The sequence below is a fragment of the Amphiprion ocellaris genome, chromosome 12, assembly GCF_022539595.1.
Source record: "Amphiprion ocellaris isolate individual 3 ecotype Okinawa chromosome 12, ASM2253959v1, whole genome shotgun sequence".
Taxonomy (NCBI): domain Eukaryota; kingdom Metazoa; phylum Chordata; class Actinopteri; family Pomacentridae; genus Amphiprion; species Amphiprion ocellaris.
In genome coordinates this window covers 3,422,654-3,494,024 of record NC_072777.1, presented here as the reverse complement: position 1 = coordinate 3,494,024, position 71,371 = coordinate 3,422,654, and the positions used below count along the sequence as shown (strand labels likewise).

General features: G+C 39.4%; 2 protein-coding genes and 2 long non-coding RNA genes across 6 annotated transcripts; 2 read left to right on the top strand and 2 right to left on the bottom strand.

Moving 5' to 3' along the window:
- The first annotated feature begins 5,570 nt into the window (after window positions 1-5,570).
- Window positions 5,571-9,107, top strand: LOC129350267 (uncharacterized). The gene is made up of 2 exons (XR_008603611.1): window positions 5,571-5,928; window positions 7,104-9,107. It is a non-coding gene; the product is annotated as an uncharacterized LOC129350267 (long non-coding RNA).
- A 13,493-nt stretch (window positions 9,108-22,600) lies between these two features.
- Window positions 22,601-23,632, bottom strand: LOC129350135 (uncharacterized). Its single transcript, XR_008603407.1, has 2 exons — window positions 22,932-23,632; window positions 22,601-22,829 (listed from the first exon to the last, which is right to left on the bottom strand). It is a non-coding gene; the product is annotated as an uncharacterized LOC129350135 (long non-coding RNA).
- Window positions 23,633-24,078: 446 nt separating this feature from the next.
- On the top strand, window positions 24,079-45,918 carry si:ch211-225h24.2 (uncharacterized protein LOC564539 homolog). Its single transcript, XM_023296924.3, has 4 exons — window positions 24,079-24,498; window positions 32,674-32,730; window positions 40,404-40,519; window positions 43,506-45,918. Exons 1-4 carry the CDS (start codon window positions 24,412-24,414, stop codon window positions 43,942-43,944), a joined length of 699 nt encoding a protein of 232 aa, XP_023152692.1. The 5' UTR covers window positions 24,079-24,411; the 3' UTR covers window positions 43,945-45,918.
- A 635-nt stretch (window positions 45,919-46,553) lies between these two features.
- fbxo25 (F-box protein 25) lies at window positions 46,554-65,587 on the bottom strand. 3 transcript variants are annotated; one of them, XM_055016124.1, is made up of 12 exons: window positions 65,469-65,556; window positions 64,405-64,454; window positions 64,136-64,296; window positions 54,535-54,638; window positions 53,594-53,643; window positions 53,375-53,467; window positions 53,194-53,287; window positions 51,791-51,975; window positions 50,813-50,995; window positions 49,682-49,825; window positions 49,323-49,349; window positions 46,554-47,452 (listed from the first exon to the last, which is right to left on the bottom strand). In XM_055016124.1, the coding sequence occupies exons 3-12, from the start codon at window positions 64,261-64,263 to the stop codon at window positions 47,363-47,365; spliced, it is 1,098 nt and encodes a 365-aa protein (XP_054872099.1). In that variant the 5' UTR covers window positions 64,264-64,296; window positions 64,405-64,454; window positions 65,469-65,556; the 3' UTR covers window positions 46,554-47,362. The 3 variants fall into 3 exon arrangements, with proteins under 3 accessions (XP_054872099.1, XP_023152683.1, XP_054872100.1); XM_023296915.3 differs by lacking the exon at window positions 64,405-64,454 and having other exon boundaries at window positions 65,469-65,587; XM_055016125.1 differs by lacking the exon at window positions 49,323-49,349 and having other exon boundaries at window positions 65,469-65,545.
- Between the last annotated feature and the right edge of the window lie 5,784 nt (window positions 65,588-71,371).

Here is a 71,371-nt window from a genome sequence, read left to right as displayed (position 1 = left end):
TTAGCTCAACTATGTTCATGTGACTTGTGTTTTTTTTTTTTGTTTGTTTGTTTTTTTACATATCTTTTTTAATCAACCTCAATGACCAGACTGACTGCCATCCCTTGGATCAATTATTCCCATGCATCTGCATTATTTTATCTGCTCTGAGGCCAGGATCATCACCATTGTAGCAAAACTCAATAATTCAGCTTTTACTTGTAAAAACTGATTGCAGCCCCTGCGTTGTTACTGAAATGTTATAAATCCATCAAAATGTAATTTTAAATAATATATCCGATAGAATAATTGCGAATAAAATCATTTATTTTATTTATAAAACTTATCTGTAAATCATGCAGTATAAGCAGAGATGTTACATATGCCAAAAAAAAATAAAAAATCATTTCAAATGTCATGCCTGATTATGCTGTAAAGCGCAAAACATTTACAGTTATTTGGATACACCATACTCTACATTTTTAAAGCTTCTATTGCTGCCAATCACAGGACAGTAAATCAGCCTCTTAGTGTGAACAATACAGGTTTTATGAGTGTTGGAATATCGGAATAGAAAAAAAATAACTTTTTTGACTGAAATTTGCACCGTCATATAATTTGTGTTGTTCCATGAAACTCATATATACATATCAATTAGCCAGCAATATGTCAGGGCTCGAGCTGCATTATTTGTAAAATTGTGGCAAAGAAAACAACACATAAACCTTCATTTAAACTCAAAAATCAATGTGTATGGGGACTAAAATCATATTAAAGAAAAGTGGGAACTAGAAATGAATGCTATTATTGAAGATGAGGAGATCCAGAACACTTAAAATCCCTTTTAGGTGTTGATTTGCCACTTGAGCCATTGTTGTATATTATCGGTTCTATTCCAGAGGAAGCAATGGATAAAAAAAGGCATATCTATTACATATCCTACTACTGGTGGCAAAGAAATGATAACTGTGTCTTGGCTCAGCAAGAGATGAAAGAAAACGTGTATTTGATGGAAAAAAAAAACAACAGAAAAACTCCACTTGAAGTTAGGTTTCTTTATGAATTTATGGGCTCCTATTACTGCTTACTTGAATTTAATTCGATTTTACATATTTGACAGGCTGGGGGAGATGTCTTTGTTTGAAGATGTAATGATATTTGTGTCTGGATTGTGTACTTTTGCATGTTTCATAACCCCTTGCTGCTCTTTAATTTCATTTATCTTTAAACTTCATTTGAAATTCTCCTCTTTATGTGGGTTTAGATGATGCCAGTCGTGTTGTCAAACTGTATATTTGCTTTTGTTTATCATGTGTATGTTTTCATTTGTCTATTTTTGAGCTGCATATGAAAATTCATAAAAACATGTAGGTTAAATTTTAAAAGAAAAAATAGTTAAAAAAAAAAAAAAAACAATTAGTAAACTCTTCTGTGTAAGACATCTGAAGTCTCCTGAGAGTCCTTCCAGCATGAGTTAACCTGAAATTTCATTCATTAAAAGTTACTCAGCTCACTGTTAGTTAGTTGGTAATGACATAACACTTGCAAAAGTTATAATTTTATCACTACAAACAAACTTATTTAGCATTTCAGCAGAGCTTATCACCACTCAATCTACAACCAGCATAACGCAGGATGCACCAGGATGCAGCAGAGGGCGCTCATGAGACACCCAGTCCTAGTGGAGAGGTAACAATACATCATAAACAAGGGGTTTATTCACTTCTTTAGTGAATATTTGTAACATTAATGTCGTTTTGAGGGAGTGTCTTCTCCTAATTCTGCTGTCCATGTTTTCTGAGTGTCTCATCTGGTGGAAACATCAAGAGAACTGTATATCTTTACCTAATTTTGGTTTTATCCCGGCCTTCCTGGGATCTCTATCTATGGAGTTTACATGTTCTCCCTGTGCATGTGTGGGTTTTCTCTGGGTACTCCGGCTTCCTCCTACAGTCCAAAAACATGCTGAGGTTAATTGGTGACTCTAATTTGTCCGTGTGAATGTGAGTGTGATTGTTTGTCTCTATATGTAGAGATGTGATTGACTGGTGACCTGTCAAAGGTGTCCCCTGCCTTCACATTACATCAGCTGGGACAGACTCCAGCTCCCTCGCGACCCTAATGAGGATTAAGTGGTGTAAATACAATGGATGGATGGATGCTAAAGTACCAATATAGCCAACTCCTGACTACCAGATGACTGCACTAAAGGCTTCAGCATCTAAATCTTTTCTCTGGTCAAAAAAAAAAAAACAGATAAAACTTGTTTTGTCCTAATCAAAGACTATTTAGGAAAACAACATGAAACTGGGAGTTAGGTAATGCTTTTTTTTTTTTTTAAACACTATGCATTGAGCCCTTTGGTATCATTTGTCTGAACAGGGCAGTTTTGAGACAGGTACAAACTTGGTGGTTGCTAAGGTGTCACCGGAGAAATACTTTCTGTGATACTGGATTAAAACTAGAGTGTAACTGGACAGATGTAATGCTTGTATGCTGGTAAAATGTTAAAAAGAAAAGCAGCAGTATTGTTTGTAACATTAAAAGAAAGAGGGGCAAAAAAGAAGAAAGCATAATAAAATCTCCCTTTATGTCCGGTCTGCAGGACCTTAAACCATGATCTAAAAGTCAGCCTTGTACAGTGCAGGTGGAACACTGGACACCAGTTTGGTTTGACCACTGCTGCTGAAGCTCCTGGGATGTCATTTGGTGGATTTCCCTGCACATGTGGATCAGGATGCCATCATTTCTTGCTGAAGAAACCCTTGGACGTCCAGATCTTGGTTTGTTCTACAAGCTGTTGGTTGGTCTGTATTTCTGCAGAGTGAATCCAACTACTGAAGGGCTGCATCTGCACTTCCTGGCTGTCTGGCAACAGCTGTACCCTTCCTGGCTGAGAATCTGGATCTTCAGGCGTGTCTCCTACTTTAGGTTCCTTGTTTTAGTCATTTTTGTCTCTGAAGAACTTTCAAATGTGCTGCCTTTTTGTAGACACGAAGCACAGCAACAAAAATTGTGTCTTTTAATAAAATGCACATCCTTCATTAGTGGATCACTGGTACCAAAATGACCCAATACTCAAAATTTCTTACGTATTTTGCTGGAACCAATCAATTTAAAGTTTTTAATGGCTTTTTTAGGATTTGTTTAGTATTTTGGCTGTGGCTGTACTATAAGAAATTACACCTGAAGACCTAAGAGTGATTCTTAGTGCAATATTTCACAAATGCACGAGGTGTCCATAAACTTTATTCCACCACTGTATCTGTCATCACAGTCACTCACTAAAGTTAACATTTTGACATTTGTGTGAGCTAAAGGTCACATTCAAAGTCCAAGAATAACACAAACAGCTGAAACAAATTTGCATATAATGGTTTTTTGAGCGATTAAGTGATTAGATTGTCCTTTAATCAGTCTTGCACGTCTGCTGGACTGGGCTAATCTGTTCCTGGCATGTGAGTTACGAGATCGTGAGCCGTCCCTCAAAACAATCATTAGGCCGTTACCAAAGATTGTTGGTAAAAAATATTAGAGTATACTTTCCTGTGAGAAAGATCAGAACTCAGGAGCATGTCAGTAGAACTTCTGTGGCTCCAGACTGTCTGCACATTGAGTGAAAATCATGTTTCACCCACCGGCCAAATCTGCTTGGTGTATTGTCAGAATGTGAGCACTGAGCCAGATACAGCAGATATGGTGGGGATATTATGTTTCCTCGAAATGTTCTTCCTTTGAGATGCAGCTTGAAACCAACCTGTCAGCACATTGCATGCCTTCAGTGATGAGTCTGTGAAATCCTTCTTAGAAGAAACATCGTCCAATCCTGGTTTCCGTGACACTAAAGGCAGAACCAGAGGAAGCAGCAGAGCCTCACAGAAGTTCTGTTTTTGAATTACTGTACAAAGATCTTGTCATCTGTCTTAGGGAACTACATTAGTATACAGAAGCTGACTTTAATGACACGTTCATTGATGGTTTGAATTTGGTTTCCTTGAGAAAAAGACGAATATCAAAGGTCTCACTTGATTATGCAGAAGTTTTAATAAGTAGTGGCTAACAGTAATAAAACAACCAAGGTCTGATGAAATAAAGGCTCTTATTTGTGTGTGTGTGTGTGTGTGTGTGTGTGTGTGTGTGTGTGTGTGTGTGTGTGTGTGTGTGTGTGTGTGTGTGTGTGTGTGTGTGTGTGTGTGTGTGTGTGTGTGTGTGTATTTGTGCTGTTAAATTTTTATAATTTTTTACTTTAAGATTTTGGTTCCACTGTTTTATCAAGTTTTTTTCTATTATTTATTTTTAGCTTCATTTTGCTTCTTCACTGTCCACACTTGCTCTTTTTTACAGTTGATTTTTCATCAGTGAAACACTTTGAACAAAGAAAGCTGCCAAACAAACTAAGTTTGTACCATGAATTTGTTGATATTTGCTAGTTACATTTAGCTTGCTAAATCCAAAAGCCATTTGCAGGACCTGTTCTAACTACTCAATTAAATGCATGGTTGCAAGATAAAAATGTAAACTTAGTGATTTACACTATCGCTCAAAAGTTTGGGGTCACACAGGCAATTTCATGTTTCCATGAAAACACACTTTTATTCACGTGGTACGATAGTGCACAAGGGTTTTCTAATCATCAATGAGCCTTTCAGCACCATTAGCTAACACAATGTAGCATTAGAACACAGGAGTGATGGTTGCTGGAAATGTTCCTCTGTACCTCTATGGAGATATTCCATTAAAAATCAGCTGTTTCCAGCTACAATAGTCATTTACCACATTAACTATGTCTACACTGGATTTATCATTCATTTAATGTTAATGTTCATTGAAAAAATGACTTTTCTTCCAAATATAAGGACATTTCTAAGTGACCCCAAACATTTGATTGGTAATGATAGTAATTAAATCAACTCAGTATTTCTAAAGGAAATTCAAGTTGTACTAAATTAATTAAAGTGGCATGAAAAATTTTCTGGACCTTGAGTTGAGCATTTCAAATCTTTAAAAACCGTTTGTGCTTCCGATGATTAAGGCCATTTAAATTACTGTTGATTGCAGAGAACAGACTAATTCCCCAAACTCAGCATTGTGCATTGGTTAAACAGAGTTTCATTCTAAGTTGTCAAAACTTGCAAAGATTCAAGCAAACTGTGTAATATATTTTGTTCAACTTTCCCATTTGTTTTTAGAGTGACAGACTGACGGTTTGTATAGGATTTTCCCTGCATTTCATCCAATATGTATCATGTAATGGATGTATTAGCAACAACCCTTAAGAGGAACAACTATAAAGTACATGGACGCATTGCAGCAGAGATGTTGACACATGAACAGAAGGTTTGTCTTTGTTTGGTCTGTAGCTAATCCCAAATCTTGTCTACCATTGTAACCTTTTAATTGTGCCTAATTGTTAAAACTGCCCCAGTGACCCTTGTGGACGTCAACATAGCGTGTCTTTGTCATCCGTTGATGGGGTTATGTGTTTCTTCCCTGCATAATTGGCGTGCAGTGGACTTGGAACATCTTTCACAAGTGTGCCGCAACTCCAGTGGATCTGCTAATCCATCACTGACACAAACAAAGCCCAAAAACCATGTGACCAGCTTACGCAACCAGGCCAAGGCTTTATATGCTGCCTATAGAAACCGGACGCCCTCGGGGGGGATCATCACAGTGCAGGCGTGTGTCGGTGTATCTGAGCAAAGACTGTTGTTGGACACAGGGGAGAACTGTTGCTGCTGCTGCTGCCACATTCAGAGAAGACCGACGCCAAAGAGACACACAGGGCAAAGAAGCGAAGGGATTAGCGGTGATAAAGTCGCCTAGCAGGAAGCCCTGAGGACAAGTTTCAGAGGGGTTCGTAGTCTCAGCTGTGAAGCACTGGAAAGAGCATCAACAATGTTTTTTCGCATCCCTCGACTGACCCCCGGATATATTAGATACCTGCAGGTGCGTAAGGTTCTTTCGGATGATTTTCTTCTTTAGATAGATTAGTCTTGACCATCAAGTGAAGGACATTCAAGTAGAGCCTCTAAAAACAAACAACTGTTGAGCTCCAGAGTCCAGGCCCTGCACAGTTTCAGTAACAAGTTGCAATGTGGCAAACAGAGCCTTCGTATTTAGATTTTCTCAAGATTTATCTTAATGTTCTTTTGGTATACATTGACCAGATTAAACATGCGTAGACTTTTATTCAATCATATCAGTTCGCTGTCCTGAAGGCTCATCTTAAACGACACCACCACTGTACACAAAGTTCCCATTTCTGTGTGTCAAAGCAGGATTTAGAATAGAGGATTACAGCAGCCTGTCTTTGAATGGATTTGAATCAGAGATGCCTTAGCTCCCCAGGGTCAGGTAAATGCCCTCTAATTGGATCTCCAGAGGAATACCATGCCATCCATTTTCCCAGGCACCCTGGTGGGTATTTCAGAGACCTGCAGCTGGATTTAGGAACCGACAGTTTGGTTTGTGTTTGTTTTTAAAAACAGCAACCTCATTATCTGAGCTCATCTGAGTTCAGTAATTGGTGGTGGGGGACAAACCAGCATTACACAAATGACTTCTGTATAATTTCTAAAAACAATGTTTGACCTTTTATGCTTTTATATCATCTCCAAAATGTCAGCTTTTCATGAGCTAAGAAGAATAGTCCTGTTTTCAGCTTTGTGACGTTGTGTTATCGGAAAGTCCAGTGGGATTTGAAACAGAAGTTTTTTTTCCCAATTCATAAAGGAGCACTTAAACCTTCCATTTATCTGAAAAAAATCACCAAATTTGGGGAGGAATAGTTTTCACTGGACAGACACTTTAGGACTTGAAAATTCTCAGATGTCTCCAAACCAACTGAGCATTCAAGTAACTGTTTGAGTTGGTTGAACTTAAACTCAAACTTGACTAAGATGGAGATCCTAGCGCGGCTCTTTCCTTATGGTAAGACCATCGCTGGGATGCGGCAGGTGTGCGACCAGGGTCACCTCTTTATGGACTCCACCACGGCCAGAGCCAGGAGGAACGTAGCCGACCCGGTGCCTTGGTCGTCCCTGGTAATGCTAAAGGCGCCTGCTGCTGGTGGCTGCCGTGGCTTCGTGGGCGGTTCTGGTGACTCCTGCTCTCTTTTTCAGACTCAGGCAGCCCAGACTGTGCTGCAGAGCCGGGAGGGCCCTGCCATGCCGCGTATGGCCATGCTGCTGGGACTCATGGGCATCGGCTTGTCCGGCTACAGCTCCCGTCAACTCACTCTGCACTGCAAGCCATCGGCTCACCTCTTAAGATAAGACGGATGGACCACAGGCACATTTTTCTGCTCAAGTTTTTCGTGTTTTTTGGGTAATAAGCTCATCATGACAGTTGTTTCTTGCCTCTTACCAGTTGCCAGGCAACCAGCGAAGTCTCGTGGACAGTTAGTGTCCATCACATAGTAAAATGAAACTACTCATGGAAAAATAGTGATGTGAAGTGATGCTACCAGATTCTATGCTTCTGTTTAGTTTTTTCTTTGTGCATCTCTGACAATAATTCCTTCCATGTGGTTCAAGTTTAACACCATCCATGTTCTTGATTATTTATCATTTATTGTGTTTCTTTTGACAAGATTGTTGCCTTAAGGCTCTGCTAGTGCAGTAAAGAGTAAAAAAAAACCCTCCTTTTTCAAAACTACCTCTTCATTTAAGCACTGTGCTTAAATGTTTGTGATTGATGTGCAGTGAAGCAGAAAGGCAGCTTATGATGTTTCTACTGGTTGATGCTGCACTTGAACCACGATCCTTCTTATCATGGGAGTATTCAGCGAGAATGGGCCTCAAAATTGCACTTAAAAAACTATTTAAAAATATTTTTTCAGATACACCAGCCGTCTGTAAAGACAATAAACACAGAAATCTCATCCGAAATCCTCAATTTTTCAATCACTGTTGCTTTTTCTCTGGTACTTTGGTGACTATTGTGAGGAAATCAGGGCTTTTTTGGGGGGAAACTGTGAGAGATGGTCACATCAGAAGCATCTTCAACTCAGAGAATCGGTGGAAACAAAGTTTTAATTCTTGATTCTGGAGTTGACAGCATCAGAGTTTCTGATATCTCTCAACAAAATTCCAGAGAAGCTAGAAAAATCTGCTGGGCTGCTCTCACCTCCTTAGAAATGCACAAAGAAAAGCACTCTTCAAACAGAAACATACGAAAAGTGTAACCTCTGAGGTGTGGAAAATGCTATTTTGCACTTTTTTGTGTGTACATAACTTGTATATAGTCATGTACATATGGTTTGGATGCTGAATGAGATTAGTAGTGCGTGACGTGGAGTGCTACCAGCTTGTGTTGTGAGCTGGACTGTTGTCAGGCAGAGCGACCAGGTCGGCCATCCTGGTCGCCACCTGAACCAACGTGTGGATCCACTCGGGTCTCTCCCAGTTGCACACCACCGTCAGACCAGATGAACGTAGATGAATGACCGCAGAGGTCTCTTAACATAGGTAGACTTTTCTGATGTATTGTGCACAATTCTTTTGAAAGGAAAAAGGAACTTTGACAGCATATGAATGTATTTAAAGCAGTTAAACTGTAATTGTTAGGATGATTGTGTCGTAACCTCCGGGACGGCTTGTGAACAGGTCAAGATACAGCGATCCTTAAAAAAAAAAAAAAATCCTCTTACAATGCACGTCTTTTTTAGAGCAGATTATGCTTACATGCGAGAGAGGTCAGCGACCCTGAAATGGAGACGTGGAAGAGGTGACAGAAAAAGAAGTGTGGTTATTTATGTCCTTGAACCTCTTGACTGGGATTGTAACTGAACAAAGGATTTCACTGGGAGTAGGATATTGATAATTGTACATAATATTGTGTTGTTGTCATTCATTGTTGCTGCAATTTCACTTTTTTAGCTCATTTGTTTATTATTAGAACTCTTTGTGGAATAAAGGCATGAAATGTCTTGAATATTGTCTGAGTTTCTAATAAGTAAATAAAATGTGTTTGCCCGCTTTGTGTTCAAATTAATGTATGTTTTCGGGCATTTATTTGTGCTATGACTTCATATAGTTTGTGTAGTCAAATTCAACTGTGATCACTTTATTCTGTAGGTTTCAATATGCGCAATAAAGCAGATTGTAACATACGTTGTTTTCTGATTTGATAGCTCCATGTGTATTATTAAATCAGTAAAACTTTGCTTGTGTCTCCTAGGAATGAATGTGTCACATAATGAAAAGAGGAAAGAAATACTTTCCTTTTGCACTAGATGTCAGCATAGATTTTCAGCCATTTTCCTCATTGTGAGGCAAAAAGTGCATGACTTTTACTCTCTCCATTAGCCATCAGGGTGTGCACATGTGCAAACTGGAACATATGCGAGGAAGAGAAAGCACCCTTCCCTTCTACAAACAGCAGCATATTATCAGCAAAACAAATATTTAAAGATGTCCTGTAGTCCCGCCCGACACAATGCAAAGAATCTCTTAAATAATAAAAATGGACTGATCTCATTAATGTACAGCTGGCTTGAATCTGGTTCTGAAGAAACTCAACATCCAAGATGGAAGCATGGAGGACAGATCTAAATGATAACAAAAGATAATTGGAACACAGCTTGTAAGGAGGCTCAGACACAAACAGCTAATACTAATTTAAAATTACTGCGGTACAACTGGTTAATGGGAACTTATAACACCCCTGTAAAGATAAATAAATAAAATATAAATAGCAGCATACTACAACAAGATACTTTTGCATTTATATCTACCAGATCTGAATCTGAGATCCAAGCAATATGAATTTACTGACTTCTCAATATTGCCAGTAAAGCGATTAATAGCTTTTAACTGGAGGAAAACTTCCACAGCTACAATTAGTGCTTGGATAAAGAATAAGGCACAATGGAGGTCAATGGAGAGAATAACATGTATTTTAGAAGACAAACTGGAAGTCTACGAGTATATCTGGAAACTATTTGGTGATTTATGAAGGAGTGATGACGTAAAAGAGCTTCTAAAAGAGGAAAACGCAGAAAATGGCACTTAAAGCCCAAAGTGATGCTAAACACTAGAACGAGGTTGAAGAAGAATCTCATAAACAGGTGCATAAAACACATTAGATTTTTGACTCTCTGCTTGGACATTGAAAGTCTTCTGTTTTCCTGCTGATTCATCCTGGTTCAACTCAGGCCAGCTGATCTACTCATCAGACAGTCAGAGTGCTATGAGCTAACCTGCAACAGTGTCACAGGTTAGCTCATAGCACCTCGTGGCGAAGGCATCGAGTTCTGACCCAGTTATACATGTAAGCTGCTTTGGGAACAAGCCCAAATCTGTCCCAGCAGGGGCCAGTTAGAGTCACAGTTATGCCACTTACAGCTTAGAGTTGAGCTTTACGGAGAAAATGTGGGAATATACTTGAACTTGCAACACCTACAGTGTTTAACATTGGGTTTGAGTAGCGGTTTGACTCTTGCAGACATACACATTTGCACCAGCCTGGAAGGCGGACAGCTTTAGTGCAGGTTAATACACCTGTTTGGCACGTTAAAACAAAAATCGAGTTCCCAGCCTCAGGGAGAAGACAGAAGACACAGTTTCTTACAGTTCCTGACTCTCTCCAAGTTCACAAACACAACACACATATAGAGGCTCTTTGTGTGTCTGTTTCAGTGGCGTCTCCTCAAGAGGCTCCTGTTACCGTCCCGTACAGCTAACAACAAAGAGCTGAATGTCTTTTTCCACCAAAAGAGATGGATGGGAAGGAGTGAGGGGCAGAGGCACAAATATATCTTTCTTTTTAGCGTAATACTGCCGGTGTGTGTGTTTATGTGTGTGGGAGTTTACTTGTGCATGTGTCCCAGGAGTATATTTAACCTTACAAAACCATGTTGGTGGAGCAAATATTCAGGATAGATGGATATATCACTGCATGGAGTAAAGCTGTATAAGCAAAGAATCACTGTTTGAGGGTAATTTCATCTCAAATTGTCCATTTTTTATGACAACTGCTGCTCAACTATCTCTGATTTGCCTGAATTTTACTATTCATCATGAACTATGGATATTTACGAAGGCATCAATGAAATTTCATTGATTTTTAACATATTTTATGAAAAAAATTGCTTGTCGATCCCCTTTTAGCACATTTTTCCTTTCACAATTTGAGGCTATATTTGAACAATGATATCTCAGGAAATACAAAAGATAAGAGTATGACATTAATTTTTCAGTTATTTCTCAACATGTCATTGATTCAGATACTATTTTGGCAAAAAAAAGGTAATTTTTGTTATGTCTGTGTAGATTCTTGGTCATCCAGGTCATGGTAATCGTAGGAGCTTCAGTAGAAATCAACTGGACTCTTATCTAGTGGATGAGAGGTGAAACTTCTTCAAGAACCTACAAGAGGAGTCCCGTAGATTTCTATTGAAGCTCCAATGGGTATTTTTGTTGAACTTTCACAGCTGATCGAGCAGGTATGACAAGTTGTACCATCCTTTATATATGTGTATCTGTTGCTCATATTGTACTTTGTGTCTTTTAAACATTCCTCTTGGACAGCTTTAGTTCTATATTTGCCAAAGAACATTTTACACAAGCAAAGACTTGTCATTAGCAGGTTAAGCTCCATTCACAACAAGGTGATTTCCTGTCACACCTCATCAATTTTGCACAGCAGACCAAAAATAGCTTATAGCGTACGTGTTGTTGCATACGAACCCCCCATGTCGACCTAAAAATAAACCCAGGACGAGACCTGCAAATGTGGATTAAATTTCCTTTAAGCAACATATCTGCTAACATGTGATTACTTGTGTTTGCATGGAAGAAAGAGATAATTAACTCCTGTTTTAATGAGCTTAAGGCGGAGAACATGTTTAAAACGAGGCTAAGCTCTTCCGCTTTACATGGAGAGTCTTTTAAAGAGGAGCAAGAAGCGTTACATCACGGACAAATCCAGCAGGCTAAAAAAAATAAAAAAAGAGAAGGAAATGTGCTTTATCATGACAGGAGATGTGTCATGCAAGTGTGATTGCATTTGTGTTTGTGCGTTTCCCTCTTTAACTTCTAATATTCACAAACGTGTAAAAAGAAGTTGATGGTTTTGTTAAGTCCAGCCAAGAAAAAAGAGCAGACACAGGAATGGACACTACCGTTCAAAAGTGTGGATTCACTTAGAAATGTCATTATTTTTGAAAGAAGAGCAGTTTCTTTTCAATGTAGATAACATTAAATGAATCAGAAACACACTCTAGACATTGTTGATGTGGTAAATGACTATTGTAGCTGGAAACAGCTGATTTTTAATGGAATATCTCCATAGAGGTACAGAGGAACATTTCCAGCAACCATCACTCCTGTGTTCTAATGCTACATTGTGTTAGCTAATGGTGTTGAAAGGCTCATTGATGATTAGAAAACCTTTGTGCAGTTATGTTAGCACATGAATAAAAGTGTGAGTTTTCATGGAAAACATGAAATTGTCTGGGTGACCACACACTTTTGAACGGTAGTGTATATTTACTCTAAAGCCTAACTAAGTGTTTTCCAACTAATAGTTCAGCACTTTGGCTTCACAGGTGTGAACTCAAACTCAAGACCCCCCAACATGTTTTACTGTCCCAGCAGCATTTTATGAGCCAATCCTCCTCCTATAAACAGGCAGTAAACATGGAAGCTGAAGGAGAAAGTGTTAGAATGAAGGGAAAAGAGATGCATTGTTCAATTTAACTTCATTTAACCAAGCAAACCGAATAATACGGCTTTTAAAACAATTCCCTTTGGAATAGGAAGTGCTGCTCTCATCATGGCTTGTAATTAGGTGCTGCAGCCTCTAATATTTCCCTAAATGTGCCGTGCATGACTATTAAAAGATTTGAGAGTGGTCTATAATTGTAGCCCCGTTTGTGTTTTACTTTATGATTTACTGGAAGATGTTTTTGTTCCTCTGACTTTTCTCTCCTGATCTTAATGTGTGGATTTAGCACTAATCTTAAATCTGTCGTATGTTAAACGCCCTTCAGTGTTTAAAATGTGAACTTCAGATCTGTTCATTAAAGCGCAGCTCTGCAGAGAGTCTCAGAGGAGCGTCTTTGTGAGTTGGCATGTGAACATAATTAAAGCTTTAATCTCTATTCCTGGCTAACAAGTTCCGATGTGATGACCTGCGAATCTCATCAGACGGTTGCTGAGTCACAGTTAATCTCCTTCTGTTTGCTGCAGAACCACGACATGAGGAAATGCTGAGTGAGAACAACATTTCTGTCACGTCCCTACATACACCACATCCCGACACGCTTTGGTGTGTGAGGGCCCATTCAAAGCTGTTTGCAGCCTTTATTATTTATTTAAATTGAACTTTTATTTTTTACAGCAATTATGGAGCCACATTGTCTTTCATTTGCAGTTTCTGCCTCTGTTTACCCACCAAATGCACCACTACTATGTTCACATGCTACTTCTTTCATTTCCTCTGTCTGATGTTTGATGCTGGATAGGTAAAGGTTTAGTTGATGCTATGAAAGCGCACCAAAATAATAACAGTGTCACCAAAATGCTCTGCAGAAAGCTGCAGTCACTAACTCAAACGAGGGTCTGTTACTATGAGTGATTCATTTCATTCATTCGTAATATAAAAAGCTGATTAAAGCAGCTTTAAAAGTAAGAACAAGGAGCTGAGATCAACAGCATCTTAGCTGCATCACCTTTTTTTTAATTTCATGACTTTATTCTCATTCTCATTTCTCTTTTTTTTCATATAAAACAGAATAAAATAAAAAACCTCCAGTGGTCATATGGTTCAAATGTTTCATCTGAACAGGGATAATGAAGTATTCAGTTTACTATCATATACACTACCATTCAACAGTTTGGGGTCACTTAGAAATGTCCTTATTGTCGAAAGAAAAGCAGTTTTTTCCCACGAAGATAACATTAAATGAATCAGAAATACAGTTGTTAAAATATAGAGTTCCGAGGCAAATAACATTTAATTCTACAAACATCTTGGTGAAGCTCGATTGTCCAGCTAAGCAGTTAAGCCCACAGCACAACAAACAGTGCCCCAGACGTGCTTCAGACCCAGATCTGCTGTTTAAGCTGAACCGTACATCTGTGTCTGAGTGAGGCCTTCAAAGCAGGTTGGATAATCCCAGCTGTGTCCTGCCGCGACTGCTTGACCTGTCAGTCCTGACCTGCTGTGTCAATGATCAGAACAGCTGATGTAAGAGTGACTTATATACCGTCAACAATATGCTACAATCCAGCACACAAACCATGACTAGCTGTAATTTGGTGAACAAGCGTGATTATCCTTTATCAACCTTATGTTGCAGATGAGCAATTGGCTTGTGGTCATGACAATAAACAATCTAAAAATTTGAAACTAGAGCCAAGTTATACAAAATCTACTTTTTCTAGACTTTTTCACCTTTCTGTGACCCTTGACAGGATAAAGAGTTGTATAGAAAATACTGAATAATGTGTCTGGAGATACCATCACCTTGTTTCATTTCTTTCTTCATAGGTTACAAAGTGTGTCTTTGAATGAGCTGCTCAGGTTGGTAGTCGGTTGTGATGTCTAAACAGGATAAGCATCGTCCCCACTGACTCTTCTCTTCTCCACCCACTGAGCAGAGTAGATAGAGAGAGAGTCTTCTTCCTGAAAGAGGTGTGACCAGCAGCAGCTCCGTTAGATTTAAAGCTACAGACACTGAAACAACCTCTGTAGACCAGAGGTTAAATGATGGATATACACTTCCTGGCCACTTCATTAGGTACATCTTGCCTGTAAAAGTTTGGACCCCCTTCTGCCTTCAGAAGTGCCTTAATTCTTCTTTTCATACTTTCAACAAAGTGTTGGAAACATTCCTCAGAGATTTCGATCCATATTGACATGATAGCATCACACAGTTGCTGCAGATTTGTCAGCTGCACATCCATGATGCCAATCTCCCGTTCCACCACATCCCAAAGGTTCTATTGGATTGAGATCTGGTGACTGTGGAGGTCATTGGAGTACAGAGAACTCATTGTCATGTTCAGGAAACCAGTTGGAGATGATTTGAGCTTTGTGACATGGAGCATTATCCTGCTGGAAGTAGCATCAGAAGATGGTCCACTGTGGCCACGTTCAAAGTCATTTAAATCCCTTTTCTTCCCCATTCTGATGCTCGCTTTAAACTTCAGCAAGTTGTCTTGACCACGTCTACATGAATAAATGCATGGAGTTGCGACCATGTGATTGGCTGATTAGCTATTTGTGTTAACAAGTAGTTGAACGGATTTGCAGGGGTTTACAGAAAACAAAGAAAATCAAGCAAGTTATTCGTAAAATGAAAGACATAGATTCAAAAATAGTTTTTTCCAAGAGACTCATACTTTAAATGAAGATAATATAAAAGTTGCTACGAGATGGAAAGGGAACATTTAAACAGCATCATTTACATCACAATCTAGGGTAGGTATGACCAATATTCACGAATCAGTGCCTTCTAACATAATTAGAGGTAGATTTGGGAGATATCTCATCATTCAGGGATCTTTGCTGTCCCGAGATCTAAATCTAGTTAACATCTACAGGCCAAATTCAGATGAACCTGGATTTTTTACTAATTTATTGCTTACATTTGCATCCCTCCCAGGAGAATACATAATTGCAGGGGGCTGGAATTGTGCACTTGACCCAGGAAAGGACAGATCCACAGGTACTGACCAGACCCACAATAAAAGCAGGACTACTATCCACCATTTCATCAAAGACTTACATCTTGTGGACATATTTGAAACCTAATGATGTTGCTTTTTCCTGCCACTCAAGTACGTTTCAGACATATTCACGTATTGACAACTTTTTGGTCTCAGAAACTGTAATTTCCAAATCTCAAAACTGCTATTATGATATCAGATCACGGGCCGTGCTGTCTGATTTGTGTGGATAAAAACCTTCTAAAAGTTCCATCTAGTTGGAGGTTTAATCAGAAATGGATGAAAAATGTCTTAATTATTTGGGAAAAGAAAGAAGCAGTTGAACAGGTGTACCTAATAAAGTGGCCGCTGTGTGTACATGTTGGCCACTGACGTCTGTAGAGATAGTGTGGGAATGCATGTCCTAGAAAAGGTCTCAGAAGAACAGTTGACCCAGCGATGACCTTCAGAGTCAGAGGTCACTGACCTTCCTATTGACAAGCGACAACAACAACCTAACAGCCAGTCATGGTTTGTGTCAGCTGCCACTAACAAAGAGCTCACAGCGAACCTTCTAATTAAAAACAATGGGAAACTGATTACTTTGGGATATTTCGCTCCTCCATAAAGCCATTTTCAATCTTGGCCTGACTCGCTTCTGTTTTTTGGACGCAGTTTCAGCTGCTGCGATAAAATTACATAATTAAATTCGGATTACACGCTGAGCGGCAACATTGTGCAACACTTTGTGTGATTAAAAAACACCCGCGTCCAAAAACATTTACTTTTCTCCACTGAAAAAACACCCTCTGTGGTTCGTCTCATAACATCTGCGTTTTTTTCCTGCAAGTTCCTTCACACATCCACCAACCTACATTCCCCAGCTGACTTACTGTATAATGTGGACATTGAAGCAGGAGTTTAAGGATCTTTGAATCAGGTGAGTGGTCTTAACCGGAGCTAAACTGAGGCTATTTTAAGGGGTCAGCCCACGAGCATAATGCCTTATTTGTTTCCCCTGGCGTCAGAGGTCTTTGAGAGAGAGAGCAGGAAAAACAGAGATTTACGTTTTAAATGAATATTCGCCAAACACAGCGGCTTATATTTCATACCACAAACAGTAACTGTCTATAGTAAATAGAAGATCAGGCTATAAAACCCTGTAACATTCACTTTTTTCCCATTATGAGTCAGTGTTTTCCCCAAAGATGCAAAAACAAAAATTGGAGAAACATTAATTTTCACATTTTCATCAGCTTGATCCTGCTGTTTTCATTTAATTTACTAATAATGTTTGGTATTTTTTGGAACATTTTTGATCCCCAGTAGAATTGAAAAGCAATCTCTAAAGTTTGACCAGTGTTTGACTGTGACTCATGAGTTTGTAAAGACTGACCCACCGCTGCTTCAGCCATGTTTAAGAATTTAAAAACCCACAATCCAGTTCAAGTTTTATCAAGATCTCATTTGCTCCTTTCACAATGTTGACTTTATTTTAAAACTCAGTAGACGAACACCCAGAGAGAAGAACTTTGACCAAAACATCTCATCGTAGTACTGAAGACACCATCTCAAACCGGATAGCACACAGTTTTAACAGTGACTGAACAAAATCAACAGGATTAGACCTACACTAACGTCTGACGTTTGGAGTCACCCAGGAAATTTCATGTTTTCCATGAAAACTCCCACTTTTATCCATGTGCTAACATAACTGCACAAGGGTTTTCTAATCATCAATGAGCCTTTCAACACCATTAGCTAACACAATGTAGCATTAGAACACAGGAGTGATGGTTGCTGGAAATGTTCCTCTGTACCTCTATGGAGATATTCCATTAAAAATCAGCTGTTTCCAGCTAGAATAGTCATTTACCACATTAACAATGTCTACACTGGATTTATCATTCATTTAATGTTATCTTAACTGAAAAAAAAGCTTTTCTTTCAAAAATGAGGGCATTTCTTAGTGACCCCAAACATTTGAATGGTAGTGTACATTACTGTATCTGCTCTTTTTTTCTAGGCGGGACTTCACGCCATATATATATATATATATATATATATATATATATAGGAGGTCTGATGATGTGGGGGTGCTTTGCTGGTGACACTGTTGGGGATTTATTCCAAACTGAAGGCACACTGAACCATCATGGCTTCCACAGCATCCTGCAGCGACATAACATCCCATCCGGTTTGGATTTAGTTGGACAATCATTTATTTTCAACAGAACAATGACCCCAAACACACCTCCAGACTGTGGAAGGACTATCTGACCAAGAAGGAGATGATGGAGGCCGACATCAGATGACCTGGCCTCCACAGTCACCTGACCTAAACCCAATCCAGATGGTTTGAGATGAGATGGACCACAGAGTGAAGGTAAAAGGACCAACAAGTGCTCAGCATCTCTGGGAACTCCTTCAAGACTGTTGGAAAACCATTTCAGGTTCTACCTCATGAAGCTCATCCAGAGAATGCCATGAGTGTGCAAAGCAGTAATCAAAGCAAAAGGTGGCTATTTTGAGGAATCTAAAATAGCAAACATGTTTTGACTTACTGAACACTTTTGTTTACTACATAATTCCATATGTGTTCATTCATAGTTCTGATGCCTTCAGTGAGAATCTGCAATGTAAATAGTCATGAAAATAAAGAAAAGCCATTAAATAAGAAGGTGTGTTCAAACTTTTGACTGGTAGTGTATGTGTACTGCAAATACAAAACAAACTTAGTGGAGTATTTTTTTAAAAAAAATGTTCTCCAGTTTTCGCTGTTGTTTTCCCCTTTTTCCTCCTTCTTCCCCAGTCTACACTTCATTTCAATGTGAATCAGTTACATTATTTTGCATGAATGCGTAGCTCAGCTCTTATGGAGGACTAAAAGTGCCAAAATTAAATAAATAAATACATCATTAAATAATTAATTAAATATGTCATTAATTAATTAAAATTGGAATTAAATATTTCATTAATTAATTAAAATTGGAATTAAATATGTCATTAATTAATTAAAATTGGAATTAAATACTTAAATGTGTTATTAAATAAATATATCATTAAATAATTAAATATGTCATTAATTAGTTAAAATTGGAATTAAATATGTCATTAATTAATTAAAATTGGAATTAAATACATAAATGTGTTATTAAATATGTCATTAATTTATTAAAATAACAATTATTTTAAGTAAAAAACATATTTCATTATTTCACGATTTAATTAATTATTTCATGGTCCTTGTGTTGCAGTGGATCATGAATTAATTTTATCTGTCAACCTCGCCCGTCAAAGTCCATGGGCGGGACTAACGTGAATCTAGTCTAATCCACTGCTTTTGTCTGCCTTGAAACCGGAAGTAGAAGTCTTTCTAAACATGGAGGCAGTGTAGAGGGAGAGTCGCTGTGAACTTTCTAGAGAGTTGGTGAGAGATCTTTTAGACCTTGCAGAGTATGTGGAAGCAGGACCTGCTGACCGCGAGCATGTAGCGTGTAAAGCAGAGGAATTTATTGAAGTTGTTGAAGTTATTTCCGCACTTTCCGACCAAGATGTTGACCGTAGAGTGACTGCAAATTTAGAGGAAGTACTCCGCCGGTTTTCTGGTACCAGGGTGCAACAGGAGCACACACAGGGACCAGGGCGTTTGGCATACCGAGGGAAGTTCTGGAACATCACGTTCTTTGTGGATTACCAGCCTGTCAAATTGCAGCGATGCTCGGAGTGTCGAGCGCTTTTCCTTTAGGACCTACTCGGCGCGGCACGGCTCCGCTCGTCTTTGTTTAGCCGCGATTCCACAAGCATCTACTCGGCACGGTACGGCTCGTCTCATCTTTGTTAGCGAGCGTTTCCATACGGACTAATTTTCAGCACCTTCTCGGCTGAGGTTCCCAGCGAGCTGAGATGAGCCGATAATGTGGCGTTTACATAGTGCAGGCCACTGATTGGACAGGGAGTGACGACACAGAGCAACTTCAGCACGAAAACAAAATCCTGCATTAAAAAATGACTGTAAACAGCGACGGTGTGCATTGCTCTTCACGAAACTCTCTGTTCTTCATAATTTTAATGTGACAGCCAGACCTGTACCGTGGGTGAATGAAGAGGTCGAGACTTTGTCTTTGGTGGTGGACCAAAGAATACAGAGAGAGCTGGACGGAGAAAGTTTATCAGGAGGTCTCTGAGCGGATGGCCGCTCACATATACAGTAGACTGTATATAAAGAGGACAGAAGCAGTGTAGGGAGAAGCTGAAAAAGCTCAAAAGTGACTATCGGTCCACCCAGGACCACAACGGCCGGCGTGGGTCAACCAGGAGGTGTTGGAAGAGGTTTAATGGAAGCTATTTACTGGCACTGCACCGGCGAGCAACAGGAGGGAGACTCAGCCGCTGCATTGTTGGAGACGTTCGAGGACGGTGAGTGTTTTGTGACTTCAAGAAACTTATACATCATTTATTCCATTGGTGGCAAGCTTCTTTTAAGCAAACAAGTATTTTTAGAAAGTAACGTCGTTGTCTCCTGTAGCAGACAATAAGATAGCTAGTTAGCCATCGGCGCTAACTCCGTGCTCTGCTTGTATTTCGTGCTGCTGTTTCTAACGTTTAGCTCTCAGAAGCTAATACTTCAGTCAGCATGCCGTGTTTTTCTTGTACTTAGAGTGAGTGTTTATTTCTGTTCAAGAATCCCTTTCCACATGCGAAGCCTACTCCACCTCCGTCGCGGAGCCCCCGGCTGCCCTGTCTCCTCTCCACCACCAGCAGCAGCTCCTCTCCAGCACCAGCTTCGACACCGACCCTGTCAACAGCAACGTCTTATCACCGGTAAGACACGGTAAACAGAGAGCATGGTTGATTTTCGCATTATTATTATTACTACAGGTGTAAATGCCTGCAAGCATGATCAGAACAGTGAGACCAACGACCAAGAATTGAGGCAGGTGTAAATGCAAACTGTGCAGCATGCCAGCTCAGGAACGCCTGATGAAAGCTACATGTAGCTGCAGTGACACATAAACAGAACACATTCAGCTGCATTTATTTTCCATTGACTTAACAAGTAAGTCACTCTAATTAATTTACGTTCTGGTGCAGTGTAGTATTGCAACCATTCTTCTTATAGTCACTAGGTAGCTGTGAAACTGAATGAAAATATACATAAAAATGAGAAAACACAGCTCTTCTTAGCAACTCCAAAATGTGCACAGGATGAAGTGAAGTTCACACCACGTCGTTTTTGTTTGTGGTGGAGGAGTTACTGCTTGTGCTTTGGTTAAAGCAAAGAGTGCCAGAAGTTTATTAAAGTATCAAAGACATGATCATGATTGAAAATGGATGGACGGGTGGCTAAACACATCACATCATAGCTGTGGAGTCCTTCCAGCTCCTGGGGACTACAATCTCTCAGGACCTCCTGAAAAAGGCTCAGCAGAGGATGTATTTCCTACAACAGCTGAGGAGACATGGCCTGCCACATGAGCTGTTGATCCAGTTCTACACTGCAGTCATCCGATCTGTCCTGTGCACCTCTGGATCAACCACACAGCAGGACAGAAACAGACTACAGCCCATAGTACGGACTGCAGAAAACATCATCAGAGACCCCACTCACCCTGGACATTTGGACTACAGAGCCCTGTACACAAAAATCACCACTACTGTGTTTATAGCAATTACCATTTTGCTAATGTGTTCATACATTCCAGTCTAGCTGTACATTTCTGTTTATATTGTGTTCTATTTTACTATTTCTTTTTCCTCCCTGTTCCTCTTTCTATTGTTTATTTTTTATTATCCTCTTCCATATTCCTAGGATGACACCAACAGCCGAAACCAAATTCCGTGTATATTGTGTACTTACTTGGCCATTAAAGCTGACTCTGATCACTTTTCTGTCTTTGGTCTAGGCAAGAGGAAAGGGGGCCACAGAAAACTGGACCTTCCTAGCGTACTTGTGGAGATGCAGGCTGAGGAGGAGTGGAGTCATGCCCAGCATGATGAGAACATCTGGTTGCTCCTCAGCGAGGCAAGAGAGAATGAAGCGGCCTTGCAGTGGAGGAGATGGTCCAGAATGCTGCCTTCAACCAGTCATTCCTGGGTGTGCTGGGGTAGCTGGGTAGGCAGTGGGCAGCCGGCGAGTGTGAGCGAGTCCACCTCCCATAGACTTGAGATTTACAAGTGCTGGTCATATAATTAGAATATCATGAAAAAGCTGGTCTTTTGGACAACTGTCAGGTCAGCAGTCTTCCCCATGATTGTGTAGCCTACAGAACTAGGCTGAGAGACCATATAAAGGCCTTTGCAGGTGTTTTGAGTTAATTAGCTGATTAGAGGTGTCTTCAATATTGAACCTTTCTACAATATTCTAATTTTCAGAGATACCAAATTTGAGATTTTTGTTAGTATTCAGGTATAATCATCAAAGTTAAGAGAAATAAACATTTGAAATATATCAGTCTGTGTAATGAATGAGTATAATATACAAGTTTCACTTTTTGAATGGAATTACTGAAATAATGAACAACTTTTTTCATGATATTCTAATTATATGACCAGCACCTGTAGTTGTATATAGTTTTACTTTTAGCCCTCCACTGTAGCACAGGCCCACCACAGTTTGTACTTTGCACATTGTAAATAGTTTTGATTTTGCTGCTGACTAATAAACTATTTTGTGACTTATGTGATTGCATCATAACTTCTCATTTTGTCTGTTAAGACACTGGTAGAAAAAGAGTCAACAGTCTGAACCAAACAATTCTATATTCCCTAATAATGTATTTGTGTTTAATGGGATTTAACATGTTTTAACACAAACTCCTTTATGGTTCATAATTCTGGTGACTGAATTACACCAAAGCAATACTGATTTATCAAACTGGAATTTTCTTAAAACAGCTGTTTTAATGTTTTGGCGTTTAATTTTTTATTTAATCTTGCTAACCTTCACAAACAAACAATAGTATAGACACATCTACAAAAGTTTATTGTCAGAATTGCATTAAAGAAAACAATAGCGGTCCGGGGACCGAAAAACAGAAGTATAACAAGAAGAATGTCTAACTTCTGCATGACACGTAGTGCATCAGTGCATCCTGTACATCTCTGCCCTCCTCCTCTACACCTTGTGCTACTGCAGGCTCATGTGCTGCTGCTTCAGGTAAATCCCATGAAGTCTCATCAGAGAGCCATCTGAAACACATACACAGCATACATATTTTAATACCTAATAGCGACAAACTGCAGCCATTACAGGACTGATACACGATAGCTAGCGAACTAGCATTAGCTTACCCTCATATGTCGTCTAGTTCATATCCTCGTCTTCGGCTTGATACTGCTGCATCGCCTCCCAAACTCTCCTGTGTGTCTCCTGAGTGTTTCGACTCGCCGCTCTCAGCTTTCTCCGACTCTTCTATTACTCTGAATCTGACAGAAAGCCACAGACCGAGCAGCAGGCGTACTATCGCCTCCATGTACATTGTTGCATTGCGTTTGTGTCGCACAGAAATGACGGTAAGGGACTTTCGGACCGCCGTGCTATGACGACTCCACCCACGATGAGGTGGTTCTCAATGTAATGGAAAAACAACTAAACCGAGACGAGCCGTGGCGCGCCGAGTAGATGCTAAAGGAAACGCTAAAGGAAAATTTGTCTTGCACCGCATGTATCAACATTTGGGAAAGAGGACCGAGTCTTTAGCGGTTGCTAATAAAGTTTTGTTTTATTGAGTATCCAAACCAACGTAGAGGTGAATAGCGCCACCCAGTGTATCGGAATGTGTTCACAAGCTCTGCGTCAATCCATTATCTGGAATCGATTTGCCTTGACTTGATGTGCAGGGTAACCAATCAGGTGTTAGGATCCGCCCACCGACTTTGACGGGCGAGGTTGACAGATAAAATTAATTCATGATCCACTGCAACACAAGGACCATGAAATAATTAATTAAATCGTGAAATAATGAAATATGTTTTTTACTTAAAATAATTGTTATTTTAATAAATTAATGACATATTTAATAACACATTTATGTATTTAATTCCAATTTTAATTAATTAATGACATATTTAATTCCAATTTTAACTAATTAATGACATATTTAATTATTTAATGATATATTTATTTAATAACACATTTAAGTATTTAATTCCAATTTTAATTAATTAATGACATATTTAATTCCAATTTTAATTAATTAATGAAATATTTAATTCCAATTTTAATTAATTAATGAAATATTTAATTCCAATTTTAATTAATTAATGACATATTTAATTAATTATTTAATGATGTATTTATTTATTTAATTTTGGCACTTTTAGTCCTCCATAAGCTCTTGCATTGGCCGAAGATGAGACGTACGACCCCCTTCCTCCCTCCTGCCATGGCAACTCCAAGGAAACTTAGCAGGGGGATGTGGGAGGAGCGTGGCTTTGAGGTCCAGGTGGTCCAGGCTGCGTAAAAACGCACCAAACGCACGCCAAAGTCTTACGAAACCAAATCGTGTAGCGTCATCCAGCTCCTGGCACCTTTATGAATGAGCTGTTTTTCAGAGAGAAGAGGGGGAAAAAACTTGTGGATTTGCTGCTGGAGGAAAAAATAAACAAAAGGAGTTGAACGCGCTCGGCTGGTGCGTCGCTGCGATCTCTCCAGAAGGCGAACAGTTGGACTTCAGCTTCTTTTTCTTTTCTTTTCTTTTTTCAAATTAAAGAGCCTAAATAGACAGCTTTGCTTTTCAGAAGAGTGTCTGTTTCAGCGACAAGTGGAGATATGTTTAAGAAAACCAAGAGCAAAGTGCTGGTGGATTATGCGTCAGAGGAGGACGACATGTCCTGGCACTATCATCACTCCTACAAGGTAACAGAAAGGAAACAGTGTGATCTGTGATGAAAAGACAGGAAAAAGTGGCAAAATATCTTAATGATGTCTAACTCAGCTCAGATGGATAATTTTTTATCAAGTCTGGTGGTTCAGAAATGACTAATGATGAGACAAGATGCCAAAAATTAATATCAAACACACGGAAAAGATGATTTAAAAGGCAGCATGAAACCGGTTGAAATCTCCAATATTTCTTTGGTTCCTGTTTAAAAAAGGAAAAGCAGAAAGAAGGGGGAGCAGATGGAGGAGGAGGACAAGTGCTCTAACTCATGTCAGGTCAGCTGAGGAGGAAAAAGGCCAAGAGGTCAAAGAAGAGACAATCGAATGTAATTTACACTGCAGACGTGTAAACAGGACTTTTTCTTTGCTCTAATCCACACAGGTGTGTAACAAAGTTGTGATAAGTGTCGCTTAAAGTACAATATAAGGAGTCAAATTGCTTTATTTCCAACTATAAAGGTTCTGACTGAAGAGGCGACGGCTCATGAATGTCTCTTTGCTTTCTTTGTGCTGTATGTCTGGTATCCCGGTGTGTGAGGTCTGAAGAGCCTCAGGATCAGCACTAGCAGCCAGCTGGACTCTGTCACGCTGTTTGGGGGGTGAACATGTGGGAGTAGAGGCATAACAAATAGCAAGGTGACATGTTTATCTGTGGAAATAGGTGTAGTATAGTGGGTCTGTAACTTGCAGAACCTGAGTCAGGTTGTTAATAAAGCTGAAATAGAGCAGGTTCCAGGTGTTTAGTTAAATGCAGGAATTCTTGTAGAAATAAGAGCAGGATATTGGGTAATTTCCAAATATCTGGAGAGATAAATATGCCAGATCTCACCATTTTTGTTTTTCTTTCCTTCCTCATAAATGTTGGAGTCAAAATAGTGTGCTGTCGTCATACTTGTTATCAGCTCCCTGTACGCGTGATAAAAAGCTTTATTAAACTGTGATGAATCAATGTTTTATGGAGAGATTTTGTCTTCTTTTTGCATAGTGAGGAATGAATTACACCAAGAAGAACTAGGAGGGCTGTACAGTGGCTTGGTGGTTAGCACTGTTGCCATGCAGCTAGAAGATCCCCAGTTCTTTCTGCATGGAGTTTGCATGTTCTCCCTGTACATGTGTGGATTTTCTCCGGGTTCTCCAGCTTCCTCCCACAGTCCAAAAACATGCTGAGGTTAATTGGTGATTTTAAATTGTTCATAGGTGTGAATGTGAGAGTGATTTTTTGTCTCCATATGTAGTGGAACAAGTCATTAAACTCTGATCTGCAGAGTTGCTCTCAGTCTTTAAGAAACGACTAAAAACCTCAAAAAGAACTCCTTTGCACTTGACAGACTGCCATGGAAAATAGAAAATCCTAATAAATCTGCACTGCCTGCAGAAACCATGGCTCTATCACACTTGAACTTGTTTTATGGCTCTTTTCCAGGTTGTTTTCTCCTGACTAGATCCTTGCTTGTGTTGATTCTACTCTCAGATGTGCGCTGCCTTGGATAAAAGCATCTGCTAAATGAAATTATACAATTGTAGCCCTGTGATAGACTGGTGAGCTGTCCAGGATGTCCCCTACCTTCACTGTAAGTCAGCTGGGATAGACTCCAGCCCCCTGCAACCCTAATGAGGATTGAGTGGTGTATAGATAATGGATGGATGGATGGATGGATGGAAGAACTTGGGGAACGCTGTTCATGTCCAAGAACTTGCAAAACTGATTTTTTTGGTGTTTTTTGGATAATTTGCTTTCCTAAAATGCATGTCAGAGTTTATAGTGTTTTGCCATACAGCTTAGATGCATTATAAGCATCTGGGAATATCAACCAACACCACTCTCCAACATTTTTCCTCCCTTGTTGTGATAATGTTGAGATCTGTGACCCCTGGCTGGCTTTCATTGGTCCTTCTCAGCTCCATCCTGGGAACCAGCGCATGTGGCCTTTACGTCTGCTTCAGTTTGTGTGTCCGTTTCCAGTGGTGGCCAGAATTACTCGCTCGATAAGAGCAGATCCGAGATCGGCGCTTCAGCTTCTCCTCAAGATTCCTGGGAAAATCATCAGGGAGGTCTCCTCGAGTTGCCATGGCAGTAAAGTACACCCAGGGGTTGGAGGTTAGATCATCAAATGTCGTAAACACGGCAAAGAGGCAGAGTAGCGATGCAGGATGAAGACAGGATAAAAGTTATGATAACACAGTTTGGAAATGCAGCTTTTTTTTCCTTCCTGTTATTCAAACTGAGGCAGATACACACAAGAAACAGGAGCATTTTTGCGTCAGGACCCAGCAGAAGGAGTACCTGTTTGGCTTCTGTTTGAATTCTTCTTGAGTTTTGAAGTTTTTGAAGTTCAAACATGTCAGACTGTTTCAGGAAAAAGTCTAATTAATTTTCAAGCTAGAGGAAAATCAAGGATCAACACAGGGCTGTAACTAAAAGGGAGACTGATTGTGTTTATTTTGTCGTCTTTTCATTAAATTAGTGCTTTTTTAAAATCTGACAATTTAGTAAGGATTATTCAGGATGTTTTTACCTTTACATTTTTCGTCTGCGAAAAATGTAAAGGTAAAAACACCCTTAATAATCGTTATTAAATTGTTAGATAAATAGAAAATGCTAATGTAACTAAAATGTATTTTTATCATCTATTAATGTGGCAGTTATCTGGACTAATTGAGTTGCAGCTATGAAGGTGCTACGACTACTGAGTCAAAAATCCTGTTGTTTCTTTGAGTCAGAATACATGCTAAAATCATACCACATTTTTTTTTTTAGTGATGTTGCATTTTTTGAGGATATAATTATAACAGATACATCCATGAATCCACTTGGACTGCCTAGAAACCCTCTCCTTGTGACTCTAGAACTTTAGATTTGTGGTGTTTTCCCAGCTTTATTTAGTATTACAGGAATCCAACCACAAAAACATTGTAGATATAACCCAGCTAATATCTTTAGATGTGCTTTTAATGGTGCCAATTTGTCAAAAGTGTAATCAGACACAGATAAGAGCCCACGGTTGGCTAATGACATTATGCATCCTGTTTACATCCTCTGAGGATGGTAGTCTAGATGGGGGAAGCCCTTTGTCTGAAACACTCCAGGAAATAGTGACACATGTAAGTTGCAATTGTCCAGACATATTCTTATTGTTTGTTTTGTCCAAGCAACAGTTCAAACCTCAAATACATACAGTTTACTTTCATAGAACTCAAAGAAAAGCAGCAAATGTTCACACATGAGCAGCTAGAGTGAGTGGCAGTTTCATTTCTGCTTGAAAAGTGGCTTAAACAACAATCAAAATTGCGATCATACTTCACTGACAGAACGCCAAAACATTAATGTAAAAATACTCCTTTTAAAGAAAAACATACTTGGGTAATAGTGGCAGCAAAATATATTTAAAGTATTACAGTACTAGTTTTGGGCCGTAATGTGCTGTGCTAATGTGGAATTTCAAATGTACACCGATGACACAGTCATCTCCACCAGTGCCAAAACTACTCAGGAAGCATCCTCTATTCTGACTTCAGCTATGGTTCTTGTAAATCAGGGGCATTTTAAATTGTGCCTGCTTCTGAACTGAACTAAAACGTGCTGCACGATGTTTACAAAGCAACGATCAGACATCAAACATCTCAGCAACAAAGTAGCAAAACACGTTCTTTTAAAGTGAAAACATTTCTCTGATCCTCCTCTAAGATAGCTTTTCCTCCTTCTCTCCTCTGTTGGAAATCCATTCAGCATGTCGCTCACAGAAACATCAAACTCAGCTTATTGAGTTTTCAACAAATTAAAAAAAATATATTCCAAAGTCCAGCAGCACATTAGCTTAGCATAAAGAGCTGCTAACCGAGGCTAACAGTCCGAAGGGAAAACAATCCTTGGGGACCCCAACGGGGTTTGAACAACTTTTGAACAACAAGGGGTCAAGTTTCTTCATTCTCAAATCCTCATCTTTTACTTTCTCCACCTGCATTCATTCATCCAGGTGGTCCAAACCAACAGCCTTCATAACCTCTGTTCTGTCAGGCCTCCTCTGTTATCTTTGGTTAAAACTTTCATGGCAGAACAGATGATTGTGTGTCGAAACTGTGCAAGAAAAATCAGGTACAGACAGAGAAGTGTAAAGAGATAATACATCCAGAGACATGGAGGTAAGGAGAAAGACAAAAAAAAATCCAGAACCTGGAGACAATATCATTCCCTTCCTCCCTCCACAGCTGCTTTCTCATCACTTACTGTCTGTTGAAGCTGTAATCAGCTGTGAAGGTGTGTGTCTCTGGTGGTAACACACCTGAATACTTAAATATCACCGTCGCTGTGAAGTGGGATCACGAGAGCGCAAAAAAAAACTTCAGACGGCCTCACATGTGAATCATGAAGCCATGAAGAGGATCAGAAAGTTTAAGCAGATCTGATCCCCAGCTGAAGGAGGAGAGGTTTAAGACAGTGGAAATCAAATGTTTGTTTTGTTCACTTTAAATCATCACGAGACATGATGCCAAGCACTATTCTGGGAGACTTCTGTCACATTTTGACTCACTGTGAGCTCATTTTTTATAAAGTCCAGCATCTTTAAGGAAACAGTGTAGCAGATTTAAAATGACTGCTCACACTTCACAGGATCAGCATGTTTATTTTCCTATAAAGGAGAGGCAACAGGTCACAACTCAGTAACGCACACAGGCATGTAGTCTCTCTTTCCTGTAGCAGGCCAAACACACATACAAATGAGGACGAAACTGCGGTAATTATCATTAAAAAACGTTTTAAAATGTAAGTCTTACCAATTAAAATTCAAATCTAAATTCACTTAAATATCAATATTATCATTCACTTAAGTTTGTATGAAGCCTTAAACAGCTTAAACAGTATTTTATGGCCGCTAACTCAACAATTAGAAGAGAGCATCACCACTTGTACCATATCAGAAGCTGTCCGACTCGTCACACATGTATCGTTTATCAGTTATCATACATCACTAATTAATGACCCCCTGCTACAACAGGTAAACTGGAACCATATACAAGAAAATAAAAAGTACTCGGCTGAAGTAACACAAAAACAACCCAAAAATAACAACAAAAGTAATATTCATGTTTTGAGAAAGTTCACCAAAATAAAATACACTATATTCAATTATTTACTGAGCTACAACAGCACAACCACAACTAGAGGAGGAGAGAACTCAAACTGGCCTTCTGTGCAGTTATAATGCCGTAAATCACAAAAAGAAAACTGGAACCAACGTGTGCAACATTTTGTGTCCACAGCTTTTACTGACAATGGAAAAAAACGGGATATTACTGCTATTGATATTTATCTGTTTAAGTTATTAATCTGTTTTCGTACTTGTTTCCTATTTTTGTGTTTGCAAACAAGTCCTGCAGTTCAGCTGAAAACTGACAGGTTGTGTCAATATGGTTACACAATATGGTTAATGTAGAAATGTATTAAAAATGATGCATATAGAATAAAGTAATTTTAATGAAATTCCCCTGTTCTAAGTTTATATCTATGTTAGGCACTAAAAAAATGGTAATTTTTTATAATGCTATTTTACAGAATTTCCTTGTTTTATTAAACTACAGATAATTTCAAGTAAACTTACGGAAAAAGCTTTATTTGCAGGTTTACCCAAAATACTTTTTACAGATGTTTGCCATTATTTGGGAAAAAAAAGTATTTTTAAGGGTTTAAAAAATTATTTTAAAAAATATTTTTGACTGTGATCTTACTAAGCTTCCTTGTTTTATTAAATTACAGATAATGTCTAGTAAACTTACAGAAAATAGTATAAGTTTGCATGTTCACTGAAAAAAACAACAAAAAACAGGTCAAAGCTGTACATAATGTCCACATTAAAAATCAATATTTTTACAAAAAGTCATTTATTCTTGCACAATGAGTGACCATAAATTAGAGCTCATTTCACTAAAACATATAATTTTGCCATTTATTCCACAATTGTATTTTATTTTAAATGATTTTATATTAACACTGCAATATTCTACAATTTTCTACTTTTTTTTTCTTGTAACCATGCTGCTGGATTGCCACCAGTTTTTTGGGTTTTTTTTTTTTCAGGATTTTTACTTTTTTTTAACAGTGTATACCTTTAAATATCTTGTATTGTGGTATCATGTCATGGTTAAATATTTTCGGTATGTTGTGTTTAGAGAATGTGGAGTATTGTTGGAGTATAGTAGTTGCCACTTGCTGAGTTTTGGAACACTGAACTGAAATTTACACACAGATATAAGGAAAGAAAGAGAAAGAAAAAATAACCCCCTGAAGTGCGAAATAAGAACCCTTGCTTTTTCTGTTGTCAGGAGCCTTTTTTCCCCCAAAACATCACTCTTTCTCCCTGAATCTCCTCCCCCTTCACTCTCTCCCTCTGTTCTAAAGTTGTTAATGCTTTTACGCTCTTAACAGTAGTCAACGATCACTATGTGAGAGTGAATGAGTGTCTTTGATCAGCTCCGGTGGCGGAGAACCAGCAGACTCTGCTCAGACATGTCCAACCACCATGGAGTCGCTAGATCTTCTAAGTTCTTACAGCTTTGATCATTTTGCAGGAATTCTGGCTCAGTGGTCTGAGGCTCAGCTGCACATCTGATGACTTGTAGCTGCAGTCTTTTTCCTCGTGATTTAATGCCTATAAGTCTTCTGGGGCAAACTGTAAGTCCCTGACAATGATTAATATTAGTGAAAAATGTACTTTAAGGTTTAAAACACTGAAAGTAAAATGGTCCAAACAGAAAATATGAGGTTATGATATCCTCTAGTGTAATAACTTTTGGTTGCTAGAGGCTAATTTTGCTCATATATTCAGTCCTAGAACACATCTGTATAAATTTAAGTCAGGAAGCTGCACTCAGCCAGGATAAAAAACAATATTTATTCCTAAGACAGGCATGGCACAGCCTCAGAGATGGAGAAACAAAGGCAGACAGATTTAGTTGAATAACTTTAATGAAATCTAAGAAGAGTGGCACTTATCCAGGTTGTTTTCTCCTGACTAGATCCTTGATTCTGTTGTATCTCCTCTCAGATGTACGTCGCTCTGAATAAAAGTGTCTGCTAAATAAAATTGTATAAATTGTAGAAAAACAGGCTTAGGCAGTCCAGGCAAGCAAACAAGCCCAAAGGGTTGCAGTGAGCCGCTCAGAGCAGATATTGGTAGAAGTGGAACATAAGACCGGGAACAGGTGCAGAGTCAGGCTGCAGGTACAACTGATTGGAATGCAATGGCATGAAACAATGCTGCAAGTCTGGCAGGGAACAGGTGGACATGGTTGGTGTGAATACTGAGGGGATGATTGAGGAATAGGTGAGGTTTCTGGGGAATTTAGGTGACTGGAAATGGTGAGACAGTCTGGAGTGAATCTGGTGGTCAGATGGTTAATCAGGGATCAGTAAAGACCCCCAACATTGTAAGGTGAAGTAAAACAGAAAAGTGGGTGAAAGAACAACTGAGGTGGTAACGGGGATAAAAATGATCATCCCTACAGTTTATCCTGGTTTGTAGCAGTCTGATTTACAGGATGTAGGTAGCTGATATGGTCAACAATGTTCCACCACAACAACTCCACCTGTCACTATTTTAAGTGAACACCAAAGCCACATCTTTGCTTACTACTTACTTAACCCTTTGATGCGCAATGTCGGTTAGGAGATACCTATTTTCCATTGGATTTGGATTTTTTAGTTCATCATGAAGTTCATCATTGTCTTTATTATTGAATGTGTGGCGGTTATTAAAACAAAGAGCTTCACATCAAATAATAAGAACAATAACAGAGATATTATACAAAGGATATATTCAAAATGGAAAAAAGCTTGAAGACAGAAACACAATGGAACCAAAATAGAACTGTTAAATCCAAATAGTGTTGCGCATGGTTAAGGCAGTAGGTCAGGGGTTTGTTTTCACTTTCTTTTGTTCAAATCTGCCCTCGGAGCTCGGTGGTTTCCCCTCGTCCTCCGTCCATCCATCCATCCCTCCATCTCGCTGTGTTTATGTTACAGCTCTAAAACAGTCGCCTCCTCTTTCACAGGAAGACATGCACACACTCCACACAGTAAAAATGTGGACGGTATAAGCGCTTAGGGGTCGCTATTTGTGTTAACTCGCCGCCGCTGTGTGTGTTTGTGTGTCTCAGGACAAAGACATAGAAGGAGAGGAAGAGGACGAGGAAGCCGTCACCGCAGCGTCCAAGGTAAACAGCAACTTGGACGGAACACAGACACCAATGCACTATCTGCCTCTAAACATATACTCATTTTACACTGTTTGACTTGTGACAGTTACCCCTGAAAGATATGGACTCACCCAACACGCTCTTATCTCCTCACACACGCCCATAGTGTCACCAGCTAACCTCAAAGAGACAATCTTACATCACCACTGACATCCATATGCTTCAGGTGACCTCAGTGCTCTCAGTCCGTACGCACACTTCAAGTCTCTCAGGCAGTTTCTTCCTGACACCAAAGTATTGGACAGTACAGCTGAGGTGAAGCAGGCCGGTCAGAGGACTGCCATGTTTATCAGTAAACACACCAGCCTTCAGCTATCATCCCCAGCCTTATCCTTCACCTTATCACTGGAAAACTGTCTGGTTTGTTGTTATGCCGCATATGTGTGCGCATTTGTACTGTTATCCTTATCATAAGACAGACACGAAGGAACTGAGGTCATTCTGATCTCTGGTCAGTGTGCTTTTGGTATCTGTTTTTAATTCTCGCTATTATAGTTTTGTCCTCTCTGCTGCTTTCATTTGTGCTGCAACCTTGGATCTTTTACTGGAAAAAATGTAAAATGTAAACAAAATTTGGAACGTTTCATTTAGTTTTTGACACAGAAAAGCTGGTAGTCCAAAGCCTCAGGTAGCAAACAGCTTTTCTACTCATTCACAGCTGAAGAGAGTCTACAAGGTTAAGGACTTAAAGGATAATTCAGACTTTTTTGTCTTGTGTCATATTTTTACTCTGCCAAGGAACGCAGCAGGAGTTATTTGATGATCGGCGTTGGTTTGTCTGTCTTTCTGTCTGTTAGCAACATTACTCAAAAACAGACTAACGGATTTGGATGAAATTTTCAGGGAAGGTCAGAAATGAGACAAGAACCAAGTGATTAGATTTTGGCAGTGATGTGGCTTATAGTCTGGGTCCACGGATTTGTTAAAGATTTCTGTATCATTGCAAGGTAGCGGCACGGAGTCACTGTAACCATGACAACAAATGAACACTACGTCAGCTGCCTGCTGACAATTACATGATTGCAATCCTACTACAAATCCACCGCTGCGGACTTAGCAGGACTTATCCGTCGGAAATGATACAAGGAGCAATTGATTAAATTGTTGGGGTGTTTAGTTCACAGGGTTTGGCATCCGTACGTAACGTGCACATGCATAACACACACCTGTGCTCAGTTTCTCATTTCTATAAAAAAAAAAAGCTGCATTTCTGATGATGCTATATGGGGGAATAAACAGCCTTGGTGGGGTACTGCATTCACTCTGAGTGCTTTTCTTGTTATTGTTTTCAGAATTGATTGATTTGATTGTGCAATCAGGTGTGTTTATAACTTTACTGAAGACTGACTCAAACAAGTCAGGCGTTACAAAAAACAACTAAACATTTTAGGCAAATCCACAAGTTAGTTAAACATCTTTACAAGAAAAAAACAGAGAAAAAGTAAACAGTAGATTTTTTAAACACACTAGCTGTTGTAAGCATGCATCACAGTTTGCACGCTGACTTCCTGGTTCAGTTTAACCTGCTATACTCGCTGCAGTTTTGTGCATTGACGGATTACCAACGTTGTACATGCAAAGGTCTAACCTTTTGGTTTAGATAATTTGGCTGAACTGTTGGTTGTTTACAACCTGTCTGACTTCTTATCATTGACTTTGTTCTGTCAGTAATGTATGTTAATATAACTACAACTCTAAAAGCAGTAAAATTAAAATATCCAGCTGTAATGGAGCTTTGGACTCAACCTGAACCCATTCAGTCTGATGTGTACCAAAGGATTTAACTGCAGTTCAGCTCACTGAGTCTGTGTGACGGTTCACCTGTCTGATCTAAAGAATAGAACATGTAATAAACTCAGACAAAAGACTCCTACAAACCACTGGAAGCAACAAACTAAATTTAAGCAGCTGTTTACATTTATTATTAGTGAGTTGTGTTAATCTGCTGCAGATTCTGTCTTAATAGAAGTAAAATTTTATTTTTTGGGGCATCTTAGCTTGCAATACCTGTGAAATTGTAAAGCAGTGAGGGTGTTGTTTGTGATTTTTGGCACACAAACTGCATCTTTGGTGCTCCTGGTCAAGTTTTTGGACTAATATTTGTGCTGAAATCGCTCCCATCAAGATGTTTCATCACAGGATGAAATGACAACTCTGCATCAGTTTGCAGCGGTGTCTCCCTCCCTCTAGAGAGAATCGGTGCATCCAGCCATGCCAGTAAGATAAGATAAGATAGTCCTTTATTGCTCCCCACGTCAGGGGAAATTTCCAGTGTTACAGCAGTAAAAATCTTTGAGAGCAGCACTAACCATATGTACAGTAAAGATAATAATTATAAAAACAATAATATATTCAAAATATACAAGAATGAAGAATGAAAAATTAATAAATACAGTATATATAAAATGCCCCCCACAGCATACCAGAGCTGGGGACATTTTCTGGTTGGCATCACATTATTATAATATTAAAGCAAGCTACTTTGAATTAAGTTTTAATGGTGCAACCTGCTTTAGTGGGACTGCACAGTGGCTTGGTGGTTAGCACTTTCGCCTTGCAGCTACGAGATCCCCAGTTCACGTCCCGGCCTTCCCGTGATATTCCTGCATGGAGTCTGTATGTTCTCCCTGTGCCTGCATAGGTTTTCTCTGGCTACTCCGCCTTCTTCCCACAGTCCAAAAATATGTTCAGGTTAAATGGTAACTCTAAACTGTCCATAGGTGTGATTGTCTCTATATGTAGCCCTGTGATAGAATGGTGACCTGACCCTGCCTTCACCCTAAGTCAGCTGGGATGGGTTCTGGTGTATTGGTAATGGATGGATGGAACCTGATTTAGTGACCTTAGGAAGGACTGTGCACACAGATGTAGGGATGGATTTTCAGAAAGCCGCTGCAACCCAAACCTGAATCCCCAAATCTCCCCTCATTGGACTGTCAGTGGTTTAAAACTCAGCGTTTCAAAACAAAACAAAAGGAAGATATCTTCAGAGGTTGTTTGTGGTTGATTGTAAGGTGTACAGTAAATTAGGCTAAAGTCAAAATGGAGTTTATTTCCATTGATGCTCAGCCAGATTAGCTTCGTCATCATCCCTGTAAACTCAGTAAATAATGGTTTTATGATGCAGGTTGGAGAACATGTGCCCTCTGTTTGTGGAGGTGATTTTTGCCTCATCGTTCTGTTCATGAGAGATATGCATCATCTCATAATCTGTGCTGACAGCAAGTCTTTACTCTAGGTGTATCCGTGTCTGAGCTCATTTGAGTGTACACAGCTTGAGTGCAAACCTCACACAGGCGATGTATTGTCTTTGAACGGTGGCTAGCTGCCAGCTTTATGTATAGCTACTGTATGCGACCGGGTTCACGGGACATATTTCACGACCTGTCCTGTTCGTGAGGGTAGGGGTGGCTGAGCCGGAGAAGGGGAAGGAAATGCAGCATTCTTTCGAGGAGCTGGCCTTTTTGGACTGGAACAATCACCGTGGAAGAAAAACAAGGCTGAAAATAGCCACAGACTGCTTCTACACTGTGGAAGGCTACAATTCTTCCACCCTCCGCCGTTTTATGCTCATATTAGGACACACAAAGTGCACATGAAGTCCTGGAAGAGGAGGCTACCTGTAGCTGTAAAAAGCTGATGACATACATGGGAGTTTCATTCCAGGGTGCTTTATACTGACTCTTACATAAAGAAAAAAACATTTAGCAGTACTTGCAAGACATTCATGATCCATGCAGTGATAAGTTGCTCATTCAAACTGCAGATGAATTAGGCAAACAATTCTGATGATTGAAGAAATATGGATTTTTACTACATGATTATTCTGGCCAAAAGTTTTGCATTTTGTTTTGTTCAGCAAATTAATTATTCTCCAAATATGAGTGTATTGAGGTGGAGAGAAAATCTGCAAACATAACTGTACCATCTGTTGTTCTTTTGTCATTGCCGCCGTACTTTACAGTTTTCACTCATCAGTAGAAATCAGTTGGAGAATTCTGTAATGCCAAAGTCAGTGATTATATGACACATGGCCCGGTTCTTAACTAAAAGCCAGTCGTAAGCTTTGTAACATCCAAACTGGGGAACGTCTAGTGAATTGTGTTGCCGAATTAAAGCAACATGCTTTGCAAAATTTTGCGCATGTGTGGTACAAGTATCACGTTTGGAGAAAAACTTTTAAAATGCTTTTTAATGCTTATTTTGGGGCGACATCACCAGATTTGTTGGCTAATTCTTCGCATGCAGTTATGTTATGTCCAGGTGGACTTTAAAATAGCACTTTAGGGTCTCTGCTCATCCATTTAGATCAGGAATTGGTCTTATTAGCCCAAAATAACTGCCATGGGGGCATTATAACATGAGGTGCTGAGTGGCAAGATTTGTCTATAAAGATTTTTACTATAGCTTCTATCTGAATATATTGATGTGGGAATGGTATCAGTAATTTCATGTAACTCAAATCAGGATCTCAAAATGCAACTTCTTTGAGTTTTTTTCATTTTACTGCTTTGTTGTTTTTTTGAGAAGACTATAAAATAACCCCTGATTACTACAATTTGAGCCACCACCACTGACACAAAGAGTTTTATACATCTTTCACTAGTTTGCCAGATCTAAATGAACTAGAATTAATCCCCGATAGCTTCAATTCATCCGGCATTTCAAAAATCAAGCGCCTCTTTAATCCCTCAGTTTCCATCTCAGAGGTATGGATAGAAGAATTTCGTGCAATAAGAGCGCTATTGTTCCCCCAAGCGTGGAGCTGTAGGTAAAGCTCCCCCACAAAGCGATCCAGTGAGCTGCTTGGTTTACCTTTTTGGCTGGAGAGATTACTGGTCATTGAGCTGCTTTGGATCTGGAGGCCTGGAGGTTAATGCTGAGGAGAACAGTGAATAGGCAACCCTCTGTATGTGCAGGCATGCATGCACGTACATACACAGCTGGAATTCAGCTACACACGCACGCACGCACGCACACACACACACATATATAGCTACACACTGAGAGACTCCATCTGTTTTGGCATCTCCAGTTTCTGTTCTGCAAAGCTCAAACTACTGCACATCTGATCCAGTTCACACTTGATGGCGCACAGACACACTAGATTCAAAGTTGGTGTTGAAATAGCTGAGATTAGGTTTTGAAAATGTTTTTTCGACGATAATAAACTGTCAGCAGATTTGCCCACAGGCATGTTCACGATGATGAGATGGATATTTGTGTTTTTCCACTTATCAGCAAAGTGCCTGCCTCCAAAGTCACCAAAGCAAAAGTCAAATCTATCAAATGTGACACGAGTCGGATCATGAGTGTTTGCATGTGTGTGATAAAAAAAATGTAGAGCTTGTGTTGCCAGTGGGACCAAGAGTTTTGTAAAAGTTTGTTTTATCTAAACTTTGAAATTCTGAAGCTTGACCTGGTAATAGATCTTATTACTCTGCCAAGGAACATGGTGGAGTTATGTTGGTCTGTCTGCCTGTCTGATAGCAACATCACTCAAAAACAAACTAACGGATTTGGATGAAATTTTCAGGGAAGGTCAGAAATGACTCAAGGACCAAGTGATTAGATTTTGGCAGTGATGTGGCTTATAGTCTGGATCCACGGATTTGTTAAGGATTTCTGTATCATTGCAAGATAGCGGCACGGCGTCATCGTAACTATGACAACAAGTGAAGGGTTACTACATCAGCTGCCTGCTGATGATCACATGCTTGTGATCCTACTACAAATCCATCGCTGAGGACTTATCAGGACTTATCCGTCGGAAATGATACAAGGAGCAATTGATTAAATTGTGGGGGTGTTTCCGAGTCCTTCATATCCAGCTTGTTGTTTGCTTGTTATTATTGCACTCCCTGCTCCTGAACATACAGTAGGCTACGGATGTTTGTCTCACATGAAGCTTTGAGCTGAATTCCTCCTCCCTATGTAAAATATAGAAACAAAAGAAGCAGCTCAAAGGGGTTATCAGGGTTGAACCCATTCATCAAATAATGCTGTCTGCACTGAGAATGTACTGCAAGGCGAAGGCAGGCACGGATGTGAGTGGGAGTCAACATCATGACTTTGAGAGTTGACATTGGGAATTCTTTGCAGGTGAGAAACAAAACGTTGCTCCATAGTCCCTGAGTAGAGCTGTATCTGTGCTCCGAGGAGGAATTCTGATAGACTCCCTTCAGAGGGAGTGGAAGGCCTCCCACTGGAATGTGCCAAACATTACAGCCAAGTCAGTGCCACTCAACTTTTTTGTCCAGACAGCAACAGGACATTTTCCTTTCTACTCCTACTTGTAGCATTAAATTTTCCTTAAAACAACACGTGAAGAGTTCTTGAAATACACTTCGGGGTTGGTTGGGAATAGAGATCAACCAAATACTGTCCCGGTTGATTATTGTGGCAGATATTTGCCGTTACTGACATGAACTCATGCAAACAGATGCTTAAAGTTATGTCAAGGAACATAAAATAAGGACCTCTGCTTTAACCACCAAACTACTGATGCATCTATTTGTTTACACTCACCATCATCAAATATTCTGTATTCAGCCCAAGAAACAGTAAGAGAAACATTTCATATAACTGTAAATAGCTGATGACTTACAGATGAAGCTGGTTTGTGGACTTTATGGCACGGGATTAAGAGGTTTGATGCTCTGGAAAAGAACTTCCTGAACAGTACTTCCTGTTCCTGTTAGCTCACTTCCTCTCTAGAGCTGTTAAAGTGCTGCCACCACCAGGTGCTACTAAAGAACATACAAAGGGAAACAATAAACTGATTCCAATACAGTAACGCCTTTAGACTTTAGACTAACTTGCAGACGTGAACATGGACACTACAGACATGTAGTTGTAGCAGTTAATATTTTTAGCCAGCGTTATGATTCCTGCTTCTGCAAATTACACAAATTTTGGGCCACATGGACCCTACAGGCTTTTGCAAACTCAGAAACACCAGACTTAGCTAGATGGCATTATCTTGTCTCTTTTGTATTTGAAACTTGAGCAATATTGAACTTCATATTTAGGGGAAATCCAATTATTTGTCACCAGACAGACATTCTGCATGATTATTAGTTATAGCACAAACAACAAGCTGTGAAAAATAATAAAACATGTTAATACACTTTAGAGGTGTTGGTAGGCCTTTGCTAGCAGGTTAGCCGTTGCCTGTCTGCAGTCTGTGTACCAAGCTAAGCTAAGCTAATCCCTAGTTTACCATGCATAGAATGGCAACACTCAGAAAAGAAATGAAATTCTCTACTTTAAAAATATTTTATTCCTTGTGACCTTTTGACTATTTGATAAAGAGAGGTTTGAAATTGCACATGTGGATGGAAGGATGATTTAGATTCAAAGGAGAACATACTTCATTAGTTCAGAGCCAATACAACTCGTAAGATTCCCCAAAAATGTATCATCATCATCATCATCATCATCATCATCAGTATGAACATATGGCTGCTTTTCTAAACTCCTGTGAACCTGACTTTGTGGAATCCTCCTCTTCTGGGAGTATAAATTACTCACAGATCACATCTGAGATAAAGAGCTAACATGCAACAGGTGAGAGATTTAACTCCTCAATTCAAAATCAAATGTTCTCGTTTCTGCCTGGTTTCTGTCAGGAGGCCAAGGTGAAGAAGATCATGTCCAAGAAGGAGAGGAGGGAGAAGAAGATGTTCTCCTCCAAAGATGACGAACATTTCTTGTTGACCGGAGTCAAGCTGGCTGATCGCAGAGGGTGAGGCGACGCACTTCATGACAAATTGTGACAAATTGCACACTACAGTAGAGAAAACTAAAATGATAATTAACTCGATCAGCACAGTGGCAGGTTGAGACAAATAGATTCACAAAAAATGCTCATAGCTTTTTAAGCAGAGGTGGAAAATGTGGAGTACATTAACCAAACTAAGCTTTAGTATTTCTGTTTAGCTATTTCTCTCTATATAGTTTAGTACATTATAGAATATTTATTCTATGAATGTATTAACATGTTAGCAGCAAACGTAAATAATTCATATTAGGTCAAATTGAACTACTTTATATATTATCGATAATCATAGCTCATATTTTAGCAGCTTTATTTAGGTAACAATACCTAATTAATCATAAGAATATTTTCTTCTATGGTATACTAATTGAGTAAATGTGTTTGATTAATTCTCAGAGTTGCTTCTGTCACATTTAACTCACTGCAAATTTTTCACTGCAATATAATGTCCTGCACCTTTATGGAAACAGAACAACCACGAAGAAGAGGAGAGAACTCAGAAATGTCTTTTGTGCAGTTTGCTAACAATACAATTCCATAAATCCTAAAAGAAAAAAGCAAAACTTTTCTGAATGCCCGTGGCTGTTACCAATACTGGGAAACATGTTGACTCTACACACTGTGCACATTTTACTACACTATCATTCCAAAGTTTGGGGTCACCCAGACAATTCCATGTTTTCCATGAAAACTCACACTTTTATTCATGTGCTAACATAACTGCACAAGGGTTTTATAATCATCAATGAGCCTTTCAACACCATTAGCTAACACAATGTAGCATTAGAACACAGGAGTGATGGTTGCTGGAAATGTTCCTCTGTACCTCTATGGAGATATTCCATTAAAAATCAGCTGTTTCCAGCTACAATAGTCATTTACCACATTAACAATGTCTACACTGGATTTATCATTCATTTAATGCTATCTTCATTGAAAAAACTGCTTTTCTTTCAAAAATAAGGACATTTCTAAGTGACCCCAAATCTTTGAACAGTAGTGTACTTTAAAAAAAAAATGTGTTTCCTTACTCATTTCCTATCTGCCTGCAGTTCAGCTGAAAAAGCCCCAGAATTTTTATCACTTGAGTAGATGATTGCTTTATTTTCCTGACTATCTTGGTAATGGGGCTGCACAGTGATGTGGTGGTTAGCACTTTCACCTTGTAGGTAGAAGATCCCCAGTTCACGGGGATCTTTCTGCATAGTTTGCATGTTCTCCCTGTGCATGGTAGGTTTCCTCCAGGTTCTCCGGCTTCTTCCCACAGTCCAAAAATATGCTGAGGTTAATTGGTGATTCTAAAGTGCTCATAGGTGTGAATGTGTGTGTGTGATTGTTTGTGTGTATATGTAATCCTGTGATAAATTGGTGACCTGTCCAGGTGTCTCCTGCCTTCACCCTCAGTCAGCTGGGATAGACTCCAGCCTCCCGCGACCCTCATGAGGATAAAGCGGTGTATAGATAATGGATGGATCTCGGTAATGTCTGTAGATTCTCTGTCATCCAGGTCATGGTAATCCTCGGAGCTTCAGTCCAGTTTGGTCCAGTTTTCACTGTTCACAGTAGGCAGCTGTTTCCAGCAAAAAGAGCTCTGAAGAGCCGGTACACTGAACATAGCACAACATTTATCAGCTAAAGAGACAAATATTTCCCTTAGGAGTTGGTTGAGGCCAAATAGAGACTGGATAATGGATTTATATCCACTATGTAGACAGAAGCACGACTCCAGACGGTAACTACTGGCTGTATTTGCTAACACATTCACCCTATCAGAGTAGCTGTGTCTCTACGGGATACCAAAGTCTGCCATGTAAAGATGATGACAAGCCAGTCCTGTATACACAACATGCTTTCACTGTGTTCAAGTGGCAAATATCTGCTCTAACAGCCAGCAAAATGTACTCCACAGATCCCTTCTGGTTTACATCACATCAAGAGAGGTGCACTTAGCAGCCATCACTGGTTTAAGTGTGTGAAGAAAAAACATTTACACTCCTGACTAGAAATAACTGAGTCACATCCAACCACTTGTATTTGTTTACATGTAAAGCGGAGCTCTCATTTGCCAGCAGTTATTAACATTGAGACGCCTTCAGGAAGCGGAACATGCATGAAGAGGAAAAGCTCAATTAATCTGCTGGATCTGACAAACAACCAGGAATCCCCGTATAATGGCTCATTGTATGGGGAATGTTCCAGTGTTGAGATGTCTGATACACACCCAGCCGGTGTGTTTCTGGTTAAGATACGAGTCACTTAAAGTAGAGGGAAGCTAATCAGTGCCTTTTGGGAGGAAAAACACCTGGTAATAAGTTTATATCAATTTTTATTGTAGAACAAGAAGATATCCCAGCTTTATTTTTCTGTGTGATTTTGGTTCTTCTGGCAACTGGCATTTTATAAAATACCACAATTATGCTCAAAATCGTTATTTTTCCAGAGAACGTTCAATATGCATCCTTGTATGTCTGGCACATGAAAGGCTACACTCATTCAGCCAAGACCTGATGTAAGGGAAGTTGCTCCATCGCCAAAGAAAAGTCTCTCAGTGTCACTGTAGACCTGTCTTTGGTCCAGTGGCTTGGTGGTTAGCACTGTTGCCTTGCAGCTAGGAGATCCTGGGATCTTTCTGCATGGAGTTTGCATGTTCTCCCTGTGCATGTGTGGGTTTTCTCCAGGTTCTCTGACTTCCTCCCACAGTCCAAAAACATGCTGAGGTTATGGTCTATCAAGTGGGAAGTTTTCCTTAAAATCTTATAGACATTCACCAGTCAAACGAGTAACTGATTATTCATTTGGCCACATATTGGCCAACATGATAAACTCTCAGTGTGTTGTGTAGGTGAAAATGCACATATCTGCGGTTTGAACTGAACTCATTACCAGCATTTTCTAGAATTATAGCCCTCCCCTAGTTAAAGTGTTTTCCCTTCGTCTTTGTGTTTCTTCAAAGGTCTCACAAGAAAATCAAGGACGATGAGAAGGAGAAGGAGAAGAAGGACAAGCCAGAGAAGGGCCACTGTTTCTGGGAGAGCGTCACCATGACGATGAGGCAAATCTCACCTGCCAAAAAACTGGAGAAGATGGAGGGCTGGGAGCCGCCACACTTGGAGAACTTAAACGAGACTGTGACCGATGAACCGGCGGTGCAGAAGAACCAGAGAGGAGAGTTGGCGGTGTCCCTCCCTGACTCCCTAAGCGTCCCGTTGGAACTGGCCTCGTGGGGAGGCCGGGGCCTGGAGGAGGACTCCTCCCGCTACGCTAACCTGTCAGACTCCAAGGATTCCACGGCTGCCGTCAGGTGGACGGCCCGGGCCAAAGTCAAGCTGGCCGGCTTCAGCAGGATGAGCAGAGGGATCGTGTCGGAGGGCGTGTGGGAGGGATTCAAATAGTAGTCGACTCTCCTCGTCCATGAAGATCTGAACCAAATACCTGCTTGTTCCGTCGTCGAATGTTAAAGTCGACACGGTGTTGAGAAGCTGTAGTGAAACCCTGAATATACCACATGAAGTTTTTTTGTTTTTTTTAGCTTTGATGCCAATTTTTATGAATGAACTTTTGATTCACTGGCGTAAATCTCAACAAATGAAAGCCTTAAACTACTGTACCATTTTAACTGTGATATCCACTGGCCTGGCATTTAGATATTTGATATTGCCAAGAAATAAGAAGTTTGATTCTCGTGTAATTTTTGTGGCGCTCAAAGTGAAACGATGAAGAACATGCAAACCTGCTACTGAAGACTGTTCCTGTTGGTTTTTCCCTTCTTTTCTGTCTATGCAGTTACAGCATCTGAGCGAGGAATGTCTGAAGCCTTTAATTTATATGTCAATTATGGGCTGTGCAATCAGGAAACACCTTTGGGATGTGGAAAACCAGCGTGTGTGTTCATATGTTAGTGTGTGTGTGACAGAAAAAGATTGGTCGAACCACAGCTGGCTTTGCAGAGGAGATGTCCAGTTCTCCTGTTATAGTGGGAGTATTGGGGCTCATGCTGTGCTCATGTCATGCGGAGTTATAATCGAAATTGTGACTTGCAAACTGCTTTCGACATCCAAAACGTACAGTAATTAAAATGTGGCACTTAATAATAGAGAAGTGCTTGAAAATCTGAATAAATATGGATACATCACAAGAGAAAATGATCTTCTTCGATGTGATTAAACACAAATTCAATGGATGTATTGTGAATGCATAGTATTCCAATCCTGAAAAATGAACTCTGTAATTAAGTAATCATCTTCTCTATCTCAGATAACATCAACACGGCAAAATGAATGCAAAATAATTATTATTGTCTGAATCTGATGCTGAATAAAAGCCAAACTTTGTATGTGGAGACGGTTTCCTGCTCCAAGCACCGATGAAGTGCCTTGTATCAATAAAATGACATCATGTGTTTTACACCGACAAATCAGAGAAAAGATGGTTTTACCTTAGCTGACATGTTTCAACTGCAGCTGCAGTCTTCTTCAGAGCGTCATCTGACGTGTGATGACGTGTCCTTTTTATCAGGTGACCGGTCTGACAGATCTGTCAGAATCTGTCAGATAGGCCACGCCCCCCGCCGTCCGGTGGTTTCTGGAGGATGGAGTCCCAGGTATTAGAGGGTGTAGGTCCCCTCGTCCTGCTAAGCAGGCGAGCTGCTCCATGAACCGGGACGAGGAGCTACACCCTCTAATACCTGGGACTCCATCCTCCAGAGACCACCGGACGGCAGGGGGCGTGGCCTATCTGACAGATTCTGGCTGGTCACCTGATAAAAAAGGACACGTCAGCACACGTCAGATGACGCTCTGAAGAAGACTGCATTTGCAGTTGAAACATGTCAGCTAACGTAAAACCATCTTATCTTTGATTTGTCGGTGTAAAAGAAATAACGTTGTCCTATGATAGTCAACGACAAAATGAACATCATCCAAATACATCATGTGTTTGCTGTAAATTCGACCTAGACTGACTACAAATCTGTCCACTTCTGGTGCAGGTAGTGGGTCTACCCAGCATGCACCTGTGCTGCACCGGCTTCCTGGTTTCCAGTTACAAACCAGCATCTCAGGATGACGTTAATGTCACCAGCAGGAGCGGAAGTGTTGTTTTTGTGTGTACATATCTTGTATATTAGACAGAACTGAGTCAGTGGAGAGTGATTTCGTTCCTACAATGATTTATTTTTTAGGTGAATAAGAAATTTTAAACACACCGCTGGTCATCTTTCTTCTTTATAATCCGTTTAGTGAATTTGTTTGATACTGAAGTCAGAGGTGAACACAGATGCAGCTCCACTGCCAAGGAAGGACGCCTGTATTTATTCACCGAAACTCTGACTCACATTTTCTCAAGAAGAATAAAGATCTTGTCTGACAGTCTGGCTCTGCTTCTTTCAACACTTTGTTGTTTTAGGTAGATACACAACTTGATTAACCAGACTTTGCTCTCAACACCCGCATGGATTTGACAAGTACGGTCGACCAAAATCCTTCACTAGCAAACTTTGGAAGCAGGCCGACCAATTTAAAAACAACCGTCTACACCAGGGGTTCTGTGGGAGGTACTGCAGGAGTATGAGGTACCAGAGGCTCGCTGATACGAGCCATTCGGTCCCCGTAGAACCAAAGTGAGAGCTGTGTCCGCTTACTCAGCACAAAGTCAGACACGTTTCCAGTTGGTGAAAGAGCTGGAAAGTGTTGCTGGGGGGAGGGATGTCTGGAATGACCTGCTTCATCTGCTGCCTCCATGACCTGGGCCCGGATAAGAGCAAGAAAATGTATGGATGGATGGATGCATGTTAAAAATTGAATTCCAGAGAAATATTGTTTCCTTCACTATCCATACGTTCACATTCCTACTTCAACACCTTTAGAAAACTGAGGATATTGATCAAGTTTTGACCCGACAGTGGTGACTTTCCTCGCCTGTGTGGAAAAGTGTGGAAACTACATTTAATTCCAATCTAAAATATTAAATACATACATCAAATAAAAGGAGACAAGAGTAAAAACAGGTTTTTAGAAATATTTAATCATCGTATATCTAGTTCTTGACCCATAAAATTCATGATAGTACCATCAAGAGTACTGGAACGGTAAAGGAATATTACAAAAGTTGGAAGAATACAAAAGGGTTTTTTTCTCCATCTCCTCCAACTGTCACTTTACAGTTCTGACAAAAGTAGAAAAACTTGAACAGCTAATGGAGGCTTTACATTACATTATTATTTTTTGTTGAGTGTTTCCATGTACACAGAGCCGAGCAGGAGTACACGAAGGACGACATAGAGTACGTAAACAGAGACCCAAACATGACATGCAGTTATTGCAGAAAAATGCCACTGAAACGAAACAGAGCGAGAAGCAGTTTAACGCCATTAAATAAATACTTAACACGAGTCGTCTTTTTCTGCCTCTCAGTAAAGGTTCACCTTTTTTGTTCACAACCTATAACCACTTACGTACCATAAACATGCTAACACTTGTTGTACATATAAATCCTTTCAAAATACTCCTTTTGCATTTACATAATATTTTCAAGTCCCTCTGTCTGGAGTGTCCTTTTCTTGTCACCAAGACAAATATTTGTGCAGAAGGAGGAAAACAGAGTTTCTTTTATATTTCACCAACATTCTGAAAATCACCAAACACACACACACGTAACCTTTCCTACGTCTTATGGAAAATATTTGTGCGTTCGGAAGTAAAGACATAAAAATTTCTCTCAGTTGAAGCCCTTTTGTATTTTGGGTAAACGACATCGAGGTCTTGTAAACACTCCTGGCGTGGGCGCTTCAGTTTGACGAGCAACGTGGAGGGTTTAGAACTTGAAGAGGTCGATAAAGTGCTGCGGGGAGATGGGCATCAGGCAGCTGTCTGGATCGTTGGCTGTGCAGGGGTGGCCAAAGTCCTGCCAGAGAGAGTCCACAGAGGAAGTAGTAGAAAGAAGGGAGACTGGTAACCTCCAAGGGGGGTAGAAGCAGTGGTCTAACCCACAAACAATCTGAGTTTCATATCATTTCTGTAATATTTTATGGTCTAGAGAAGGGGTGTCAAACTCATCTTAGTTCAGGGGCCACAGTCAACCCAATGTGATCTAAAGTGACCAGTAAAATCAGAGCATATTAACCTATAAATAACGACTAATAACTTTCAATTTTTCCTTTGTTTTAGTGCAAAAAGTACAATCTGAAAATGTTCATTTTATTACAAAACATCGAGAACAACCCGAAATTTCTTAAGAAAAGTAAGTTTGATTTCAACCATATTATGCCTCAGTTTATCATTTACACATTAAAACTTACAGATCCCAGAGTGTCTATAAAGGCACAAAACATTTAGTCATCTGGAACTGAACAATATAGTATTTTACTTATTGATCAAAACGACAAAAGTCAGACAAAAAAAAAAAAAACGAGACACAAAATATTACAAACGTGAGACACAAAATGACAAAAAATGAGACAAATGACAAGAAACGAGACAAAAAAATTAGACAAAAAAGTTAAGCAGCAAAAAAAATGGACAAACAAGACAAAAAATGTCAAAAGCAAGAAAAATGACAAAAAATAGATAAACGCAAGACCAAAAAACCCCACAAAACGACAAAAACAATACACAAAACAACAAATAGAGCAAAACACAAAATGACAAAAAATAAGACAAAAAACACAAGCGGGACAAAAAGGAAACACAAAACGACAAAAATGTGAGACAAACGACAAAAACATGAGACAAAAAAGACAAAACAACAAAAACAGGACAAAACATTACAAAAATAAGACACAAAATGACAAGAGAACAATGATCGATCTAGTATTTTACTTCATGATCAAAACAACTTGTCGTGGTCTAGAAATTATTTGAAATTTATAGTTTTACATTTGCAGGTAATGTCTTCTCTGAAATTTTTACACTTTGCAAAGTCGCCCTGTGGGCTGGATTGGAACCTGTGGAGGGCCAGTTTTGGCCCACGGGCTGCATGTTTGACACCCCTGGTCTAGATTTTAGTGGCAAAGCGGTCAAACCCACAACCCTAACATGGCATTACATAGTGGCACTTCAAGTGATCATTCTTGAAAACACAAAACTTTGAACCAGTTTTTCTCCAAAGCTACAGAAAGTGAGTTAGAACACTCTGCTTCTAAACCCTTCATTTATGAAAGCTATGAAGTGCAGATAACATCAGCTGTTGGGAATTTTATTTTTACCTGAAGCCACTGGGACTGAATTGGTATCATACGTTTAGTTGTTACAGCTTTTTTTTTTTTTTTTTTAAAGAATAACCCTTGTTAGCACATGAATAAAAGTGTCAGTTTCAATGGAAAACATGAAATTGTCTAGATAACCCCAAACTTCTCACTGATAGTGTAACACATCTGAAACTTGAAATGTTGGTAGTTCAGTTAAATCTAGCCTTAAACTAGATAGTAGAACTTAGGAAGGACTTTATGCACAAGTGATGGATTTACAAATAACTGGTGCAAGACACTCCTGCACATTAACATACAGAGAGAAACATTTGTCTCAATATTTGTGTTAGACAAACAGACGGCTGACAACTCAACATTTAGAAGAAGTAGGTGAAGTTAGAGGATAAGAAGTCCGTGGAAAGTATTTCACTGTTTACTAAACACCTCTGGCAACACATGACGACACCAAGTGACACAGAGATACGGTGGTACAAGACATGAACATAGATATGTCATAAATCAGACCCTCAGTGAATGAGACTAGCTGGCGAAAGAAGAAAAAAAGAGGCACGAAGGGATGGAAAGTACCTTAAATAACAAAGCCAGATGGCGATCCTTAAGGAATCAGGGAGGAGGAGGAGAAGGCAGGAAGGACGGGAGACAAGCAGGGAGAAGGCAGAAGGTTAAACAATATAGGGACCCAGCCGAGGAGGGGAACAAGTTTGTGGGTTGTAAATAAGGACACAAAGAGCGGGAACCAATACTGCAGGGGAAGAGTTTCAGGACTACATACAGGTAATACCAGTTAAACTTGCACTGACTTGACTGATACCTTCTTCTACCCTTGTAATGCACAACTTATCCATGCAGTCTGATGAATAATACCGGTTAAACTTGTGGTGTTTTGCACTTGATGTAGGTAAATGTTGCTGCATTGTTGTGTTTACCTTCCAGAAGAGGATGCTACAGTGTTTGCAGAAGTGCAGTGTGTCTCCGTACTGCTCCCTCATGGGGTAGTGTTTCTGCAGGTTGAAGTACATCAGCTTCCAGTCCACGTTGTCACTCTTGGTTAAGACCAAATTGTTACAAAACTGCAGATGCAGAGCGGACACACACACACACACACACACACACACACACACACACACACACACACACACACACACATATGAAAAGAAACGCATTTAAGAACTATTTAAAAACATGGGGGACATGGATTTAATTAAAAGTGGAACGGAGTGTAATTAGATATCATTTAGGACACTTTCTCATTAACACCAATCTTGAGTGGGTGCTGAGAGGTGTGTGTGTGTGTGTCTGTGTGTGTCTGTGTGTGTCTGAGAAAGCAGATGGGAAAAATCACTGCGAGCTACGAGCAAAGTGAGGCAACTCTGCCCTTTAGTGGTCAACAGGGGATCTACTTTCTTCAGCTACAGCTGCCATCAGAATGGATGTGTCACCATTAACTACTGTTGTAAATTGTTTTTTTTTCTTTAGCCCTTTAAGACCTATCATTGTGCAACTCCACCAGGACATATTCTTACATTTTTACATACTGTAGTGCAATTTTTGGAGTATTTTCATTTGCTTTAAATCAATAAAACCCTTACATCCCAAGTTTTAATAATATGTATTGACTTGTGTCTTAACAACTACAATAAACTGCTTAAAAGTGCAATAAACCTAAAAAAAAAAATAAAATTTTTTTTTTGCTTTTTTCACATGTATTTCAAAATACAGAAATTGCATTAGTGTATCCCTAAAACTTGTAAACAAGTTGCACAATATCCCGTGGTCTAGTTTATGAAGATTTATGTTATGTGTCCTTTATTTTGTATTTTTACAAATCCATCACTGCAATTAAAAAGTGCTCTGAGACACGGTGAATGTGTGAAATGTTAGTGTAACTCCTCAGATTTTAGATGCAAAAAGAATGATGGATCTATCTTATCTGGTTTCAAATCTACCGCTGTTCAACAATGAATATGCAATCATAGTGTTGGCGCTACGCTGGGCTCTACAGGGTTAAATTAAAGCGACTCTGAATTAAACCCATAGATTTAGCTGTGGCCTCTCACCGGTTTGTCCGAGAAGTGAAAGTGGCAGAGTTTCTTCCACAGCGTCCTGTTCTCACTGAGGATGTGCAACGTCGGCGTGGCCTGTCCCAGGTTGATGATGTCACAGGCGTCAGACAACTTCAAGAGGATCTTGTTCTGCATGTGCAGCGGCAAGTCACTGAACGACATACCGGTGCACATTTGCTGAGGAAACAAGATTACAAAAACACAGACTTAGAGCTGGAGTGTGCAGAGTAATGAGCTTAACGCAAAACAAAGAAACATTCTGGCATCATTTTTTCCACTGAGCCTGCAATAATGTACACTACTGTTCAAAAGTTTGGGGTCACCCAGACAATTCCATGTTTTCCATGAAAACTCCCACTTTTATCCATGTGCTAACATAACTGCACAAGGGTTTTCTAATCATCAATTAGCCTTTCAACACCATTAGCTAACACAATGTAGCATTAGAACACAGGAGTGATGGTTGCTGGAAATGTTCCTCTGTACCTCTATGGAGATATTCCATTAAAAATCAGCTGTTTCCAGCTAGAATAGTCATTTACCACATTAACAATGTCTAGACTGGATTTATCATTCATTTAATGTTATCTTCATTGAAAAAAAATGCTTTTCTTTCAAAAATAAGGACATTCCTAAGTGAACAGAAACTTTTCAACGGTAGTGCATGTTCAGTTGAGCAATAAGTAAGCAGCTGCAGATTATTTATCAGTACTTCTTCCATATTTCATGTTCCTCACTCATTGAATTCTGCTTTCAAACGGAGGCGGCCTGTCAAGTGAGCAGCAGTATGGAGATATAAACCTACAACACCAGAGGATGTTAGATTTTTAGCCTAGTTCCCTTTTAAAATGAAATGTTGACATACGAGCAGCTCAGATTTGACTTGGAGGCTTGTCGAGTCCTGGAGCAAGTTTCTGGATGGACTCTAAGAACACCAACGCATATGTACACAAACAACCATCTGCTTTCTACCTTGGGGATCTGCATGTTGTTGAGCTCCTGCTGCCATTTAACAATGGTCTCCAGACGACACAGCCAGATGTTGACGTTGCCCACGAGGACACATCTGCCAACGTGGATGGTCAGGCTGTGCAGCGTGGAGCTCAGGTCCTGCAGAAGCTCCTTGACAAGGCGAGGATTGTAGTGATCCTCTAGGACTGAAATAGACACACAGATGATCAGAAACGAAAATGTAAAGAAATCCATTGTGTAACAACAAATTCTTTTTTCTCAGGCTGCTACTAAAATCAACCTTCTCACATCAACCACATAAAATCAATAACCGATAACTGTGGAAGCTCTGAAAATATATAAACATTTGTTTGTTTAATATTTTAACTGTCTCCCTTATAAACAAAATAAATGAAAAGGTCACAAGAACATCTGTGGAGTAGGTCAAGTGGTATAAACATCGAGGCTTCTGACTGGATTCATCTCTGTCTTTCGCCACACACATTAACAACCTTCAGACCAAACTCAAAGCCAGACTAGCGTTCCTCTTCCACAACATGCTGTCAAACATCCCCTTGTCATAATGACAATACTCCCAATTCTGGATTATGCCAACATCATTTACAAAATGGACCCAAGTACCGTGCTCAAAATACTGGACACTCTTTATCACTCAGCCATCTGCTTTGACACTAACGCACCCTTCCACACTCACCACTGCGATCTCTATGGATTGGTGGGGTGGCCCTCTCTTCATACTTGGTGGCTTCATCACTGGTTTTATTTTGTTAATAAGTCAATTCTGCACAATACACCTCCCTACTTGTCTTCTCTTCTTCACCTCGCTCATATTTCACATCACACTAGGTCTAGTGAATACGTCAAGCTCATCATCCCCAAAACTTCTACTATTTTTGGCCATAACTTGAATTTCTCTCAGGATTAATAAACTATCTATCTATCCATCCATCTCCTTTCATTTTGTAGCAGCTAACGACTGCAACACTTTACAGAACACCCTCAAACTTGCAACTTTGACTCCACTCACCACCTTCAAGCTTGAACTCTAACACATTGTAGTTGATTGTTGCTCCTGCTGATCACTTCAGACCTTACTTACACGCATACACACACTTTCCTACACCTCATGCACGTTTTTCACTGACATGCATATGCTCTCATGCTTCTTACTTGTTTACTTTGGTTCTATGTTATGTTTACATGTCTATTTGTGTCTGTGGTTTACATGTGTATTTGTTCCTGCTGGCGCCCGTTGGCCAGGTCATGTTTGCAAATGAGAACCGGTTCTTAAACATTTTTACCTTGTAAAATAAAAAATAAAATAAAAATAATGCTAAGAAAGGATCTGCCTGTGGAATGTATCCACTGAATGAGACATCAATCTCTGTGCCAGGTCTGCTTACCCTTTCGTACAATCTTTTCCAGTATGTTGAAATAGTTTTTCTGAGCAGCTCCACTCAAAGAAGTCAGCTGAGACCTGGCTATTAACTGAAAAAGCTGTGGGTGACAAAAAGAATAAGAGTCGTTTCAACAAGTCGTGTGAAAAAGGTTTCTTAAATGTCATGTGTGATCATCATCGCTCACTTTTGCGACATAATTAAATCTTCTCAGGTCCTGGATGGCACTGGAAAAGTCCAGACGGTTCAGAGCTTCACCAAGCGTGCAGTATCCATGTCGCTGTAGGGACACATGCAAACAGAAAGAATGAATGTTCAATGAAGAATTACTTGATTAAAATACACTCTGTTTCCCAAAAAACAGCATAATTTATGTCAAAATAATAAATATAGCTTCAGTACTCACTTCTTTTGTGCTCCCTTTCTGCACGTAGATCCACTTATCCCTAAAAACAACTGAGAAAGAGAAAAAAAACATTGAACAGTTCAGGTTTGCTACAGCTGTTTAGAAGGGTTACTTTTTTAAAATCTTCAGTTTGTGATACTTTTGCACTGGACTGCATTGCATTTTATCCTGTTCTTGAAGTGGGTTCAAGAGGCAAAAACTATAATGCCTCCATCCACAGGACAACAGGGGTCACCTAATAGTTCGACAAGTATCAAAAATGATATTAGTCAAATGCTACAGCCTTCACAGTCACCAGATTTCAACCCCTTCTGGACTGAAGTGTTAAACATTGCTTCCCACTGCTGTTACCAAACACTGAACGAGGTAATGTCTTCGTGATGAATGGCTTTTGTCCCTCCAGTGCTGTTCCAGACACTTGGTGAATCAGTGCAAAGGTGCAATGAAGCTGTTTGGCAGTATGTGGTGTCCCAAAACCATACTAAGAAAACTTTGTTGGTTTTTCCTTTAATTTGTCACCCAAAGTAGTAGTTTAATGTAGAACAATGCTGCATATGTTGCAGATCGTATCTAAGTAAAATTTGAACAAGCATAGCATCTAGTGTGAAATCTACTGCTGTCAAACACATGGAAGTACTCAAACAAAATACGCTAAATACCCTAAAATGATACATAAATACAGCAGATAAGGAAATGTGCTTATTTACATTACTGCAATGATGGATTGCACCGACTCCATGATAATGTGAGATGGTGAGCACTCAAAACTATTTTAAAAAGCCACATTTACTACACAACTTTGTGCAGGAGCCTGAAAGTTTCCCTGCTGTCTCACTGAGTCTCAGTGACGTTTGTATTTGTGTTCACACGGCCTGTAATTTTCATACCACAAACACTCTTCACAGAGGCCAAAACGGTGTTTATGTGCTGCTGAGACTCACACTGGGATTTGGTGTTGTTGTTGTAGAAGTCCTTTTTCCTCTTCGTGGTGGCGAGCTCGCACACATCTCCGACAAACAGATTGTCATTGTTGTCATTGCAGAGCCTGTTAGGACAGAGGAAGCATGTTGGAATTGTGTTAATGACACGACATGGAAGCTCGACTGGTGCAGCAAAAATAACACGTAATTAAAAACCACTGAGAGGAATCTGCTCTGCTGTGGCACCCTGAAGGTGCAGGTGAAGTGCTGCCATATAACGAGGTCAGTAAATGTGAGGTAAAGTTAAAAAGTCAAGGAGTGAAACAAAGCACTAATGTTGCTTGTGATCAGAAACCTGTTGCATTAATTATTACAGTTATACTGATTATGCAGGTCAAGACAGATGTAAGAGGAGCCAGACTAAGAAAAGATGTAAAGCTATGATGATTCATATGCAGGAAACACTGCAGATGGCAGATGCATATCAGCATCTAGGAGACAGAAACATGGATGTGACTCAGAGCAGATTTTCTCAGGACAACAAGCAAAACACGTTGTCAGATATAAATCTCAAAACATTAAGAGACCTCTCTGTTATTTCTGGCAGACATTTTGGCCCTGTTACTTTTGAAATGATAAATCTTAACATGTCGACAGCTGACCTCAACTTGACACATACCAGCACTGAACCCTTGAAAAGGCTCAGATCCAACAGAAACAGAAATTACAACTTAAGACCATTTCAGTGGGATCAAATCAGCCACGATGCCAGACAACATGCTGACCTTCTGACCCATTAGCACCCAGTGAGTATTTAAAACAGCCAACTTCAAATTCGCCCTTTAATTAGACCCCATACTGTTCTGTTTGTATCTGAAGCAACGTCAACAAATCTGTCATCCTTGTGGTGCCTTGTATTGTTGCCATTGTGTCTGGATATTTGAGCTGCGCCCCACACAAAAATGAAAATTAAACACCTTCTTCAAATGCACACTTGGTAAGGAAAAACACTTCATTCTACATAAATTAAACGTGTCAGAGGAATGAAGCAAATCTGAGCTTAAAATAATGAAAATATCAAATGTGTATCTATTTAAAAATGAGCCAAAAACAAACCGTTTTCAGATGCAGATGCTGTCTGAAAACAAAAAAACTGCCGGCAGTGTTTCCACAGAACAGAGAGGGGTGTGGAAACTAATTTTAAAAATAAATATATATTTCTAAATCGAGTTTGTGAGTTCACCATTATTTTCCAGCATCTGTAACGCCTGTGGATTTCAGACATTTTCCCAACTTTTGGTAAATTTTTTAAAAATCATGAAAATGACACAATTTATGAGTCATAGACTGTAAATTTTTTTTCAAAAAATAATAATCAGCAGCTTTTCAACATTTTTTTACTCATCTATTTTGTTGGGAAATTTAACAAATTCTGAACTTAAATCAGTTCATTTTATTTCTATCTAAAAATTCTTAAATAAAAGTGTCATTTACGCCTTTTTCAAAGGTACACTTGGTAAGGAAAGGTGAAAACGTGCTAGAATGTAATTAGACAAAATAAAGCCAAGCTGAAACTGTGACCTGTATGTAGATGTACATCTCTGTCTGTAGATCTTCTCCATAGACCTCTGACTGACAGATCAAAGGGCTGAACTGTGCTGCTAATTGACTCTCCATGCATTAATAATCCATCAGCTGAAGCTGAGCACCTGACCAACACCAGCAGCATGGAGAGCATTTTGGTCAGCTGATTACACTTTGAGAATATGTTCAAAGTGAAAATTCTATGATGTGTGAATGATAAATTGTTAGTTATTTCAGGTGTGTAGTGCAGGAGCTAATATCCATCTGAGAGGAGTAGAAGAGCATCCTCACATCTTCATAAAAACCTTTTCCTCAAATCTGTGGTTCTCGTTACAAACTCCCACTGCTGGACAGAGAAAGGTGTAGTCAGGGCAAATATCAAACGTCAGCTCTTTTGAGCTCCCTGATGGGGAGATTTTGTGGTTTTCCGAATATATACAATACAGCTCAAAAGTTTCAAAAGACAATTTCATGTTTTCCATTGTTGCATCATCATGGCTTTGGAAGAGGGTTTATTGTTGAGGAACGGATGGCAGGAGCTTCTGTCACAAAAACTGTTTAGCTGGCTAGGAAGATGCCAGTAAATAGGGTTGAAATTTGTTGTTGATAGTTTGCACAAGGGTTTTCTAATTATCAATGACACTTTCAACACCATTAGCTAACCAAATGTAGCATTAGAACACAGGAGTGATGGTTGCTGGAAATGGTCCTCTGTACCCCTATGGAGATATTCCATTAAAAATCAGCTGTTTCCAGCTACAATAGTCATTTACCACATTAACAATGTCTAGACTGGATTTCTGATTAATTTGATGTTATCTTTATTGGAAGAAACTGCTTTTCTTTCAAAAATAAGGACATTTCTAAGTGACCCCAAACTTCAGAACGGTAGTGTATAACAGCATATAAGACAATAAATTGATTATCTTGTAATAAGGGTGTATTTTAGTATTTTTAGTCAGTTAATCCAGAAAAAAAGCAGCAGTCAATATAATGAAAACACTTGTTAGCTGCAGTTACAGCCAATCATGAGGCGTCACTATTGCTTCAACAGGGACATGATCCCATGCTGTTACCTCTGTCTGTAACCAACATCACACCTCTCCTCCTCCTCTATGACCAGCAACTTTTCACATTCCAGTGTCTGTTCAGTGACTAAATCACATTTGACTCTGAGAGACAAAAGCCCGACTTTTAACAGGTTTCGCTGCAAAAAAAGGGAAAGAAACTGTGTCCGTGTTTTTACAGTGGTGGTGATTTTACACCAGCTGTGTTGACTGAGGAATCCCTGGAACTCACATAAAATCACACTACTTTCATCTAAAACTGACTGATAAGAAGGCTTTGCTGTTTCAGAGAAAAACGGATAACGATTTCGCAAAAAGCTTTACAACAGACCCTAGAGTATATGCAACGGGGCACTTATTCTAATGAAAAATCAACGTACAGAAGCTTCTCCTAACCTTTCTGTCACAATCTGTAAATTCACAGAAAAGCTATGAGATAAAGGAACTAATTTACTTTTCCTCCAACATAAATGAAGACACGGTGCTGCTCGTCTGACTGCGAAGTCAACTGATCAGAGTGAATTAGCTCCCCGGTAATCCCTCGTCTCTATCCATTTATCGTATTGTGCATGCATACACACAAACACATGCAAGCACAGTAATCTGTCACAGTGAATTACATGTGAGGAATGGAATAGCCTGGCTTTTTTTTCTTTTAACAGGCTGCATGCAGAACACCTGCCTCCTCTGAGCCGACAAAGACATCACATAGCAGCTAGGAAGTTAGAAGAATTTATGGAGAGTTTAAGAAAAGGGCCATATAGAAAGTCAACATGAACACTGAAGAAAAGAAACAGAGTAGAGAGGTATGAGGCTGACTTACTCTACTGTGAATAGACTCACTGAGGCAGCATTTACTACATGCGTTATCAAATGCAAGAACAGCAAACTGAGGGTTGAAACCCTCCGCTGACACTCCAGCACCTATCAGACACTTCAGTGTTTGCAGATAATGCGTGACAAAGGTTTGTTGACTACGATCTAAACTAGCGCTGTAACACCGTGTGCCATGCCAGTGCACAGTGCCTACATGTGTTGTTCCGAACCTCCGTTGCATGAAGTCACTGGCCTTTCAGCGTGAGACTGAGTCTGGACAGCGGCCAATCTGAAGAGCTGATGTCATTAGTTATTGTCTGATGCTGTGGTCTCTGCGCCTGTTTGCTGAGAAGACGGCTGAGCAGCTAATGTGGTACTGTGAGGTACTGTTAGCTGACTGATCAATAGAAGAGGCGACCTGTGGGAGATATCACCGGCGGCAGCTGAGATTCAACCCTTAACCCTGCGAGTAGACACGGTTTGCTCACGAACCAGCATAACAGCTCTGGTTTTTATCAGCCAAATGGGCGATCACGTTCGGCTGTTGGCAGTTTGCAATTTGTGCGCACTGAAGTTTGCCTTAATGAGAAAAGAAGCTGTTCTCGAATAGCTCCCTGTGTAATTATTTTGGTTGGTTGGTCTAGATTTTAATCATTCACCAATAAAGGTTAATGACATCTTGACTTGAGTAAAACCTGAATAAAAGCCACTTTGAGCAGATGCCTTGCCAATTGTATTTGGTTTTTTGGGGTTTTTTTAAATTGTTTTTGTCATGACACTATTGTAAGCCCCAAACCCTTGCCAGTTAAACACAAAAAAACCCTCAGAGATTTCACTGATTAGACGGACTACTTTTCTCTAACAAGCTATTCCATTAAACACCTTCTGGATTCCAATAAAGTGAATTTTACGAAGGCCAAAACCAACGTTCCAGTGAAGATTGCCCATGAACCAGTATTTCAGCAGCTCTGGTCTTTACAAGCCAAGTGAGCGATTATGTTTGGTTGTTTATGGTTGGCAATTTGTGAGCACTGAAGTTTGGCTTCATGAGAAAAGAAGCTGTTTCTGAGTAGTTCCTTGTGTTATTACTTTGTTTGGTTGGTTTAGATTTTGATCCTTCGTCCCTAAAGATTAGTGACATCTTGAACCAAGAAAAACCTGAATGAAAGCTGATTTGAGTTGATGTCTCTCCATTGTATTTGAGGTTTTTTTATGTTTTTGTCATGATGCTACTGTAAACCCAAAGCTGCAGCCAGATAAACTTAATAAAAACTCAGAGATTTCACTGATTAGACAGACTATTTTTCTATACCAAGCCATGCCATTTAACACCTTCTTGATTCCAATAAAGTGAATTTTACGAGGGTCAAAACCAACGTTTCAGTGAGGATTGCTCATGAATCATCATATCAACAGCTTTGATGTACGTCGCTTTGGATAAAAGCGTCTGCGGAATGAAATTGTAGAATTGTAGAAGCGAAGTGAGCGATTATGTTTGGTTGTTGACACCCTTCAAGTTTGGCTTAATGAGGAAAGAGGCTGTTACTGAATAGTTGCTGGTGTTATTATTATTTTTTGGTTGGTCTAGATTTTGATCCTTCGGCCTTAAAGGCTAGTGACTGAATAAAAGCTGCTTAGAGGAGATGTCTGTCTGTTGTATTTGATCATTTTTTTCAGATTTTTGTCATGGTGCTGTTGTCAGTTACATAAAACAATCTAGATGGATTACTTCTCTGTAACAAACACTATCCCATTTAAGACCATCTGAATTCCAATTTTACAAGAGACATTTTCTAAGTACACTGAAAACATGGAGTAGCAATATAAAGTGCTGCAACTCTATGGAAAAAACTCATCTATGGTCAGCAGCAGACTTGAGGAAAACCTGATTTAAGCTGCTTTGAGTAGATTTCTGTCTATTGTATTTCAATTCCATGATGCTGTTGTGAACCCAAAGTTGCAACCAGTAAGAACAGTAAAACCTCAGCAGTTTCAGTGATTACGCAGATTCTTTTCCTGCAACAAGCTGTCCCATTTAACACCTTCCGAATTTCAATAAAATGCATTTTACAACAGACATTTTCTTGGTACACCTAAGAGACGGTGGAGTCAGACAAAGACAGGCAGCTGGAAGACATACCGGGTTAAGAATGCTCAGGGTGTGTTAAGTACAGAGGGTGCAAATAACAAGCCTCACTGCACCGCACAACCCCAAAACACAGATACTACAAGAGACAAACAGAACAAAAAGAACGGATAAAGAAAGACAGAACAGCCTCTCATCTCTGTTTATGTGACCACTCCTCGTCAGTTGGCATATGTCAAAACAGTACATGTTTCCTGCAGATGACAAGGCGAGTTCTCCTGCTGGGAGACAACACAGAAGGGCAGCATGTAATACAAACCTAGAAGACTGAAAACATACAAGAAGGACTAAAATAGCTACTCTCAACAAACAGTAGCCATTAAAGTGATCCAAAGCACCAACCGCCTTTAGGAAAAGGAGGTATTCTACTACAGGTGTTGTTCAAACGTAGAAGTTCTTCTTCTGTTCTGTCAGAAACACTGGTACGTTGACCTTCATCACACAACTTCAAACACCACAGAGTCATGACATTATGTGCTGATCTGGAACTACGTATGATTCACAGGCATCTGAAAACATGATTTCTCCACCGAAGTGATTGTTTTATCTAAAGGTTTACTGTCCTGTGACCTGGTGTGTTGTGAGGAAGTACACTCTACTCTCACTGGGGAAGTGAACCAGTGAGCTGAGCATTGTGTTTACTGGAAACATTAGGTAAATTAAGAAGTGAGATACAACTTGTTCCACTGTATTCAGCTTATTCTATTACAATATTAACATAATTTATGGTTTGTCATTCAACCATATGAATATACATGAAAAAATACCCACTTCCAGAGGATCTTAGATTTGAACCATCACACAGAACTGCTGATTAAATGACTGTTACATAGTATGTTAAAAGTTATATATTTACCACCAGTTGATTCATTTCCAAATGTGTATCTGCTTTTAGTAGATAGTTTGCAGAAAAAAAAATCAATGTAGGATACACAGAGAAACACTTAATCTAAATACTTCAGATTGTGATCTATGAGGAACTAACAATCTGACGTGACTTGTCAGCTCAAAACTTAACTTCTTCTTGTTGGAGGTAGTGAGATGGACATAATCACGGCAGTTTCTTGCTCCTGTCAAGTTTTTACTCACTGTGGGCTCATTTTTCACTGCAGTATAAAGTCCTGCAACTGTATGGAAGAAGCACAACCTTGTCTAGAAGCAGACAATGCTTTTTGTTCGGTACATCCATCCATTATCTATACAGTGGGCACTCGGTTTACGACGTCCTCGACCTGCAGGGTTTCATGGTTACATCGCCATCTTCCACAAATTTTTTAAGTAAGTCTTGTTCCATCATTCTGACGTACGGCATTTGCGATGAATTTGTCATCACTGCGCTGTACGAGGAAGACGGCTTTGTTTACATTCACTAGTTGTGCACCACACTGGATTGTGCAACATTCGCGTTCTTTTGTTTGTGTTGTTTTTTTTGAAACTGGAAACTGTACAGTGTTTTTATGTCCTAGATTATGATTTTAGCCCTGTGTTAGCATAGGTGAGTGACATAGGTACTTATATGGGGGTCCATTATCTATACAGCTTAATCTAATCTTCATTAGGGTTGTGGGGGGTTGGAGTCTATTCCAGCTGACAGCGTGAAGGCATGGGACACCTGGACATGTCACCAGTCTATCACAGGCTACGTATAGAGACAAACACTCGCATTCACACCTACAGACAATTTAGAATCACCAGTTAACCTCTATGTTTTTGGACTGTGGGAGGAAGCCGGAGAACCCGGAGAAAACCCACACATGCACAGGGAGAACATGCAAACTCCATGCAGAAAGATCCCAGGAATGCGGAGATGCGAACCGGGGATCTTCTAGCAGCAAGGCGACAAAGTGCTAACCACCAAGCCACCGTGCAGCTCTTGTTCAGTACGTTCCCACAGGTGTCACTATTAATTAGGAAAAAAATGGTAGCTCTGCAATGATAAACATTTTATAATTTACATTTTAAAACTTGTTTCCATACTTGGCATCTATCTGCCCTGTGTGAACACAGCATGCAGTTCAGACAAAAATTTGCTGAATATTTGCACATAATTGCTGCACGAGGAATGCAGAATCTTTGTTTTGTTACAGAATATGATTATTGCAAATAGTTCATTTTTGGAGTTATGTAAAAGGGAAAAAAAGATTTTAAAGAAGCATCTTTATTTTAGATTTAGATTTGGTTAACTGTCCAAACAGAACAACACATCACAGATTAGTTCATGGGCCACTGGTGGGTTAAAAAATCCACGGATTCCTTCTGTGTTGACAGTTTCTGACTCTGGTAAAAGGTGTAACTTTAGCGATTTATTTTAGAAAGCTAACAAGCTGAATGGTTTGGGGGTTTAGAGGGTTAATGCTTTCTGTAATTTAAATTACCAAGTACATTTATCTCACTTCATTTGTCATCTCTGCTACTTGTGTCTCAGCTATTTGTAATCTCTCCTCTAACAGGATACACTGGAGACAACTTTGTCTCATGTAAAATTCCCCTCAAGTCTCTCAACTCAACCCTTTATACTCAACTCTGTCTGTTGCCATGACAGCCCTCTGGCAACAAGAGGCTGCGACTGTGGGATGCAGATCACCTCATCAAAGGCTCTCTGCTGTGGCCCTGATAAGAGCTGGCTGAATTATTTTCTCCCCGGCAGTGAGCAGCTATGGACTTATCGGTGCACTTTGGTCCAGAACCACTGTTTTCTCCTAAAAATTTCAACCAAACGTCACTGGAACAGGTTGCACTTGTTTAGGTTTAACTTCATTATTATCCTGAAGGAGATCTGATTTTCAGTCAGGCACGAACGCACACTGTAGCTCAGATAAATGCATCAATAACAGCAAACTACTACAATCCATAATGTGTCATAACTAATCAAAACACAACAGATGGGGCATCCTGGTGGCCCGAAGGTCTGAGACACAGATCATGTAATCGTAACATAATGTCTTTGGTGCATGTCCTACTCCGTCTCTATCCCTTAATTTCCTGTCAACTCTCCGCTGTCTTGGGCTCAATAATGGGAAAAGGCCTCTAAAAATAAGCTACTCTTGGATACTTTAATTAGACAGAGAAGCCCAAAATACTCAAACACTGTGTAATTTTACCTTGTCATTAGCCATTTCTAATACTAATGTAGAATATGAGCACATGTCTGCGTATATATAAAGACGCAATCAAGTTTAACTAAAAAAAGTCATCCGCCTTTAATTACATTTACTGTTAGAGTTCTTTTCACGGCAAATTTATTACTGACATATAAAACCATAAAGAGATGCATATCTAATGCAATGAACTGTGCTCTAACATTATTTAAATCAGACAAAAACTCGTAAGAACTCATTTTGTTAGTCTTTAATTACATCTATCTCTAAATTAATATTTTGGAGATTAAAAAATATCACACTTCATGATCAAATCATCCAGATAAATTAGCCCCAAGAGTCTGTAAGGACTGTTGTCCAGCCCTAACGTAATTTAGGACTGCAGAAATTAATCAAGGCACTGCATAAGAAAAGGCATATAACTGAGGACTGTAGTGAAAATACTAGTTTTATACAACAGTGAGCAGAGAACCTCATATATGTGAAGATTTTGAATGTATTCAGTTAAGCCTAATTTAATCTGCTACATCGCTAAGTGAGAAAATGTACAGATTGACACAGACTGTACCGGTCTAACAGCGTCATTACAGGCAGATGTACACTACTGTTCAAAAGTTTGGGGTCACTTAGAAATGTCCTTATTTTTGAAAGAAAGGCAGTTTTTTTCCAATGAAGATAACATTAAATGAATCATAAATCTAGTGTAGAAATTGTTAATGTGGTAAATGACTATTCTAGCTGGAAACGGCTGATTTTTAATGGAATATCTACATGGTGTTGAAAGGCTAACTGATGATTAGAAAACCTTTGTGCAATTATGTTAGCACATGGATAAAAGTGGGAGTTTTCATGGAAAACGTGGACCCCAAACTTTTGGACGGTAGTGTAGGAGACAGAAGTTCTGATCTTACTCTTTCAAGACTATCTCTCTGTTGTTGTCCTCCAACTCGTGTCCAAAGAAGACCATCCTCTTCCAGCCGTGCTCTGTCTTTGTCCAGCTCCATCCTGGCGACCTCCAGTCCTTTCCCAAGAAAGGCATCTTAGCAGAGAGGGTCGCTGCCGTTCCAAACACCTGAAGAAAAAGATTTATGTCATTCTTAAATAGTAGTAGCAGTGATAACATTAAGGTAGCTGTTCTCCCTGAACCTGGTTCTGCTTGTTTTTTGTTTTTTTTTCTGACCTTCTTGGTAAAGGGAAGGTTTTTTGTTCCTTTCCTCTGTCGCCAGGGGTCTGCTTAAAAGAAATCCAAAAGAAAACATCAGATTATTGGGTCTGCTCTGTCTAAAATTTGTAAAATCTTCACCTTACTATGTGAAGTGCTTAGTGAAAATATATCTTGTGAATTGGTGCCATATAAATAAAACTGAATTGAATTAAGCACTGCTACTGAATACTTTTTTAAATTTTTATTTAAAGGGCTCTTTTTTTCAGGGCTTGAAAGTCAAAAAGAGAAGGTTTCCGGTATTCAAAAACTATACTAATTGGAAATATTCCGGTCAAAAATGGTCTTTAAAAGTGGATAAGTGACGATCAAATACACAATGAAAATTACTCTCACTCAGTCATTCGAGCCTAAAAAGACAAGAACAAATGCACAACTATAAATCAGTCACACTTGTATCTGAACAAGTAGACAAGTTTTTTATACTATTATTTTTTTTAAAATCTCAGATGAGAGTCTGAAAAGCACATGATTTAAAATTATTTTTGAACACATATCTATGCTACAAATTCAGTATAAGTTCAATTTTAACGTTTAATATTCAGTAGTGGTTAAATAATGGGAATAATAAATAATTATCATGGCTTATATTTGCTTCCATAGCCACTGTGGCTGCTTCCAAACAAACATGGGGGCCATAACATTTACAAACCTTCTCTGTATTGAGCCTTATTTGTAGAGCTCTTAACACTGACATACAAAATGACACAAAGAGATTAACAGTTTGCTTGTATACATACACACACACACACACACACACACACACCACACCACACACACACACACACACACACACACACACACACACATATATATATAATGGCAAAGCCTGTGACGCATTTATCTACTTTTAGCTTTTTCGGACAATGACAGCAAATTATGTTCAGGTGGTTTAACGGTTAAAAATGGCATAAAACAAAGATGTCAGTCGGTTCGACGCACAGAACAACGCCAGTAAGGACGCGTAGAATCTAAATTAGGCCCGAATAAGGTTGGAGGTTTGTGAATAAAGATGAACAAACCTCAAAAGGCAAGCGACTCCTTTGTTGTGTGCTCCGTCTCTGCCTGTTTCTCTCGTCTCCGCCGCCTGCCGCGCTGGAAATATTGACGGAAGTAAATACAGTGCGGACACAGGCATTCGTCCCCGCCCCCTGCCCTGCTGTGATTGGACGACGCGTCTGTACTTATCCTGTTGCTACCCGGATTCGCGTCGCTGATTGGCTAAACTGCACCGTCAGTCACTTTTCTCTTGTACTTTTTTTTTAATCCTCTGTTTTGTTGAGGCTTTCTTCTACACGTGACAGACTGCTGCGCACATGTACTTGTGTTTTGATTTTGAAATAGTGGGGATGGGAACCTGACCAGTGGACAGATGAGTGACTAATAATGTGGTCAGGGAGCATTTCTGAGACGTTTTAAAGCGTTCAAGTGAATTCATACGTTTTTGTAGCAACCAGAAGCTTTAAATTTAAACCGCGCAATTCATGTTTTTTAATCTAGGTCACAATTTTATAGATGTGGGGGGGCGCTCTCTCTGATCCATTCTTAACTTTACCATGACAACTAAGGTCACCATGTCATATCTTACCTAATTTTCAAATCTAACATCAATCTTAAGTGCTCATTCTTGTCCTTAGGTTCCAGTTTAATGCCTGCACATACAAGAAATAATGCAAATATATCAGATCCCTGAATGCTAAAATGACACAGCATCTGAACATTTTCCTTTCAAAGCTGTTTTTTTTTTTTAAAGTCTTTTATTATCAAGAGTACAAAAATAGATTTTTTTTCCCCTTATACATCTTTACATAGACATTAACAGATTAAAACAGAAACAAATAAAAATAACAGTTTGGTAATGACACCTAATAACATTAATAATCCTGTATAAAGATAAATGATTAACAGTACTTAAGCATATTTGTTTATTTTTATATATGCAGTACAAAACATACCCCAGCCAGCATGATTACAGAACAACAAAAAAAACTACATAAAAAAACTACTTAATCTACATTTAAAAATCAAATATTGTTTGATTTTTCCTTCTTCCATTCTTAAGTACCTTTTTAACAAGTGAAGAAACAACTTCCATCAATCAATCATTTTGTTTTCATACAGTGTAAAGTTCCCAGCAGGAAAAGCTGTATATCTGACTAGTATGTGTACAATATTGATCAAATAATAGTTAAATTTCTTTCCTTTTTTTTGGAGAACCTCAGAAAACCAGACCTACTTCCAGTCATCACCTGAACCCATATGTTAATATAGACACATTTGGAGCAGGTTTGTCAACCAACAGTGAGGAGACTGAGCACAAATATGCTACATTTTTCAAATCCTTGACCTACTCTGCACAGCACACTCCCTTCTGTACCAGTTTTCATTGATTTGGTGTTCAGTGTCTACGTACACTACCGTTCAGTTGAGGTCACTTAGAAATGTCCTTATTTTTGAAAGAAAAGCATTTTTTTCCCAATGACGATGACATTAAATGAATCAGAAATCCAGTGTAGACATTGTTAATGTGGTAAATGACTATTCTAGGTGGAAACAGCTGATTTTTAATGGAATATCTCCATAGAGGTACAGAGGAACATTTCCAGCAACCATCACTCCTGTGTTCTAATGCTACATTGTGTTAGCTAATGGTGTTGAAAGGCTCATTGATGATTAGAAAATCCTTGTGCAGTTATGTTAGCACATGGATAAAAGTGTGAGTTTTCATGGAAAACATGAAATTGTCTGAATGACCCCAAGGTTCTGAACAGTAGTGTGTGTGTGTGTGTATATATATATATATATATATATATATATATATATATATATATATATATATATATATATATATATATATATATATATATATATATATATATATATATATATATATATATATATATATCATGAATAACTGTGCAGGGTCTTAACCTCAATATTTCTACACACACTAACTCCAATCTTGTTTTTCTACTTAAAATCACTTTGGCTTCATGGTTGTTGCTTTAATTATGTTTTATAAATAACTGACTTGATTTAACTTCACTTGACCTTTTCAGGGGACAAAGATGTACATGCAGAGTTTGATGTATGTGCTCAGAGGGAAAGGTCTCTTTGTAGTCACTTTGTATTTGAGATTAACATGGAGGATTTTTTGACAGCGCAACAATTTTGAGAGCTGAAAGCAGTTCATTAATTCCACTTAATTATGATGTGGGAACTTGAAACATCCTAATCACACATAATGAGATCAGTGCAGTGGAAGCTGATTGAACATTTTTGTGGGGGAAAAAACAAAACAAGAAACATAGCACATACAAATTGTTGTTCAATGCATAAGAGAGAATATATATAGGGAGAGAATCTTTCAAATGGTCAAATCCTAAGTGAAGCCTTTGGGATTCAGGTCACAGGAAAGTTAAACACACAGTCAAGTCTGGAAATTAGGAGTCAAGTTTTTCCATCAAAAACTTTACATTTGTCTTACAGTCATAGATAACCTTCAGTTACAGGAGAGATGAGGTTTAAATAGGTCCTGCTGTTGTCTGTCTCAGATTGACTCTGTGAAGCATTAACTTAGACTGATGTATGAGAAGTTCCTTTAGACTGATTGGAACACAGTCAAGGGCTGCACAGTGGTGTAGTGGTTAGCACTTTCGCCTTGCAGCTAGAAGATCCCTGGTTCGCGTCCCGGCTTTCCCGGGATCTTTCTGCATGGAGTTTGCATGTTCTCCCTGTGCATGCGTGGGTTTTCTCCGGGTACTCCGGCTTCCTCCCACAGTCCAAAAATATGCTGAGGTTAATTGATCATTCTAAATTGCCCGTAGGTGTGAATGTGAGAGTGATTGTTTGTCTCTGTATGTAGCCCTGTGACAGACTGGTGACCTGTCTAGGGTGTCCCCTGCCTTCACCTGAGTCAGCTGGGATAGACTCCAGCCCCCCCCGCGACCCTAGTGAGGATTAAGCGGTGTATAGATAATGGATGGATGGAACACAGTCAGGAATCAGTCTTGCTGTTGGACACTGCCCCCCTTAGGCTCCATTCAGTAAATTCAAGCAGCGTTCTCTTCTGTATTCCCACACTTATTTACTGCTTGACTGCTGCATATACAGACAGTTGACAAATTACAGGAAACAAATGGAATAAATTAGTTGATCACAATCACAAAAGTGCACTACATGGTACAATTAAACATCCAATCATGCTCTGTAGCATGCATAAAAATGTTGAGCAGGCCCAGTTGATGCAGATTTTTTGCATCAAGATAGCAGGAGGAAAACATCTATGTTGCTTTGAAAGAGGGTTTATTGTTGAGGGACGGATGGCAGGAGCTTCAGTCACACAGACTGCCCAGCTGGCTAGGAAGACGTCAGTAAATAGGGTTGAAATTTGTTGTTGATAGTATGCATTTAATGACTGTGATACTTGTGCAGTAGTGTGATAAGTAAAGAAAAATAGAAGATCAACTCTTCTTCGTGTGAACATATCAATGCTAGATGTCATGAGACTGTACCAGCATTAGTAGTGTGTCAACAACAGCACTACCGCTCAAAAGTCTGGGGTCATCCCAGTTGATATTATTAGCTAAAGTTGATAGTATTAGTTAAAGCTGACATTATTGGTTAAATTGGCTCTATATTAAAGTTGCTATATATTAGTTCAAGTTGATCTAAATGAGTTAAAGTTGACCTACACTATCGTTCAAAAGCTCGGGGTCACCCAGGCAATTTCATATTTTCCACGAAAACTCACATTTTTATTCATGTGCTAACATAACTACACAAGGGTTTTCTATCCATCAATGAGCCTTTCAACAGCATTAGCTAACAAAATGTAGCATTAGAACACAGGAGTGATGGTTGCTGGAAATGTTCCTCTGTACCCCTATGGAGATATTCCATTAAAAATCAGCTGTTTCCAGCTAGAATAGTCATTTACCACATTAACAATATCTACACTGGATTTCTGATTCATTTAATGTTATCTTCATTTAAAAAATGCCTTTCTTTCAACAATAAGGACATGTCCAAGTGACCAATGTTCCCTCTAATTTTCCATGAGTCTGAGCAAACACACAAACTCCCTGAGCGTCCCTTGGACCACTGTGAGCAACATCAGACGTGTGCACTGTGGTCACACCAGCATCACATCCATTCAAGTTACATGGTTCATTAAAAGAATCAAATTATAGCATTTACATTTCTGTTAAAACACTTTGTCAACAGGAGCCAGTTGAAGGCTGCAGTGATTTTAGTGACACTACAATGTATAAGAGTGAAGTTACTGAATATTTGTCTCTCTTTACTGTTGCAGCGGTTTTGCAAATTGCAGACGGACCCTGTTCACTCCATAGACACCAATGTTATTCCTGTAGCTTGAAAGACAGCTGCTTTTGATAAAACTGGGCTTGTAGCACATTGTCTGCCTTGCAACAATGGGAAAGAGTGAATGTCTTTCCAACTTTACTGAACTTGGGGCCACTACCACCTAAGGAGTGATATATTTAATTTTGAAAAAAGCATTTAGCCATACTTAAAGCTTTAAGTGCTTTATTAACATGGAACTAAAAATTTTGTATTGTTTTATTATCACAGGTTCTGTCTGAAAAGAGGTGGCATCATTTTAAACAGTGAAATCAAACTAACAAAATGTAATGACCAACCAGTGAGCAATACTGGATTCTGCAAAAACAAACAACTTTTTTTAAAATTTAAATCTTATCTTAACACAGTTAATGTATTAACTTATTTTTGTGTGTATGCATTTATTTATTGATTTATTTAGTACTGTTAACATATCAGAGTTCTGAGTGTATTTTTTCTTAAGATAGGCAAAGGCCATTTATTGATTACATATAGGCTATTAGATGTTTATTAAAAACTAAAAAGCATTTAAAAAAAAACAACTTAGGCATTTATTGAGTCACTAAAATACTGTAGAGTACAGACCACATCAGCATGATTATAAGCATCCTCTGGTAAATTAACAACCAGATACTGATGTCTCTTACCATATGGACTTCAGGAGATGATTAGATGATGATAAACTGTGACCTGCTGGTTGGGTTCTCTCTGTTCTCATGTTTCTTACATGTTTGTCCCCTGACAGCCGGGTCCTAATGTTTTTTGAGCAACACACCATACTATGATGTTTTTACAATGATGGTTCTACTATGGAACCAGTTTGACATGTTCAGGTGTTCTTTGTGTGAAAACTCAGAGATTTCAGGTATCAGAAGGTGGTTTTCAGCTTTCTTTGTCAACTTTCTGCTTCAACCTTAAACTAAATTTCCTTCACTAACCCAGCCCTCTGGACTTCCAGGAAGCTGTGTTCCTATTGGCTGTCCAGGTGGCTGATTGGTGTTATCAGGAACACCTGAGCAGCTCAGTGTCTTCCTGCTTTATTTAGCTGCAGACAAACATTTCCTCTGCTTCTGTTCACCACTGAGCCGGGTTTGGCTCCATTGATTTAGTTTGTTCTTTAGGCGTTGGCTTGCAGCTTCCAGCAGTAAAATCATCTTTAATGTGTTTCTTGGTGTGTTTTAGGGCTTTGTACTGGATAGTTGTCTTGGTAAATGTGGTTCTTTAGCCACAGTTAGTACATGGTGCTAATGTGTGCAGTGATTAGTGGATTTGGTACAGCTGAGTTGTGTCTTTATCTTGGCTGTAGTGAGTCTCTAGAGGTTTCTGGTCAGACACATTCTGTATTCTTGTTTATGAACCAATGTTGGTTGTCCAGAAGGTAAGAGTTCCTGTCCTGATTCTCTGTTCTCAGAGGTTCTCTGGTAGGCTGCAGGAGACTTTAGCGTTTGGGTTGTGCTAGTTTGGTTTTTGTATGGTTTCATTTGGACGACTATCTTGAGGCCCCTCCATGTGGTTTAGTGAGGTTTTCTGCAACAGTTCTACAAAGCAACCTGCAGCAGAG

What these genes read in the sequence shown, in the direction of transcription:
- fbxo25 (XM_023296915.3), bottom strand. Translation starts at nt 64,263, where the DNA reads ATGCCTTTCTTGGGAAAGGACTGGAGGTCGCCAGGATGGAGCTGGACA. An exon ending in GATTTAATTATGTCGCAAAA is followed by an intron (nt 53,288 to 53,374) that starts GTGAGCGATGAT and finishes TGTCACCCACAG; the next exon opens with CTTTTTCAGTTAATAGCCAG. An exon ending in GTAGCATCCTCTTCTGGAAG is followed by an intron (nt 49,350 to 49,681) that starts GTAAACACAACA and finishes TGATTCCTTAAG; the next exon opens with GATCGCCATCTGGCTTTGTT.
- si:ch211-225h24.2 (XM_023296924.3), top strand. Translation starts at nt 24,412, where the DNA reads ATGTTTAAGAAAACCAAGAGCAAAGTGCTGGTGGATTATGCGTCAGAG. An exon ending in ACTATCATCACTCCTACAAG is followed by an intron (nt 24,499 to 32,673) that starts GTAACAGAAAGG and finishes TGTGTGTCTCAG; the next exon opens with GACAAAGACATAGAAGGAGA. An exon ending in AAGCTGGCTGATCGCAGAGG is followed by an intron (nt 40,520 to 43,505) that starts GTGAGGCGACGC and finishes GTTTCTTCAAAG; the next exon opens with GTCTCACAAGAAAATCAAGG.